Source organism: Anolis sagrei, chromosome 4 (assembly GCF_037176765.1).
Source record: "Anolis sagrei isolate rAnoSag1 chromosome 4, rAnoSag1.mat, whole genome shotgun sequence".
Classification (NCBI taxonomy): Eukaryota; Metazoa; Chordata; class Lepidosauria; order Squamata; family Dactyloidae; genus Anolis; species Anolis sagrei.
Window position 1 is genome coordinate 95,446,980 of NC_090024.1, and position 72,089 is coordinate 95,519,068.

The following is a 72,089-nucleotide window of genomic DNA, read 5'->3' on the forward strand; positions in this document are numbered from 1 at the left end:
TATTGAATGTTACCTATTTAACTTTACCTGAACTAAACTAAGTGTCAAGGAACTTGGTGGCAAGCTAAGGCATCGTCCCCAACTACTGAGAGTGTGATGTCAGTGTGCCCTGGATCCCCAACTGGGCAACCTGAAGGTAAAAGTCTGGAGAAGCCTGTGTCCGATTATTGATATCAGCTTCTCTCTTTACTGGGCCAATAGATGTCCCCTCACCCATTTGTTGACTTCAAGGTGAGTGTTTGTTGTACAGTGCCCCCCACCCTTAATGGGTGCCATGTGTATACCTCCATGTCAGTGTTTTCCTGAACTATTTATGCCACAGATTGGGGGCAAATGTCCATTTCGCCCCCATCCCCCACCAAGCCCCTTAAAACTTCCTGAATGCCTAACTGCAAATCAGCTAAAAAGTGTGCGTTACCCAAATCTGTTAAATGTACACCATCAGAACGATAAAACTGTGTCTTGTCATGTGTGATGTCCTTATGTGGAATGTAAGACCCCCTGCCCCGTGCTAAAGCCGTGCGCATGGCCCGGTTCACCCGCTTTCTGGCCTTCTCAAGCTTCCTGACATCACCACCTCCTGGCCACCGAAGGTGTGGAATGATGGCCGACCAAGCGATGTGAACCCGGGGCCATGCCTGCCAGATCTTCAAAATGTCAGCACGGGCTTGAAGATACAAGGCCCTGCCGTTAAGCAGGCCAAGATCGTTACCTCCAATATGGAGCACCAAAACATCAGGAGTGGGCCTGCTCCTGTCCTGGAACAACAAGGGAACCAAACCGTCCCAACGAAGGCCCCGAACACCCTTCCACTCAACCAATGCAGTGGAAGCGCAACCCAGATGCTGGCCAAAGGATGAGTTCCTGGCGTATCTCTCCGCCCAGTGGACATAGCTATGCCCACAAACAAGGATTCTCCATCTATGCGCCAGCCTGGCAGACTCTGAAAGAGAAACAACAAACTCACACGAGTACCGAGCGAACATAACGCCTATAAGCGCCCGATTTCCACCTGCCTATTGATTTAATGGCCTCCTCATTGAAACCCAATTGCGCTGCCGAAGATGCTGCTCCAATTCGAAAAGAGTGAGTGCCAAATTTGTGAGAACCCAACCCAAGCATCTTCAGCGCCCTATCTGTGATGGCCCAAAACTGGTATTTCGTAAGGGGGGCGGAATCCTGATGGCAAAACAAATATCCCCCCGCCTGAGCCCTAACTTGAATGAACTGTGCCATAGCCGAAACAGGGCAAAGCTCAGGGTCACTGCATCTGGCTAACGTAACCACAGCGCCCCTGGCTTGCTGGTCCGTCTTGGACGAACGTACTAAAATTTGGAGGGTGTCATGGGTAAGTTTTATATCTGTCAACAGCAATGCCCGATGAGAAACATCCCTCTTTGACATGGCCAGTAACTCACTTATCCTAAGAGCAGTGAAAAAGGCCGTCAAGGCCGCCGCGTGGAATAACCGCTGCTCATACTCGGACTGACACACTCTGGGCCATGTTCCCCTCAATCCCTTTAAAATTGTGGGAGACAAGGGTTCCCTTTTATCATGCGATGGACCCCGTTGACGTGCCCAACCCGCAATGATTTTATGAAGGCGGAAATCGTTAGTGGGATCCGAAAGACCCTGCGCTTTTGACCAGTAAGCCAACGCCGACAACTGGGATTTAATCGTGTGCGGCGCTAGGCCCCTTCTGCGTGAGTACACACAGAATTGCGCCAAATGTTCGTAAGGAATCGGTACTGTAAACGGCAACTGATAAAACTGTCTAAAGTCATGAAACTCCTCCACCACCCTCAGATAAGACTTCCGTGAACTTGGGGCTAAAGCCAAAGCCATACCCATTACCGCCTCGTCCCTCCAACCTGCCAAAGATGACCTGGCATACGCTGTGGATGAACGTCGGCGTTGGGCGCGAGTTGTCTGAAGCGCTCCATCTGCATACGAGATAGAGCGTCAGCCAAAGAATTGTCTATTCCCGCTATGTGAAAGGCTTTGAACAAGATGTTATGCCTCAAGCAGTGCAACGTAAATTGCCTGTTGGATTTGGAAGTCAAAGTGTTGATAACCTGAACGGTGGCAAGGTTATCACACCAAAAATGAACAGTCGAATTGGCAAAGGCCTCAACCCATACTGTAACAGCAACAAGTATGGGAAAAAATTCCAAAAACGTTAAATCCGCTGTGATCCCCTGCGTGTGCCAACTGTCCAGCCAGACTTCGGCACACCAGTGTCCCTGAAAAAACACCCCAAAACCAACTGCCCCCGAAGCATCGGATGCCACTTTAAGAGCATCCTGCAGCCTTAACTCCTGCCTCCAAAATGAAACCCCATTAAAACCCTCTAAGAATTCCAACCAAATGGACAGGTCCTCTCTAACTGAACGGGTAACCCTGATCCTGTGATGGGGCATTTTAACTCCTGAAATGGCGTTACAAAGCCTACGTAAAAAAGCTCTCCCCGGAGCAACCACCCTACAAGCAAAATTTAAATGGCCAATTAACTCCTGAAATTCTTTTAAAGTGGCCTTTCTATGTCCCAAAAACTGTTGAACCCGTCCCAACAAGTCAGCCACTTTACAAGGGGGCAACCTGGAATATTGGTGAACCGTATCCAATTCAATACCCAGAAAAGTTAAAACCTTTGCTGGGCCCTCTGTCTTTTCTTCCGCCAAGGGAACTCCCAACTCCTGTGCCAGCCCCTGAAATGACTCGAGTAACCCCTTGCAATTGCCCGACCCGGAACGCCCCACAAAAAGGAAATCATCCAAATAATGGGTGACTCCAGACATTCCAGACTTGGTCCTAACGGCCCAATCCAAAAAGGTGCTAAATTGCTCAAAGGCCGCACAGGAAATGGAGCACCCCATGGGAAGTGCTCTATCCATGTAGAACAAACCCCCAAATTGAAACCCCAGCAGCTCAAAATCCGCCGGATGAACGGGAAGCAAACGCAATGCCGACTTAATGTCGCACTTAGCCAGCTCTGCCCCAAGCCCAAACCGACGAACTAGCTGCACAGCCGAATCAAACGATGCGTAATGAACGGAGCATTGCTCATCTGGGATCGCATCATTCACCGACCTGCCCTTGGGATAGGACAAGTGATGAATGAGGCGATATTCCCCCTGGGTCTTCTTTGGTACTATTCCCAAAGGTGATACCCTCAACATCGGCGTTGGAGGCGCCGTAAATGGGCCCAGAACTCTCCCCTCTAAAATTTCCTTATCTATTTTACGCTGAACTAACTCCTCCATACCAATAACAGATTTCAAATTTGGGGATAAGGTATGAAACCGGGGACCCAACGCCGGAATACGAAAACCCTCCAAAAAACCTTCCCATAGGTATTTAGCTGACCCCCTATTTGGGTACTTATCTAACCAAACCTTCAACTGATCTAACTTAATTGGGCTGGGGCCCTTTAGGAACTGGGGCCTGTCCTGTGGGCTTTTTAACGAATTGAGTGTCCCTAGGATTCCCTCTCGCAGCTCTCCCTTTGGGGCAATTTCTGGATGGGTGCGTGCCATAACAAATTGCGCACGAGTGGGCATAACGACATCCCTTACGTGAACAGGCTCCCTGAGCAACAAATTCCCAACATAGAGGCTTTTGTCGCTGAGACTGCTGCTGGGGAGCCCCCTGCCGAAAGGGCTGCCCTGCCTTATTCTGAATAGTGTGCCCACTATCTGCTTTCAAGGCAGAGGAAGCCCTAGATGGGTTCATCACCTCAATCCAAATTTGATCATCAATCAAGTCCCAACGCTTGTCTGGATGGGAAGCCGCCTCGGTCCTAAACCGCCTATCATATTCCAGCCAAGCGTTAGGAGGGCCACTGACGTAAGCTTTATTAATGATATTCTGATACTGCCACAAAGCCGTAGCCCTTTCAGGGGCAGCATCAGAAAGCAGGTTGGCATACATTGTGAAACAAGGGAGCCAATTCTCCCAATTCTGCTCAACCTTGCGCTTCTTGATCTTCTCCTTACTGTCCTCATCTAGCTCGTCCTTCTCTTTCTTATCCATATCCCTAAAGTATAAGGAAAAGATATCCACGTATTCGTTTCTTAAAATCTTTTCCATTGTTTTTGATGCCAAATGAGACCCTAAACCAGAGAGACTAACAGTAGGGGTCACCTGTGGAGGCCATTTTGCAGTTCCCCAAAATTTATTCGCATCCCCAGTCCGGGCCGACTCTAAGGTGACCGCAACCGGCTTAACCACTTGAGCGGTGGCATCCTCCGTCTTTTCCCCCCTCTTGGGGTCCAAACCACCCTCCGACTGGATCCCAGCTGTGACATGTGACTGCACCCCCACCATCGACTGCGCCAATCCCTGACTCCATGGCCATGTAAGTGAAGCTGCAGTATTAATTGATGTGAGTGTGGGACTTGCAGATGTGAGTGTGGTGCAAGTACCTGCTGGGACGGCCGTCACCAATTGCTCGCGCCCTGCCACATCGGAGGAAGCAGCCATCGATCCCACCGCTTGAGTGGACCCGGCCGCGGCACTGGACACTGAGACCAATGCCGCGGGCTGACTGGGTCCGGCCACAGCAGCCGCCAAGGACCCGGACGAAGCCTGCCCGTCTGGGTGTGCTTCGGTGCTGGTGATGGTCTGCACAGCCGAAGACACCAAAGTAGAGCCCTCAGCAACCCCCGGAGCAGCCGATTGGTCAGGAAGCCGGACCGCCCTCTCAGCCCCCACGGTTGAAGATGACTCTAGAATAGAAACCCGGGACAACAAAGATTTAAACAGCTGTTTCTTACTTGCCCGGCGAGTAGAAGAGCTAGCCCCAACCAAACCAACCCCCCTACTCCTTTCAACTTGATTAACACGCTGCAACAGGGCCTCTAAGTCCTCCATGGAGACGCCATCTTCGTCCGACGATGACCCATCCTGACGCAAAGGCCGCTTGAGACCCGACTTCTCTGCGGGACCCTTTCCCTTAGGGCCCCCTCTGTTCTTCCTTGAAGGCATTCTAAAGAAGAAAGGGCAAAAGGCACCAATAAGAGCCAGCTCCACATTGAACCCTCGCCCCGTGGCATGCATTCCCGCAAACCTCATGCCGATTAAGGGCTCCAACGTCCTACATGATCATAGAATCAAAGAATTGAAAAAAACACACCCCCTGTGCTATTCCACGTCTCTCCCCATGATGCCGTAGCATCATAGAATCAAAGAGTTGGAAAAGAGCCCAAAAGATTGGCAGCATAAGTAGAAGGTAACCGTACCCTCACCCCCTACCGCATAATAGAATCAAAGAGTTGCAAAAGACATTGTAACCGGCCACCTACTAGCCACGCACATCCCATTAGCAGCATCCAACCTAACCTAACTATACAAACACCTTGTATGGATCAGGAACCCAGCTCTTGAAGAGCGAAGGTTATTTCTCTACTGGCTCCTTCCCCTATACTATTACATTACTGAATATTACTGCTTATCTTACTCCTTTATTTCATTTTATTTCATATCCCATTTTTTAAATATATTTATTCATTTATTTATTTATTTTAATCTATATAGCTTTCAGCATTTTAAACAATTCCCAACGTCAGGCCCCGCTGCCAGCTGCAGGCCTCAGCCGCCCTTAACCTGGCGGCCGTAAAACGGCCCCAAAATGGCGGCTGCTACCACCAAAATGCAAAAAACAAAATGGCGGCCGCACCCTTCAGCAGATTGCAACTAAATAAAAAACTACCGCCAATAATATAAAAAACGGCCCCGCTAACAGCTGCAGGCCGTATTATAACTTAGGTTCCACACAATCCCCTGCCAAATAGCGCCGCAGGCGCTCCAAAATGGCGCCTTCAAAATTGAAAAAACGGCTATAAAAATGGAGGCCATTGGCGCCAAATCCTCAGTGCCCCGTCCAAAATGGCGGCCGCGGCCACCACCAGGCCGTGGGCCCGCCATGACCGCCAGGAGCAAACATCGCGCTCCCCACAAACCGCGCTGCACGCCTGGCCGCTCGTGGCCAAAGGCGGGGCGCTAAAATAACTGCAGGCCAGCGAGCGCACGGTAGCTGCGGCTACATGCCTCCGCGCCCACCGCGCGCCTCCCGGTACACTGCTGGCAGGGCAGCAAACATGGCGCAAAACATGGCGCCCGGCAAAAACCTCGCCGCGCGCCTCTCAGCTCGCGGCTCCAGCCACGGCGCTAAACAAAGTGCAGGCGCCTAAGCGCCCCCGCGCGCCTCCCGGCGCACCGCGCCTTCCTCGCTGCCGCGAGAACGGCGAGGGAAACGGCAGCCGCCGCTCCCCCGCCAGCCAGCTCGCCAGCGACCGATGCTCCCGGCGACTCCACAAGGAGAAGGAGCAGAGCCCCCGGCTGCTCCAAGACCGACCTGGAGCAGCAGCTCGATGTAAGTCTTGTTCCTCAGACAGTCTGAACAAGACTGAAGGAGGGAGGCTGGCTCACGTGACAAGCCAGCCCCCGCCCTTCTTCTAGGAGGTTCTAACCGGAACCTCCTCCTCTCTCTCTTCAGGGGGTGGGGCAAATCGCTCTCCCCACCAACTGCGTTGGTGTGGAGAGTCCCATTCTGCAAAACATTTGATTATTTTGTTACAGAAATTATTGTTTAAATCACAAAACTGTACATATTTTGCACAGAATAGGTCTTCCACAAAATTTCACATCAGTTCCAGATTCTCCTCATCAGGAAACAAAATTAGGGGAGAATTGCATCCCTATGCCCTCAATATGGATGAGGCAAAAAAAAACCTTATGTTTTTAATGGATGATTAATTTTCTGCAAGTGATCTATCTTTTTTTGTAAAAAAATAGTTCTGTCATGAGTAGACTTCATTGAAGAATGAAATAAACCCTATTATGACAGATTATTCATTTCCCTCCTTCTCTTCCAGATATTTTCTTACTCCTAATATAGATAGATGAGAGAAAGAGAGAGAGAAAGCGTGAAGGGAGGAGGGAGGGAGTGCTATATTTATATGATATGATATGATATGATATTATTATTATATTATATTATATTATATTATATTATATTATATTATATTAGGTGTACTGACATAGAAGCTCTGAGTGAATGGGAATTGGGTGATTGTATGAGTGTCCCATAGATAAAGCAGAATGTGTACCACTTTCCACTGACTGAGGAACCTTTCCTCATTTGGTCTATGATTTGTCACTTGCATACTGACCATGTCACAAGGATTTATAACTGAATTATAGTGTGCTGTTGTTGCTGTTGTGTAATGATTTGCATAATGATTAAAGTTTGTTTGTTCCTTTCTGCACCTTGTCATCTCTAGAGTACTTTGATTTCTAGGTGCTATTGTATGAATCATATAATTTTCTTGCACTTTCAGAAATGGAGAGTCAAGGCAACTGTAGTTTTCCACTTTACAGATTTAGGCAATGTGCAATGTAGGTTTTTTAATCAATTATTTTTTGTTATCCTGAGTGAAGGGCAAGCTTACATTTATCCCCAGCAAATCTGAAAGGTATACTCCCAGACTATAACAACAGGGAAAAAAATGATTGCCGGTTTGCTGTTCTGTAGCAATACAACAAAATCTGTCTCACTGAGTTGAATGGTAGGTTCTGCCATCTCTGACTTCTCCTATTTCATTTTGCTTCTTTACATTCCTCCTGTATAATTTGTTTGGTTCCAAAGTGTCCCCATTTGTATGGATAAAATTCACACTTAGTTTAAAACAGAATAAATATTGCCCAAAGTCTTTAGATCACTAAAAGCAGAACAAAGTGTTGGTGTGTGAAAGGGATGCAGCTCAGCCAAGAGTTAACCTCCATTTAATTTAATGGGACAGAAGCAAACAAATATGTGTCTAGCAGGTCTGGCCCCCAGGAGCAGTGAGGCAACCTTCCTCAGTACTTACAATTTGAATACATGTGGCCAGTAAGCTGAATCAGAGGAGAGGAGTTAGACAGTAAGAATATGTTTTTTCTTTTTAGTGTCTTCTAGCTCTCTATGGATTCACCACTAAAAAAACAAACACACAACAAGACAGACACAACTCTAGTGTGCAGTATCCTGACCTGGTTTGACCCCCAGCATCACATGGACTCCTCATTATCTGACTCTATCATGTTCTGAGAGCCACACTGTTTCCTTTATCTTTAGTAACTTCCTTTATTTTTAGTAACATTCCTGTACACTGAACACTTGTTCAATGTACAGGAATGTTTTTGGACACTCAACCTACAATGGCTATATACCCAACCTACAATGTGTGTGTGTGTGTGCGTGTGCATAAAAAAATTCAAAAATTCCCCTAAAATTAGTTGATGAGTGTAATATTGTGAAATTTGGTGGGCTAACTGTGGGTAGTACAATTTTAGTTAGTTTCATCTTGATAGCACTAAACATGAGGGAGAAATGAGTCCCTGAAGTTTTTCCACTTGCTCAACTACTTTACGAAAAAAGTAACAAAATTTCATTACTCTTGTTGCAGTAACAAAAATTTTAATAACTATACTTTAGAAACACTTGAGAAATGAAATGCCAGTGCACCCAGTTTTTTAATGACTTTTGAAACAATTTTTATTGTTCGCACATGCCTAGTAACTATGTTTCAACTTGCTCTGTACTCCAATGACCCCACCTCAATACCATTCCATCCAGATCTTGATTTGGTACACAAGGAACACATAAAAAGAAGATGATGAATTGCAGGGCTGTTGTTGTGGGTATTTTTAAATTATTTAAAAGTTCTCAGGCATCTAAAGAAGCATGCTCACTTTGAAAAGGGAGAATGCTATGTGTTCCAACAGGACTGCTATGGGAAAAAAAAACAAACAAATTATTTCACAAGTGTGGATCCAACCTCTGACTTCTTCCTTTTTCTCCCCAAGTTCAAATCCTGCTCACTCTTTCATTGAGACAAAATAGCAAAGCAAGTATTTTAAATTTCCCTACCCTGCACTATCAGTCTCCAGAGTGTTTCCTTCTTTTCAATAGTCACAAGCTCAATGCTATGCTGGTGTATTCTGCCAATAATTTCCAACTAACAGGTGGCATATGGTGAGGAGGTAGTGAGGACAACTTCTCCAGCTATTCCTTCTGCCTTCTCACAACTGTTCTATTTTGGATAATTCTTGTACACCCTTTACTTCCTAAACCAATCTACAATTATAACAGTGCTGAAGCAAGGTTAAGCTGCCAGTCCTGTCTGCTTTTGTATGTGCAATCTAATCTTTCTTTTACATCATACAATGAAATATATTATCCGGCTTTGTGTCTTGTTATCCCCTAGAAGGAAATTGGGCTAAAGCTCGGTTAGCTTTTGACAGTATGAATGTAAAATGGAGCTGAATTAAAAGAATCCTAGGAGCAGATTAGGAGAGAGAACAGAATTCTGGGAGATGTAGTTTGGAAAGGCAATGAGCCCTGCCCCAAGCATCAGAAAGCTCCAATTAGGATAGGGGAGAGATTTTTCCCTCCTAGCAGCAGCCAGAGTTCCAATAAATTTTTGAATGTGCAAAGAGGAGGACTGACTGATACTTCAATACAAGTAAGTAAATCAGACTGCAGTCCAGACACCATTCCCACAGTTTCTGTACTAAATTAGTACAGAAAACTGTGAAAATCCCATCCCCTCCCTCAAAGCCCTAAAACCTCTTTTAAAAGTAAGGAAAACCTACTCAGCCTCTAGTAGAATGTTGTGCCAGGAGAGTGGGGAGTGAGCTCTGGCAACACTCTATTGGAGACCAGGTAAGTTTTCCTTACTTTTAAAAGGGGTTTAGGGCTTTGGGGGAGGGGGTTGAGTCTCCAGGTGTTTTCCTGGGCCAGTCCCAGAAGAACAACTGGACACCCACCTCAGAAAGCGCGTGTGTGGATACGGGCCCAGGAACATCTGTGTTTGCTCTCCAACCGGCGAAATCACCAGACAAGACCATGTTGTGGGTTAACTATGGGCAACGTTTATTATATGTTACCAATCAATCTCTGTGTGATCATCCAATCCAATTTATCAATCAACATAAACTTGGACATGAATTTGAACTTGACAGTGAACTTGAACATGAATTTGAACTTGAATTATGTTATTAATCAGATGAGGAAGTGGCCCCGCCTGACCACGTCATCCTCCGACAAGGGCGAGACACCATAATTCCCGGATGCAACCCACATGTTGCTCCTATGGGAACTCATCAGGTAACAGGTAGAGACTGTAGCGTACTCCCCCTTCCTGTGGTGCACACCAGTACCTGCATGTGCCTGCCATACATTTGATGCCTATTTAAGACCCCCCTCAACCCAATTTGGCCAAAATGTGCAGTGTAGGGTAGGCGAAAAAAAACCCCAGAACATGGGGGGGGGGATTCTTACCCGGCCCCTAACGGCGACCCTTGACATGTACACTGCAGCGGTGGCGGGTGGGTGGGTCAACTGACTAAGGCCAAGTGAGGTGGGCTGAGCTCAATTCACCTGGGCCCTGCCCACAACAAGCCCTTGCTGGGACTTTTAACTCTTTGTCTTCCCTTCGCCAGAAGGGAGCAAAGGACTTCCCTACCATCATGCTGAAGGCAGGAAAGGAATTTTTAAATGTGGATGCTTCTGAGATAAAGGGCTGTATGGAAGCATCCTTGGTGAGACTGTGACTCCTTCTACACTGCTATATAATCCAGTTCAAAGCAGATAATCTGGATTTTGCATGGCAGTGTAAAAGTGACTAAGCAACACACACCTTAGCAGTGTTTATATTCCCCCTACAAGTCTACACCACAGAAGACATGCCTAAGTGTAAGCTGCCTTGAGCCCCCTCTGGGGTGGAGAAAGGCAGGGTAGAAACATTGTTAATTAATTAATTAATTAATTAAGAGACCAGCTTCATCTAAATCCATATTAAGATGGGTTTTTTTTTAAAAAAAAAATCCAAGCTAGAAGTTATTGCCTGAGAATGAAAAGGAGATTGTTTTGGCAATCAAGAGATGTGTGTGTGTGTGTATATACACACACACACGAGTTATATCTGTGCTGAAGTGTTAATGTTTGTTCTAAACAATATGTGCATTCAAATAAATAAATAGAATCTCCAAAGTCAAACGGATGATTTGAGCTCCCTTTCTTAACAAGATGCTGAGAGCTTTAGCACACTTTATCTTAGTTGTTTTGCCCAGACTGTGCTGTATGTACAAGCATATGGCTCCTCTGTTTAATTATCCTTTTGTTTGTATGCTTTTCTGCATAATGGCCATATTTATATTACATTGTGTGCTGTCATCTCTCTGTACACTTTCAAGCATTTATTTTTAATGAAGCACTCCTAATCCTGCATTTTCCAAGCTATGTGTACTATAACTCAATTTTAAGGATATACTTCACATTATATTGTCAAGTGAAAATGGATTTGAGTTGGGGGTTTTTTTCTTTGCATTCCTCTCCTCACCACCTTTAAAGGTGAAAATTGCTAATTGAAGTGAAAAACTCCATCATTCATCATCATGACTTTACTGTTGTTCATCATCCGTTTGACTTTGGAGATTCTATTTATTTATCTGCTGCTGCCACTACTACTACTACTACTACTACTACTACTACTAATAATAATAATTTGTTACCCAGCTCTCCTCAAAACACATCAACATAAGATACAAACAGTCCTTGTGGGCTCATAGGCCGAGATGCAGTCAGATAGGTATCTTGGGCCGGAACCGTTTAGGGCTTTATAGGCAAACGCCAGCACCTTGAATTGAGTCCGGTAGCAAATCGGCAGCCAATGGAGCTGGTACAACAAGGGCGTTGTATGCTCCCTGCGTCCCACTCCTGTTAGTAACATGGCTGCCGCACGCTGGACTAGTTGAAGCTTCCAGGCCATCTTCAAGGGCAACCCCACGTAGAGAGCGTTGTAGTAGTCTAAGCGGGATGTAACCAGAGCGTGGACTACCGTGGCCAAGTCAGACTTCCCGAGCTACGGGCGCAGCTGGCGCACGAGCCTAAGCTGTGCAAATGCTCCCCTGGTCACCGCCGAGACCTGGGGCTCCAGGCTCAACGATGAATCCAGGATCACACCCAAGCTGCGAACCTGCGCCTTCAAGGGGAGTGCGACCCCATCCAGCACAGGCTGTAACTCTATACCCTGTACAGTCTTGCGACTGACCAGGAGTACCTCTGTCTTGTCTGGATTCAATTTCAATTTGTTCGCCCTCATCCAGACCGTTACAGCGGCCAGGCACGGTTCAGGACCTCGACAGCCTCCTTAGTAGCAGGTGGAAAGGAGTGACAGAGTTGGACATCATCTGCGTACAAATGACACCACACCCCGAAACTCCGGATGATCTCTCCCAGCGGCTTCATGTAGATATTAAACAGCATGGGGGACAGTATTGAGCCCTGTGGAACCCCACAAGTCAAAGGTTGTGGAGTTGAACAGGTGTCCCCCAATAACACCTTCTGGGTGCGGCCTTCCAGGAATGACTGGAGCCACTGTAAAACAGTGCCCCCGAGACCCATCTCCGCAAGGCGCCTCAGAAGGATACCATGGTCGATGGTGTCGAAGGCCGCTGAGAGGTCCAGCAGCACCAACAGGGACACACTCCCCCTGTCGAGCTCCCAGCGCAGATCATCCACTAAGGCGACCAAAACTGTCTCAGTTCCATGTCCCGGTCTGAAACCAGACTGTGCCGAATCCAGATAATCCATGTCTCCCAAGAATACCTGGAGTTGTGAGGCCACCACGCGTTCCAGGACTTTGCCTAAAAAGGGGAGATTGGAAACTGGCTGAAAGTTGTCAAATTTAGTGGGGTCCAGTGATGGTTTTTTCAACAGCAGTTTTATTATAGCTTGTTTTAAGCTCGCTGGAATCTCGCCTTCCCGAAGGGAGGCATTAACCACCACCTTAATCCACTCAGCCAATCCCCCTCTGGCCTCCTTTAGAAGCCAGGATGGGCAGGGGTCTAGGATTATCTGCTTTGAACTGGATTATATGAGTCTACACTGCTATATAATCAGTTCAAAACAGATAATCTGTAGTAGAAGTGTAGAAGGATCCTATGAAGCAAATAAAGCTCCTTCCACACTGTCAGATAATCCAGGGGTGCATCCAGACAGCCACTTTATTGCAGAAACTTCCACAATAAAAAGGGGGCTGTCCAGATGACGTCCTGGACAAACCTGAATTAATCCACCACAAACCAGGAAAACCCTGATTTGTGGTGAATTAATTTGATAGTGGGCTTATTCCGGTCTTTCTTGGAAAGCACAGGATAAACCCACTGCTTCTGGTGTCTGAACTGCTGTCCAGACAATATTCCCATGGTTTTCTGGGCTATGAGAAACTGTGGGAATACCAACCCCCTCCCCAAAAGCCCCCCAAAGCCCTTTAAAAATAAAAGTACTTACCCAGCCTCCATGAGGTGGCTGTTGGAGTTCTCCTGGCACATAGAAACCATGTGTCAGGAGAAAGGGGGGAGGGAGAAAAATGCTCCTCCCCCCCCCTTTCTCCTGGTGCTCCTGGGATAACGGCTTGTTATCAAAGCAGAAAATCCATATTAACTGGTTTGAAGTTAAGCCCCTTCCACACTGCCACAATATCCCATGATCTGATCCCAGATTATCTTCTTATCCCAAATTATCTGGCAGTGGTGACTCATGTAATCCAGTTTAAAGGAGATAAATTGGGATCTGATTCCGAGATATAGGGCAGTGTAGAAGGGGCCTTAGCTTACACTGCCATATAATCCAGTTCAAAAAAGATAATGTGGATTTTATATAGCAGTGCAGAAGCGGCCCAAGATGTGATGTTAAATGTTTGATAAAAGAATTATCTGGATTTTATACAGCTGTGTAGAAGGGGCCTCAGTTGCTGAGTATTCCAGAAGTTATAGTAAATAACTTACTATAATAGTTATAGTAAATAAAATTGTCCTTTAGCTCCATGGTTGGTGTCTTGTCTCTTTATTTCAGGGTGGGAATTACATTGTTACTTGATTTTCTCATATTGGTTGGGACAGGTCTTACAAGTTATTTGTTTCTCTCCCCCCCTCCTTTTTTTTTTTTTTTGGATCATGAACTACCAGTATGATTACTTCTACAATACTCTATATCCCAGGATCTGATCCCTGATTATCTGCCTTAAACTGGATTATATGAGTCTCCACTGACACTGTTGTTTAATTGTTGTTTAACCTTTTTATCTTCTATTTAGTTTTAGTTATACTCTCTTTTCAATGGTTATGCAGAAAGGTATAAATAAACAATCAAAATTTAACAGCAACATTTTGAACTGGATTAACATTTCAAAAACCCCTCCAGATTCACATTGCAGTCATCTGAACCAGAAATTTGGTTTTCATGCCTGAACATTTTTAAGGCTCCAAGATTATTGAATCATTCTGATTCTTAAACATCTGCAAGCTTCTTCAGTTTGCCATAAATTGCTAACATAATTAATTGTAGACTACTAAAAAAGGCAAGCAGTTTTTTTTGTTTGTTTTGACAGATTCATACAACTTCAGCCAGAAACTCTTTATTAAAACAGTCAATGAACAGCAGTACAGGGCATTTTATCCCCTTGGACAAATTATTGAGCACATTGAGTCTGCTAATAGTAATGCATGATGTTATGCTTTCTCCCAAGGCAATGTTCAAGACACAGAAGGAGCCTGAGGCTCAACACTGTATAAAGTACTCACTAAAGATTAGGCAAAGGCAATCCTGGGAAAGCAGTCTACAAGGGAGAATACCAACCAGCCATCTCTACTAGTTCTGCTCCAGGTGAGCAAGCATATGGTGCAATCAAAATGGAAAGTGTTCATTCACAGCTGTTTGGTTTTGTTTGCAGATTTCATTGTCAATATTTCTCAAACAAGCTTCCCAGAGGGTTTGCTGAAAGGCATCTCAATTTCCCCCTTCCTATTTCCAGATGTTTGTAGGGGGAGAGGGGGAAGAGACAACAGAATCCCTATAAGATTTATTTACAGTCTACCAAATGATATCTTATAATCAAACAATTTCATCCCTGAAAGTTAAAAAAGAGGAATGGAAACTTGAATAATATATGGAAACAACACTGTCTGAACTATCAACACAGAAGGCAGGAAATTGATTGTATCTTATTTTTCAGAGGGCACAGGGGAGACTCTTATATGGCACATATCACTGTTTTGAAAGAAAGAAAGAAAGAAAGAAAGAAAGAAAGAAAGAAAGAAAGAAAGAAGAAAGACGTCTTCATATACTTCATGAGTTTTTATTCACTTACATATTTTAAACAGTTTGAGGTAGAAACATGTTTACTGAGTCCCATTTCAATGATGTTTAGATGGTTAGGTTATATCAGTGGGATCAAATATGGCATTGCATATTGGATTGGATTTGTAGAGAACCAGGGACACAAATATGAAATGATTTTTATGCTTGCAACAAGGGACATCTTTTTTTCTGTTCAGGAGAATACATTTCTGTTTTATGAAATGCTATTCCAAACATCCCACCTTAAAATAAAGAAACCAAACACATAAAATGGATCTAAAGGGCCATTTCCTAACCCTTTATTACTTCTGGAACCATCTGTGAATGGAAACCTGTATAGACTTAACTCTTGCATTATTAGCAACCCATTACCTCATTGCATTATGAACTTTTAGCGTCCTAAGATGCTGCCGCCCCTGTTGAGTGACAGAGCTCCATTCCTCTCATCACATGACGTAGCCTCACGTCCATCAGGTCTCTATTGCTCAACTGCGGCAGCAACATGGTAGGATGTTGCATCAGCAACATAGGAGTCTCCCAGTGTACCATTTGGAACAATGGGGCTACTGTGGGGACAAGCCGTGTGGTGACGCTTCCCCACATGTGATGGGAAAGTATTGTTTCTGTACGGGTGGAGCACTGAGTGACAGAACTAACCCACTGCCCTTCCAATTCACCACAGAGATTCGTGAATTTGTATGGGGGACCTCAACTTGCCTTGGACCAGGTTTCACTCCCTCTGACCCCCCTCCCCCAGGACATACGAACATACAAACACCATAGATCCCAAGGCCAACCAATTTTCTTTGGCTGTACGTCTTGGAGAGCATCACTGGAAGACCATCCTGAAGGCAATCCCTCTCAAACTTCATAGTTTTTCAAGACTGAGAACTCTTAATCAAGCTCTATTGCAGACCTCTATCTCCCAAAACTTATAGGAACTATAATGGGAGTCAACTCTTCACCCCTTAAGTGGGGGGAGGGGGCGACATAATGCCTACTGGGACTATTGCCTCAATCCCTGAGTAATGAAAGCACTTTAACGAAATAATAAAAACCTACTCACTTGCTTCTATACTGAGAGGCTGCAGATGTTATTATTTATTTATTTATTTATTTATTTATTTATTTATTTATTTAGAGCTTTTATAACATGGTCTTTTTGACCTCTGAAGAGGGACTCAGATCACACTACCTTCAAAGCATTTGTAATAAATTATTATTTAAATTTGATTTAATTCTTTCTTTGGAGACTGCAGAGATTTTGCCCCCAATACACAATATTCTGAGGCATCTTTATTGTGGATACAGGCAACCACCCAAACTCAAAAGGGTTTTCAGTTTTTCTTTGACCAGAGGTTTAAAGTAAGTTGGAATGTGTTGAATTCGCACTCAGGGTGCTGAACACTGAGATGAATAACAGTGAGATTCTCCTAAATAGTCGCTGCCACCAATCTGGGAAATCTGTTTCCCTAATCTACTATGGAACTTCTTCACATAGAGGCACTCTGAGACAGTTGCTTATTAAGAAAGAACAAAGTTGTTTATTTGTGTGGTTTTCAAAAACACAGGCACTTAAGCATAATGGTTGCAAGAATGAGATGAAGCTTATGTTTACTTTAAAACAGTTCAGTACTTAGTTTTCAATACAACTCTTCACTCCCTCAGGAAACTAGCAGACTTCCTTCTGACTATAATTCATTTTACTATAAACAGTCCCTTCCCTTGGATTTGTTTATAAACTCTATACCAGCTATTCTTCACTAATAGCTATCTATCTTCTCTAACTAACCACTTTGGCTTCACTAACTTCTCCTCTCCTAACTCTCTCCCAAAATCTAGCTCGAAGAAAAGAGTTGAAAAACACTCAGACCCTGACTAAACTGTCAGATTATAAAATGTACTCCTAAAGGAATTTTTCTCTGCACTCCAACTAAGCTCTGCCCACTTTCTCCCATTTCCCTCCAGGCTGCTCCTAAGCTCCAGCTCCCCTAGGAAATGACTAACCTAAGATGGATGCCTCCATCCATCATCCTACAAAATGGCTGCCAAAATAACTGGACCCAATTCTTGAGCTTTTCGTGCCCTACAGGTAGGCAATTCATCACAGTAGCTCCATATAGATATTAAATAACATTGGGGACAGTACTGAACCCTGAGGGACTCCACAAGTTAACGGAGGTACTGCAGAGCAGTACCTCCAACTACCATTTCTGTGAGGCATCCCAGAAGGATACTGTGGTCAACGGTATTGAAGGCCACTGAGAGGTCCAGCAGAACCAACAGGGTCACACTTCCCCTGTCTAGCTCCCAGCGTAGATCATCTACTAAGGCGATCAAGGCTGTTTCAGTGCTGTGTCTCAGCCTAAAGCCAGACTGTGCCAGATTTAGATCATCAGTGTCTACAGGTTTCACTGATGAGTTTAAATAAGGCCTGTATAAAAGAATGGTGGTAAGCAGATTCGTCACAACTTGCTCCTGACAAATGAACAAATGCAGCATCACATGGAAAACTGGAGTTCTCAAGGCCTTTCTTACATACTGTATGTACTCGAGTATAAGCCTAGTTTTTCAGTCCTTTTTTTAGGCTGAAAAAGTCTCCCCCGGCTTATACTCGAGTCAATGTTATTTATTATTTTACTTTGCTGTTGTTGTTGTTTTTATTATTATTATTATAACTTGTGTTATTTTATTATTGTTGTTATTATTACATTTATTATTTTACTTTATTATTATTATTTTACTCTGTTTATTATTATTGGAGGACATGTAAGCAATATTTACATAGAAGAAGGTTAGAATTATGGTTTAATCAGAGTTGGACAGTCTTAACTTGAATTACAGTTTTATGTAAATATTCAAAAACATTTAACCTACTAATGCCTAAATTAATATAATTTTATTTGTATCTATTTTAGTTTGAAATTTACTAGTAGCTGCTGCATTCCCCACCCTCGACTTACTCGAGTCAATACATTTTCCCATTCTTTTGTGGCAAAATTCGGTGCCTCGGCTTATATTCGTGTTTGCCTATACTCCAGTATATATGGTAAATGCCCTGCCCAACTTACTAGGTAGGGACATTGCAGCAGCTGGTGCTTACCTACCCACCATATTTCCTTGGGGCTTCTACATCCCAGGAGCCCCTTGTACCCTGTGTGTTTTGGTGCCCCTCAGGCTCACAGGCAATCAGGGGTGGATTCTGCCCTGCACCCTGATTGGGGATGCTAGTGCTCACTTTGATCTGTCATGGCAGAGGCAGAAGAGGTGTACTGGCCCTTGGACAAGTGCCTTTTAGCTGTACCCTCCTTCCCACCCTGGAGTTATTTAGTGTGTGCTTGTGTTATTGTTATTTCACAGGCATGTTCTTTTGTCACAACTTAGGAACATTTGACATGGGCCCTAGATCTGGTTTGGGTACCCCCCCCCCCCCCACACACACACACACACTTATTGGAATCAGGGAGCATCCAGGCGGCTCATTGGGGGTGTGGCAGTACCAGTGTCTCACTACAGAACCGGTCAGAAAACTGCTTGCAACCCCTACCTTTGCTTGGCTGAACTGGTCAGCAGCAGGCTGTCTGATTCCTGATCCAGAACCCATGCATGGCTGCCAGCCCTGTTTGCAATGTAACCAATATCCTGACACTGTGTATTCATCTTTTTTTTTGTGGGGAGAATGGGGGGAGGGTGATCACCCCTGCCCATGCAATTTCAATGCAGAAGGTGAGCCTACTTTCAGCAAACAATCAGCAGAAGTGGGTGTGCCTACCATTTTCTCTGCCTGACATTTCTGCCAGCAAGAAGAAATATTACTTTTTAACTTATTTGTTCCAAGCGAAGCTTTGCATCCAAACATGAAAAATTGTATATTAAATGAACTAAGGGTTAACAATCCATCCCTTCTGATTGTAACGCTTCCCAAGAAAGTGCCTACAGATCCCTGTTATCTTGGCCATTGTGGCCCTTCACACTTTTGTCTAGATAACATCTAGTTTGGCCTCAACAGTCTAGTTTTCGTTGGTTTTTTTTATTCCTTTTGTAAAATCCTTTAAGGCAGGTTTTTGTTATAGATTTCTGTCTCGCTGTGCTCTCAGTGTAATGCAATATTTACCATAACATGTCAGTCTCATTGCAAGTATCTATGGAAACTAACTAAAATGGTAATATCAAAATTCTTTAGCATTATAAGTTGATACACAAAGAAAAAAAAATCATATGGATTACTGAGATGAAACTTCCAGAGCTTTAGGCTTTGGCACGGTAATTTAGAATTTAGAAAGAATTCTCTGCATGTTTTATTGAAATGCTAAGAACTGCCCTATTGTATGAAGACAAAAGCACCACAGCACCTTTGAGAGTACAACCGAATCTACAAAACTATTGTTGGTATTACAGCACAAATGATGTTTTTATTGTTTTGCTGAAACATTCATAATACTTTTTGTGTTTTGTCAGGGGCAATAGCTGAGCTCTCTTAACAAGGGACTCTGCTCCCAGTCAATTGACAGTTGTATGATCAGTGGAAGCTGACAGGGGAATATGCCCCCAGGAGTAACTTGGACAATGATGCAAAATGGAATTCACAGTTATTGTAATGCAAAATTGTATGTTTTGTTACTTGTTTAGAGGCTCTCAGACATGCTTGTAAAGTACTAAATGAAAACTAGGTAAATGCAGAAAACTTGAGATGACATTACATTTATATCAGCAATAATGAACCTTTGTGGTTGATCCAAAGCTGGACAAGTTCATTTTGCTGACTGACAGGAAAGACAATATTGGAAACAAATTATTAGTAGAATCTTTGTTCAATGCTAATGATGAATCAGTGCCTTACTATGCTAGAGGACGATCTTCTGGGGAGGTTGCTGAAGCATCCCACAATGGCCTCTTCACATCCTTGTCATAAACACTACAAAAAGAAGGAAGGAAGGAAGGAAGGGGAAGGGGAAGGGGAAGGGGAAGGGGAAGGGGAAGGGGAAGGGGAAGGGGAAGGGGAAGGGAAAGGGGAAGGGGAAGGGGAAGGGGAAGGGGAAGGGGAAGGGGAAGGGGAAGGGGAAGGGGAAGGGGAAGGGGAAGGGGAAGGGGAAGGGGAAGGGGAAGGGGAAGGGGAAGGAAGTTTTCCATCTCTATGTACAGAAACACAATTATCACAATAATTACATTGCAATGTCAAAATAGGGACTTTTGAATTAATTGTTTTCATAAAAAGAACATGCTGATAAATTACACAATGATACATCAATATATTTAAAAGGCACAGTAGACAGGGGAAGTGTGTCCCTGTTGGTTCTGCTGGATCTCTCAGTGGCCTTCGATACCGTTGACCATAGTATCCTTCTGGGACGCCTTGCAGAAATGGTAGTTGGAGGTACTGCTCTGCAGTACCTCCATTGTCTTGTGGAGTCCCTCAGGGTTCAGTACTGTCCCCAATGTTATTTAACATCTACATGAAGCTACTGGGGAAGATCATCCAGAGTTTCGGAGTATGGTGTTATCTGTACGCAGATGACGTCCAAATCAGTCACTCCTTCCCACCTGTCACTAAGGAGGCTGTCCAGATCTTGAACGGGTACTTGGCTGCTGTGTTGGACTGGATGAGGGCTAACAAATTGAAATTGAATCCAGACAAGACAGAGGTCCTCCTGGTCAGTCAAAAGGCTGAACAGAGCATAGGGTTTGTAATTTGATAACAGCAGCTAAATTGTTAATAGTAAAAAACTGGAAAGAAAAAAAATTCAATTAGAAGAATGGTATAGGGAAATGTGGAATATAGCAATTAATGATAAGCGAACTTGCAATATTAAAATTAAAAGGGGAATATGTAAACCAACAGACTTTTGGAAAATATGGTTACTAGGCTTGGGCGGTTTCGTTCGTTAATTTTGTAATTCGTTATTAATTTGTATTTAAATTAGCTTACGATCCAGTATTGAGCCATGCAGGACTACTGTGAGGAGTAATTAAAAATCAAAACAATTTTTCCAATTTATTTCGTATTGTTTCGTAATTGTTTCGTAATTGGTTCAAAATTGTTTCGTAATCGTTTCGTAATCGTTTCGTAATTATTTCCATATGTCTGGTGCAAGTTTTATAGTTGTTGTTTGTTTTAACAGTGATAAAAATAAATTATCACACCAATAGTCAACAACAGAGGGAGAGGGAAGCTTCAGAAGTTCCCCCGTCCCATTTGGAGGGTTTTTTAGCATATTGCACAATTGCGTCCGCCATTAACGAATCAATTCGTAATTTTACGAAATTTCGTATATTTCAAACTTTTTTAAAGGAAAATTTCGGAATTCTTTAAAAAAACGAAACGCAAGGGCCCCCCTAAAAACGAAACGAGTATAGAACCAAATTTTTCCGTAGTTACCCAAGCCTAATGGTTACATCCCAAATAGATTACTGCAACACACTCTATGTGGGGCTGCCTTTGAAGATGGTTTGGAAACTTCAGCTAGTCCACCGGTCGGCACCCAGATTACTAACTGGGGTGACATATAGGGAACATAACACTCCTCTGTTAAGTCAGCTCCACTGGCTGCCGGTCCATTTCCGAGCCTAATTTAAAGTACTGGTTTTGACCTATAAAGCTCTATACAGTTCTGGCCCAGCTTACTTGTCTGAACGCATCCACCCTTACGTCCCACCTTGTAATCTAAGATCATTCGGGGAGGCCCTGCTCTCACTCCTGTCAACAGCACAGATGAGTATGGCAGGGACAAGAGACAGGGCCTTCTCGACGGTGGCACCCTGCCTATGGAATACACTCCCGGTTGAGGTAAGATCGGCTCCCTCCCTCCTGGCCTTCCAAAAGAAATTAAAATCATGGTTTGGGACCAGGCTTTCAGACAATAGATGCAAGCAGCACTTTAGAAGGCCATTGACTGGAAAGGCGATATGGCTGATGAGGTTTTTTTATGGTTTTAATGATTGCTTATGTATTGTTTTCATGACTTATGTTCAATTGTGGTTTTATTATTGTAATTGGAGTGAAGTGGCATTGTAACGGTGCCCATTTTTAGCCATCCTGAGTCCCCCTTCGGTGGTTGAGAAGTGACAGGATTAGAAATAGGGTAAGTAAATAAATAAGCCTTTAACCTTTGCTGAAAGAACACCCATCTTCCGTACTGCAATTATACAAAAAAGGCTTAGAGAACTCGTTTTCCATGTGATGTTGCATATGTTCATTTGTTAGGTGCAAGTTGTGACGAATTTTCTCACCCCGATTATTTTATACAGGCCTTAATTAAACCCAGCAGTGAAACTTTAAACCAAAGTGATGGAATAATATGTATGCCAATAAAATTAGGTAGCATGAAATAGCTGGGGAGCATAACAGACCAGAAAGTGTATTGAAAGACAGAATTATGTAGGCTAGGATGCCTGCCTTGAATCTCAGAAACTAGTTTTCAGACCTCAAGTATAGCAAACACTTTCCCCTTGTTGCTGCTGAATTTAGGGATCGTACTAGTGGGCCTCTGTATGTGAAATTGGAGAGGGATCATTTTGTCCTTTGACTCAAATAGAAAAAAAAGTGTTGCGTCTCTCTGCAGAAAAGAATTTATGTATCATTTTTTTGCTGTTGTTGTTTCTGAGTTATGACAGCCATAAGGTGATGCCACATGGGGTTTTCTTGATATGATTGATTCAGATGGAGTTTACCATTGCCTTCTTTTGAGGCTGATCCAGTGAGTTTCTATGGTCAAGGAGGGACTTTAATAATGGCCTCCGGAGTCCCGGTCATTTGGCATTTTAAGAGCAGTTTTAATGTAAAAAGGCCAAGAGTGTTTTTTCTCCTTCACTGCAGCCTGTGATACTCTTTCTGGTCACATCAAACCATCCTTCAACTATTAACACTAAAAATGAGGTCTAAAAATGAACCCCATGCATCACAACTGAGGCTAAAATGCAGAAATCTATTAGTGTCACTTTTTCCTGAATTGAAAAACTGAAAATATGTTTAAAATAAATAAATACATTTGGATATTTTTCAGTACAAAAAAACTTGAACAAAAATGGAGTGTGGAGTTGTTACATTTAAAAATTTCTGGGTTAGGGGGGTTGTGAATGTCTGGCAACTGATGATTAAGGCCTATCTTCCCCAAAACCTTCTCTCCCTAAAAATCCCAATCCTGATGAGTGGCTGTGAAAACCAATTTGGGAGGGGGGAGGTAGTTGGGGAGTAAACCAAAGCGCATTTTCATAACTTCTAGTGATTTCTGTGAAAGATTGGAGTCTGTGGGGTGGGAAATTCTGGGGAAAACAGATCTAGGGAGCTTATCACATGGAAGTTCATAAACAAGGGGACAGTGGGGGACAGTATGGGAAACCATGGGGTAGTATCCAGCTTTGTCCCTTTACTGTGGTTGGCTGTAGGCTGCCATCGCATGACGTTTCCCAGCTGTCCCAGGCTTCATCAATAGGTAGTCACCCATATCCTCAGGGCTCCCTCTTAGTGTGCTGCTGGCATTCTGCCAGGATGGAGCCCAACGGAGCCTTGTCAAAAGTAACCCTGCATCATATGATGGGCTCCGGTGGATTCCATCCGCACAGTGTGCTGGCAGTGTGCAAGGATGGGGGAAAAAACATCTGATGATGTGGTAGATCATCAGTTGCTAAATGTCAATCCCACTCCCCCCCCCCCCCAACTCACACACACACCTCAATCTTTCACAGAAAGCCTGACTGGATACCATGAAAAATACATTTCACATTCCTCCCACACCTTCCCCACTCAAAGTAGGTTTGACAGACGCCAAAATGTTTTTTTCACAGTTACTCATCAGAATTGCAACTTGGAACGAAGCAAGTTGTGCTGAAAACAGTAGCTTGATCAAAATTATCAACTTCCCTGTGCAACTCATTCAACCTCCCCTCAAAAACTTTCACAGAAACCATAGCCAGAGGCTGCAACTTTGAAATGAGAGGTTTGGGGATGGCATGGGGAGTAGGGAAGAAAAGTTGCAGAAAAGCAGTACCTAGAACATAACAATTGGAAAAAAAGATGCATGTAATCAACTATCCCACTTTTCTGTTTGGAAAACAGATGTAGTTAGGCACATCACCATCCCACTTTCCCTGAGCTTGGGCAGTCTAGAAACAGGGGGGTGACACCATTTTGTTCCTTAGATATACCCTTTGCAACTGGGCATGACAATGGAGTGGGACACTCCTTGACTAAGAGAATCAGGAAAAGTGAAGTAGGAGAGGAGAGAGCAATTCATCTCCCTGCCTCTCCCCCTTAGCTTGTGTTATCTTGCCCCTCTGGATTTTGAAACTCCCAAATCTGAGTAGTGCCTGGCTCCAATTTTCAGGAGGGTGGGTGTGGGGTGCAAGGTAAGGTTAATAGTTGAGTTCCGGCATGACTCAGACATGCAGCTGTCATCCACACACCAGTCAGTCTGGTGATGTGGAAAGCAGTCTCCATCCTGTTCCCAAACAGTCTCAGGGGTGTGGAGTATGATCTCCAGCAAGACTAATGCAGAGTCCTCCACTCTGGATCATCATTGCCTTTTCTGCCCTGTCATGATGCATCCTGAGATGAATAAAAGCACAAAGTTTTTATCCACAGGATGGCTTAGGATCACATATGAGTCAGCTTTGTGGACTCTTCTAGTGAAGTATAAAATATAAATTTTTCTTTTGGCTACCTTTTTTCCCCATCCAAGATGGATTTCCTGTAATCATAAATGTAATTTTGGCTTTTTAGTTTTACTAGAGCATTTTGCATTTTTGTTTCATACCTCAAGTTTACATATTAAACTGATTATGCTGAATTCTGCTTGATATTGATTCCAAATATTTCTTACATCTTTAATTTGGATACCAAAAATCTGATGAAAGGATTATATGACAATCAGTTTTAAAATAACTGAAGAGCTAGCATGTGGAAGAGGGAACAAATTTGTTTTGTGCTTCTCCAAAGGATAGGACTCAAACCAATGAATTCAAACTGGAGTAATTAATTATCACTAAACAAGAGAAAGGAAGGTCACTTTGAGGTATGATCCCTTTGATAAGAGAATAGACTACCTCAGAAGATGGACTCTCTTCCCTCATCTGTGTTGTTTTTTGTTTTAAGGAAAGGATGGATGGCCATCTGTTAGGGATGCTTTAGATGGCAGGAAGCTTTAGATGTGTACTGGCAGGAGGTCAGACTTCATAACAGTTGGGGTTTTTTTCAGCTCGATTGTATCATTCTATGATCCTATGAAGAATGATTAAGGACAGGAAATCACTAGTTTATTAGTATAGTTTATTAAATTTGCCGCTATGGAGTATTTGGCTTCAATTATCTGCTTTAAGTACCAAATAAGCACAAGCTTATTCAACATCAATAAAATGATGCACTTAAAAAAACAGTGGACAAAATATTAAAGATCAAATTTTATATTATGCTTAATGTATGCTTTACCCACGTCCCAGATATAATTTCTTATGATCTCATCAGGCTCACTTTAAAAAGTGCCCTAGGATGCTCTCGCCCTGTCTTCTAGACAGAGCCCCACACAGGTCATCGCATGATGTTGTGTGACTTCTGGCTGAGGCCTCACCCCCAACTGGGGTCAAAGCGTTACCAGAGGCTTCCCCTAAAACACGGGCTTCCTGTGCTTTACTGGCTCCAATGGAGCCAGCATGAGTCCACTGCAGAAGGATGATGCTTCGCCCATGTGATGGAGAAAGCATCACTGAAAGGAAGCTGTACACAGAGTGACAGAATTGCCCCGCTGCCCCTATCTTTTCTCCCCAAAGCCAAGGAAAGTGGAACACTTTGCCTGGTCTTTATGATGAGGCCCTTAGTATTTTGACTTCATTGATATACCTCTGGAGATTGTCCCATACCCAGAGAGAGACTTTAAATAAAATCAGCAAGTGACTAACCACGGTATCCCCATTAATATGGAACTTTCTTATGAAATTTAATTATTGGTTTGAATTATTGATTTCTTGCTTGGATAAACTAATTCTGCTATAATCACTTGTAAAACTAATACATTATAATTAGAGGGTGAGATAAGCGATAGAGATTGGTTTCATAAAATAATTATGCCTCTCAGTTTGAAATATATTAAAGCCACATGTTTCCCACCTAATGGGTGACAAAAGAGATCATTTATAATAACAGAGATCTCATTTGTGGCTGTTTTATTATTTAGGGGCAAAAAAAAGAGAATCTCCCTGTGTGTGTGGGAAATGAACAACAATTTCCTTGCCATTTAATCAGGCTACATATAGATAATATTTAAGTGAAGTTTCCATGGGAAGTTTAACTATTTCATGTTGAAGGTTTTCTTTAGATTTTTCTTTTTAAAACATCTCATTATTTATGGAATCCATCATGGTTTCTTTTTTTCATGTTCTAGCAGACATTTTGTATAGACCAATTTTTTCCACAGCTTGAAATATTTTTTTATAAAAACATGTCATTACAGTTATAGTTTGAAAGATCTCACATCTCCACATTTAGACATTAATTCTGATTTTCAAATGAGCAATTTTTCTATTTCTTTTCTTGAAAGCAAATAAGTGCAAGGTGTCCAATGATCAACTGAATGGACACTAAAAATAAACAGGCTGAAGCTTTGCAAGATTAAAAAAAACTCCTATAGCCTAGGAATGCTGATGACACTCAACTCATTCTGAGGATGGAAGGCTGACCAGACTCCATACCTGATAATTTCCATCAATGCCTTGAGGTTGTTACTGGATGGTTGCATGCCAGAAGGTTGAGGGTGAATCCAACGAAGACGGAGATCCTTTAGTTGGGTCGCCCAGACAGAGGAGTGATCCGGTTGCCTACCCTGGATGGAGTGACATTATGCCCGTCATCTTTGGTAAAGAGTCTGGGAGTCCTTTTAGACCCTCTGCTGATGATGGAGGCCCAGGCCTCCGCTGCGAGCAGAGTCGCATTTTTCCATCTGCATCAGGCTAGGTGTCTGGCTCCCTATCTGTCCAGGGATGACCTGGTCATGGTGATCCAGGCTACGGCCATCTCAAGGTTGGACTACTGTAACACCCTCTACATAGGCCTGCCTTTATTGGTGATCCAGAAACTTAAACTAGTGCAAAATGCTGCTGCCCGGCTTCTTGCAGGGGTTCCAGCGAGGTGTCATATCACTCCAATCTTGCAGCAACTGCACTGGTTGCCGATTGAGCACCAGATTACTTTCAAAGTGCTGATTCTTACCTTTAAAGCCTTATATGGCCTGGGGCCGGAGTACCAAAGAACTTCATTGGATCATAAAACAATTAAGTGTATTTGAGTTTGTACAATTTAGCTTTTTTTTTAAAGAGCAGGAAATGATATAAAAAGAAAGATAGGGAATACCTCACACCCTACCAACCCCCGAGATCACTCCATTCAGACGATCAGAATCTCATTGACGTTCCCAATGTTCGTAGAGCTTGTAAAACCTATTTATTTAGGCTGGCATTTTATTCTTGCTGATTGAAATTTTTCTTTGATTTTAAATGTAATGTATCACATATGTATATTGTAAACTAGGCCTGTCGGTTTTAGTTCGTTAATTCGCTATTTCGTAATTAAATCGTTATTTTTACCATTTTCGAAGCGATTTCAAAAATTTTTCAAACCCGGAAGGGTTTAAAAATATCGAAACAGCAGCCCCATATATTTTACGAGCTTCAGCTCGTGTCGTTAATGGGATGGAGGCTGCTGTGCTGCTGACTGAGTGCTGCTGCTGGTGCCTGGGAGCCAATCCGGCGCTCCCAAGCACCCCAGCAGTGCACCGTGGCAGAAGCCGGAGCCGATTGGATGGCGCGCGCGCCATCCAATCGGCTCCGGCTCCTGCGCCCCCCTCCTCCTCCTCCTCCTCCCAGCTGTGTTGCAGGAAGTGCTAGGAGGAGGAGGAGGAGGAGGAGGAGGAGGGGGGCACAGAAGCCGGATGGCGCGCGGAGGCCGCTTGTGAGCGCGCGCGCGCCATCCAATCGGCTCCGGCTTCTGCGCCCCCCCTCCTCCTCCTCCTCCTCCTCCTAGCACTTCCTGCAACACAGCTGGGAGGAGGAGGAGGAGGAGGGGGGCGCAGAAGCCGGAGCCGATTGGATGGCGCGCGCGCGCTCACCCGAGGAGGAGGAGGAGGAGGGCGCAGGAGCCGGAGCTGGATGGCGCGCGGAGGCCGCTTGTGTGAGTTTTCAGGGCTGTATGTATGACCATGTTCCAGAAGCATTCTCTCCTGACATTTTGCCCACATCTATGGCAGGCATCCTCAGAGGTCTGTTGGAAACTAGGCAAATGGAGAGTTATATCATCTAATATTATCTATGGAATGTCCAGGGTGGGAGAAAGCCATTCAATGCTAATCAAGGTGACCATTACTGCAACATTCACACTTACTAGGCCTGTTTGATCAAGAAAAAATTTGTTTCTAAAATGTTTTGTAAATATTTACGAAATTTCGTAAATAACAAAACATTTTTTTTGGAAAGTTTTGTAAATATTTTAAATATCGAAACAAAAAAACACCCCAATTACGAATCAAATTTAGAAACAATTTTTTTCTTGATCAAACAGGCCTATTGTAAACCACTCCGAGCCTTTGGGGAGTGGCAGTATATAAAATTGATTAATAAAATTTAAAAAAATCTCAAATTTACTCTCACCCTAAAGGCATCAGTTCCTAGCTGAGCTTGAGATTAACCCTGGTCAGAACCTGGATGGGAGTCTGAGAATAACCTCTTTGTGCTGAAGACTATATTCCAAAAGAGGGGACTGGCAAAATAACTTTTGATATTATTTACCTAAGAAAACCCTATGAAATGTTTAGAACCACTATCAATTGAAAGGTAAAACTCTAAAATTATAATAGCAAAACAACGCTCAAACACAGGGAAACTCCAGAGAGGAAACAATCAGGGACAGCTAATCACCTCTAAACAAAAGATTCCCCCAAGCACTAACAATCCACATCAACAACATAGGATGGCAGCCCATGACCACCTTTGTTTCCTTGCCATAATTGGTCATGGGCTGCCATCCCATGTTGTTTCTCAACCTTCCCAGGCTTCCTCATGTGCTGCACCCAGTTTCCTCAATGAGGATACGGATAGTGACCCATATGCTCAAGGCTCCTTTTTTAAACGCTTCAAGATTACACTTAAAACTGCTTTGGAAAAGGTTAAAGAAACCCACTCCTAAGTGGATTTAAATACCCACATCCTGGGGAAAAGGGGGCCTTGCCCATTGGGTGCCTGCATACCCTCCCGGTAACTTCCAGGAGGGCATGAAGACACAAAAGACATCCCCCAAGCCTTAAAAAAACAACAGAAAACTTACCAGGATGCCATGATGCCTCTCTGCAAGCCTCCTAGAATGTACTAATAATGCACCAGGAGATGGGGGGGGGGGCAGGAGCAATTGCCCCCCTGCCTCCTGGCACATCATTGGTACATGATGCAGAGAGGCATCATGGCAGACCAGTAAGTTTATTTTTATTTTCAGGGCTTTGGGGGGGGGGGATTTGGGGAGGGGGTAGCTGCTCTCTTCACTTCTTCAGGCTCTTTGAACCAAGAAGAGCAAATTGGGTTGTGGGATCAGACTCCTGGGACTGCAAATGCAGTCCCAGGAATCTGTCCCTGCAGGGCTCATAGCCCATTAAAACCGGGTCTTTCAGGAAGGCCAGGGTCTAATGCACTATTTAAATCATTTGCAAGAAAGCAGGATTTTTCTACTTTGTCACAAATTATTCCTCTTCTACCCAAGGCATTGTTTGGATGCCTCAGATAAAAGTCCCACAGGGCCTGGAATATGAGCCCTGTCTGGAAGGGCTCTTTGTGTGCTGCTATTGTACTGCAAGTACACTGGTGAGATGGAGGCCAATGGAGCCCTGCTGGAAGTAACCTTACGTCATATGATGGCTCTGGCAGACAGCGTGCCAGCAGCACACAAGAATGGGTGAAAAACTCCTGTTTGATGTTATAAAACACATACTAGCACATTCACCCTATACTTTTTTTTTGTTCCACTGTGAATGTGTCCACACTTTGAAAACATTTAGAACTAGTATGATTTGGGTTGTTGACTTTTTAGTCCCATTTTCCTCCCCTTCTTTGGCTCTTCTAGCAGCTTATCTTAAATAGCAAACCAATTCTGCCAGCAGATTGTTCTGTCTGAAATCAGATGGCAGAAGGTCATTTATGCTGGCTGAAGAATCTTGTGCCTAATTCAAGCACTCTGCAGCTGCCACATTGCTGCATTGGTACTGCACTATAAAACAGTTACTTTCTAGTTATTGTCCCCTCTTCACTATTTAGTCAGGCCACACTCCCATAACAATAAAGAGCAACTATAAAGTCACAATTACATGCAAAAGAAGTAAAACCAACCCCTGTGAAATTATAATCATAATACAATATAGCTATAATTTTGTTATTGGGGAAAGGGATTGATTACAAGCAACTTGATATTTGCCTCTTTTCAGGTCTATTGTCTAACAAACATCTCTCACCATTGCAAATCTAGTACATCATTTGTGGGGAGGGGGAGGGGGTTTCAATATTATAAACATATAATTTTAATTTAATTTTCAGGCTTGGGGATGACTCATTCATAGGAAAACATCAACAATCACATTTATAGAATTGTCTTTTATGCTAGGTTCTTTGTCTCAATGAGGATATTATATGCAAAAAGAGGTTTACAATTTTGGTAGATACAGTGTGTGATGCCTTACTGTCTAGATTTCAAATTTAGCTACTACTGGCATGCATGAGAATAGGTTTGAAAGGTCAATATTACTCTCATCATCACCTAGATAAAGTGAAATTAAATAAAGGGTGAACACACAATGAGAAGAAGTTTCATCCAAGAGAATCCAGCTGCAAATATAAACTATTCCCAATATTAACACAAAAATGATCAACATAATTTCACATCCTGATTTATGAGTAGTTTTTCATTGTGTTATAGAAATGAAAGCATATTACTTAACCACTATTGTGTTGAACAATCTTGAATGAAGCAATATATCCACAAAGAAGTTCAGAAAGTGAGGACAAGATTTATCTAGAAAAATAGACACCCTATTACAAGTTGAGTGTGAGAGAGCGGGAAGTATTATAACTGAAGCAATGCCTGTTTCAGCTTTCTGTTATCCAACTGTGCAAAATATCCCATATGTCTTTTGTGTTCAGGTTCCTACTGTTCTCATTCATGGAATCTATTTTATTTCATTTTGACTGACTTTCAGAAACACCGCTTTATTTACAAAACTCCCCACTACCCTATACATCAGCAGTTGGTGTGTGTGCGCGTGCGTGTGTGCCATCTTCTTATCTCCTGCATGTGCATAAACAGTTGGAGGTACCTGGCGATAGTGCCTTCCCCAGCCATAGACTGGTCATGGGAAGAAGACAGAGCATTCACTTTTTGGACAGGGGTACCTCGTGGTGCAGGGACAATAATCTGGTTCTTAACATCAATAAGACCAAGGAGCTCATAGGGGACTACAGAAAGAACAGACCAGAAATCCAGCCCTTGGTCATAAATGGAGATCAAGTGGAGCAGGTGGCCAGTTTTAAATTCATGCGTGTTACTGTTAAGGAGGTTCTGATGAGGGGCACCCATATGGCAATTCAGCTGGACAGCGATCCCAAATTCTGTTGGGTACCCAGATCTGTTTTCAGGAGCCTCCTGGAAATCAGCTAATGGGAAAAAATCTTTTTTTTTTTTTGGCTAGGCAGACGAACGATTTGGAAAGATCCAGCCCATTGATAGGAATGGGAAACTTACGAGGCTCCCCTTTTCATTCCCAGGATCCTTTCCTTTATTCCTTTCAGGGGAGCCTGGGTTTGAGGGATGGGATTAAGGAAGCATCCTTCCTGGGACACTTCCTGGGAAGTGGTCTGCAAACACTTAGAAACAAATGCAATAATCATTAATAGTCAACACTGATTTATCAAAAACAAGTCATGCCAAACTAATCGGATCTCTTTTTTCAATAGAGTTACAAGCTGGGTAGATGCGGGGAATGCCATGGATGTAGCATATCTGGACTTCAGTAAAGCTTTCGACAAGGTCCCCCATGAACCTCTGGCAAGGAAACTAGTCCAATGTGAGCTAGGCAAAACTATGGTTAGGTGGATCTGTAATTGGTTAAGCGAATAAACCCAGAGGGTGCTCACCAATGCTTCCTCTTCATCCTGGAAAGAAGTGATAAGCAGAGTGCTGCAGGGTTCTTTCCTGGGACCGGTCCTGTTTAACATCTTTATTAATGACTTAGATGAAGGGTTAGAATGCATGATCATCAAGTCTGCAGACAGCACCAAATTGAGAGGGATAGCCAATACTCCAGAAGACAGAAGCAGAATTCAAAACGATCTTAAGAGATGGGCCAAAACTAACAAAATGACGTTCAACATTGACAAATGCAAGATACTCCACTCAGGCAGAAAAAAAAAATGCAAAGATACAGAATGGAGGATGCGTGGCTTGAGAGCAGTATGTGTGAAAAAGATCTTGGAGTCTTCATGGACAAGTTAAACATGAGCCAACAATGTGATATGACGGCAAAAAAAGCCAATGGGATTTTGGCCTTCATCAATAGGAAGAGAGTGTCTAGATCCAGGGAAGTCATGCTACCCCTCTATTCTGCCTTTGTCAGACCACACCTGGAATATTGTGTCTGGTTCTGCGCACCACAATTAAAGAGATATATTGACAAGCTGGAATGTGTCCAGAGGAGGGCGACTAAAATGATAAAGGGTCTGGAGAACAAGCCCTATGAGGAGCGGCTTCAAGAGCTGGGCATATTTAGCCTTCAGAAGAGAAGGATGAGAGAAGACATGGTAGCCATGTATAAATATGTGAGAGGAAGTCATAGGAAGGAGGGGGCAAGCTTGTTTTCTGCTGCCCTGGAGACTAGGATGTGGAACAATGGCTTTAAACTACAAGAAAGGAGATTCCATCTGAACAATAGGAAGAACTTCCTGACTGTGAGAGCTGTTCAGCAGTGGAACTCTCTGCCCCAGAGTGTGGTGGAGGTTCCATTTTTGGAAGCTTTTAAACAGAGGCTGGATGGCCATCTGTTGGCAGTGCTTTGAATGCAATTTTCCTGCTTCTTGGCAGGGGGTTGGACTGGATGGCCCATGAAGTCTCTTCCAACTCTATGATTTTATGATTCTAGGGCCAAGCTTTAAGAGTAGGGTTCAAGGGCTTCACAAAAATACTGAGAAATGCCTTGGCCAACATTAATGTAGAAGTGGGACACACAGGATAGAAAGTTTGAAAACTACCGTACTCACTAGTATATCATTAAAATATCAATTTTATCATTGCAGAGGAGTAAAGACTGATTGACAAGAGTCAGGCACTTAATCAGAAAACGTGAACTGTTTGCAGCTGACCCTTCTTTCCCCTCTTTGCTGTGCATCAGCAAAAAAACCCCAAAAAACTTTATTTGCTCTCTTCATGAAATTTTATTAGTTTGGGTGGGTGGCATAATACACAAGAACACCAAATGTGCATCACCAGCATTGCATTCCAGTTTCAATTGCCAGTACTGCTGAAATTTTCAATTGACACCAAACTGTTGGTACAAACTCATTAAAAGTTAGTATATTCCAGAACTCCAGAATGAATTGACAGTAATATTTTACACTTTACAAATTGTTGGGAAGCTAATGATTAGATATATAAGGAATTCTTTTAGAGTTTACATAAGGAAATAAATAACTATTTGCTGTAGGATGCATATTTCATGTTTTACAGGTTAAATGGGCGAATATGAAGGTATTGTTTACAATATTTTCAGCTACAATTTCTCCCCAGCAATTTTAAATAAAGAGGGGGAAAACACAGCTGGGCTTGGGCTGCAAACCTGCACAATTCAGTAGATAGGAAGTCTTAATGCATGTCACAACACAGAGCTTAGATGTGGCTGGGCAATTTATTTATTCTTTATTTTAGTCTGTAAGTCTGAGTAAAGCCTGAAACGCTGATGTGAGGCTTGACATTTAAAATGTTTTTATCCGAGGTACTTTAGAAAGGAGTAACTCATTACCCCAACCAGAATCCTTTTTTTCTAATATCTTCAGCTGCCTTCTTCTGAGGTTATTTTTTTTTCTCCTCAATAACTGGTCATGAGTCTTTATTATAAAGAACTGAACAAGGAAATATTTATTCATGGATTCACAGGTGTATAAAGCTTGATGGCTACTCGGTATTCCTTTAAATGTTCTTACAGTTGACTTTAGTTAACACAAATACTTGTAAAAGTTTCCAATATAACTCTCAGTATGGCTGTTACTTCCACCAGACTGGTTTTAAACCTATTTCACTTCAAAGTATCTTTCTTTTCCTGACTGACTTTTAAGGCACTGGCTTGCCTTTTTCTCCCTTCAGCTATCCCATTGAAGTTACTACTGGGGTTTCTTTCCCCTTAGCTAAACAGCTAATTACTAATTTAAACAGGTCCAATTGACCCTCTAAACCAGGGGTCCTCAAACTTTTTAAACAGAGTGCCAGGTCACATTCCCTCAAACTGTTGGAGGGCCGGATTATAATTTGAAAAAAGCATGAATGAATGCACACTACACATATCTTATTTGTAGTGCAAAAAAAAAAACCCACACTTTAAAACAATACAATAATTAAAATGAATAACAATTTTAACAAATATAAACTTATTAATATTTCAATGGGAAGTGTGGGCCTTCTTTTGGCTGATGAGATAGGATTGTTGTTGTTCTTGTTGTGTCCTTTCATGTCGTTTCAGACTTAGATTGACCCTGAGTGAGGGCCGGGCAAATGATCTCAGAGGGCTGTATTTGGCCCTCGGGTCTTAGTTTGGGGACCCCTGCTCTAAACCAACAGGCTGAAGACTTAAATCCCTTGGTTCAGTTTCTCAACATAACAGAACCAACGTTCCACTTTGGTTTGCTAGCCAAAGACTGAATTTTTAAAATTCCTGCTCTTTCCAATTGATAGTAAGCTCCACTCTGGCCAGATATGGAAACAAATCTAACACAAGCTACGATGCTATAGCAACTCAGTCAACAAGCAGCTACAGTTTAACCTGGTCTACTTGCAATATATATATACAGTTAATAAACATTGGAAAAAATCATATTATAATTAAGTTATAGCCAGCACTTTGAATTGTACTTAGTAGCAGACTGGCAGCCAGTGGAGCCGGTGTAACAGGGGGGTTATATGCTCCCTGTACCCCACTCCAGTGAGTAAGCTGGCTGCCACCTGTTGAACTTCCAGTCTTCACAGGCAACCCCACGTAGTCTTCACAACTTATTGTTAGCTTAACAAAACCCCAGCAATCAGCCATGTATTGGCCATCTGCAAGGACGTTGCCCAGGGGATGCCTGGATGATTTTTGATGTTTTATCATCCTTGTGGGAGGCTTCTCTCATGTCCCCGCATGAGGAGCTGGAGCTAATAGAGGGAGCTCTTCAGTCCTGCTGGCACAGTGCTTTAACCCACTGCGCCACCGGGGGCGCAGTGGGTTAAACCCCTGTGCCGACAAGACTGAAGACCAACAGGTTGCAGGTTCAAATCCGGGGAGAGGCGGATGAGCTCCCTCTATCAGCTCCATCTTCTCATGTGGGGACATGAGAGAAGCCTCCCACAAGGATGATAAAACATCAAATCATCTGGGCGTCCTCTGGGCAACGTCCTTGCAGATGGCCAATTCTCTCACAACAGGAGCGGTCGTTCCTGACACGACAAAAAAAAAGCCATGTATTGCCTCCTCTTTTTTTTCTCCTTCTCCCCCTCGTCTTCCTTTTCTCATTCTGTTCTTCCTTTTTTCGCAGCTTGGTTCTCAGGAGACAGAACTGAGAAGGAGCTGAGCTGAGCTGTTTTGAATGGTGTGTCTTGAAAGACAGCCATTCTTTTCTCCCAACTCAAAGGCAATTAACAACAACAACAACAACAACAACTGCAAGATAAAGGTAGCACAACATGATGTTGATTTTCCTATGTTTAAGATACCATACAAGCTACATTTGGAGGATTACAGTTGGTTTGAAGGGTTTCAAGCTGGAAATAGGTTGGAAACCATCCAGGAAGGCAATGTGGGACAACAATAACAAAGATAAATCATTAAAACAAACAAACAATGAGATTTGCTTTCCAATATTCAAACAAGGAAAAGCAAGGAATGGAACTAAATCTGTAGGCATCAAATACAATTTAGAGCAGCTGTAATGTAACAAGCATAGCAACTTGATTTTATACACACCCCAACTAGCTGGTGAGAATAGCTGTCTGGAGTTATGCTGTCACTGTTAATAGAGATGTCCTCCAACATAGTTTGATAGCTAATAGAGCCAGATTATTTAGAAGAAAAGTGTATTTGACCTAGTAAATGGAGCAAAAGCATGATGATCCAATTGTAATATTGATATGCAGATATGCTGATAGAAATGCAACATAATTAGATACTGTGATATGGTAAATCAAATTACAGCCCTACACACCTCTTTTGCTTTCACTCTTCCAAAAAGCTGGTTTTATTTTTTAATTAAAAAAAATCAGGAGCAGGCTAATTAGAAAAAGTAAATTATCTTTCAAGAATTTGTCAGTAGATCAAGTATCGTGCATTTGCTAGCAATGTATTGCTTTGTATTTTTAATTAGCATCACTGCTGTTAGATCAGACACATCAGGTTTGACATATTACAGCATCCCTTGATGTTGGTGACCTGATACAAACCAGAATGCCCTCCCTTTTCTTGCCTGAAATTATCATCTTTTGATATTATTCTACATGCTTTTATTCATGCACATACTTTTATTCCTAATGTTTCGTGTCTAGGAGACAGCGCTACAAATGAGAAAGTCCCTGGTCTGAATCTTGGGCCTGCCATGAAATTACAAGTTGCTGAAAAAGTTATTGCTTCTCAGCCATTTCCATGGAAGAAGATACAAATAATACCGACAGGTATAATTCTATTAAATATTTGCTCATTAAGCACTAAACACTTTAAAGTACTTTCTGTACAAAAAAATGCAGAGTTTTACATGGAGAGTTTAACATGGATTGTCATATGTCAATGCATCACATTCCTGTGGAAAACCTTCAATTTATTATTTTAATGGCTATATGAATTTATTTCAATAAGCTACTTTTCTAGAATATTATCAAGCTCAAGTTATTTGGAAGACTGCAATTCTGTACCTATATACGTAATTGGTTATAATTCTGTGCATATGCATTTCGGAGCTAACCCCACCAGACACAATGTGGCTCAATTCTGTGAGATTGAGTTATGTGAAGATGTAACTAGCACTAGTTGCATCACATGTTGTTATGTTGTTGCTTCTAAACTAAGGCCCCTTCCACACAGCTGTATTATTTTATTTATTATTTATTTTGAGGTTTTATATACCGACCCTCTCACCTTCAAAGAGGGATTCGGACCGGTTCACAACATGTGTTAACATACAAAGAATATACAATAATAACACAATGCCACTTCATAACACGATTAAAATATCAGCACTATACGCATTAAAATGTTATCATCACAGTTAAAAGAGCCAAATCGTCCGACACCATCACAATCCCATTCATCATCCTCCTTTCATGTGGGCAAAGAATTAAATCAGTTGTCAAATACCGTGTTCCACAACCAGGTCTTTGTTAGTTTCCTGAATGTCATGAGCAAGGGGGCAGTTCTGATCTCTAATGGCAGGGAGTGCCAAAGTCGAGGGGCCACCATCGAGAAGGCCCTGTCCCTCATCCCCACCAGCCGTGCTTGTGCAGGCGGTGGGACCGAGAGCAGGGTCCCTCCAGACGATCTTAGTTGTCTTGATGGTTCGTAGGGGAGAATACGTTTGGAGAGGTAAACAGGGCCGGAGTCGTTAAGGGCTTTATAGGTTAACACCAACACTTTGAATTGTGCTCAGAAGCTAATTGGCAGCCAGTGGAGTTCGAGTAACAGTGGAGTGGTGTGCTCCCTGTACCCAGCTAGTAATCTGGCTGCCGCGGGTTGTACTTGCTGCAGCTTCTGGGCAGTCTTCAGAGGCAACCCCACGTAGAGAGCATTGCAGTAATCTAAGCGGGATGTAACCAAAGCGTGTACTACCGTGGCCAAGTCAGCCTTCCCAAGGTACGGACGCAGCTGGCACACAAGTTTTAATTGTGCGAATGCTCCCCTGACCACCGCTGAAACCTGGGGTTCCAGGCTCAGCGATGAATCCAGGAGAACTCCCAGACTGCGTACCTGTGTTTTTAGGGGGAGTGTGACAGCACAGCAAAGGCTGTAACCCCGTACCCTGTTCGGTCTTACGACTGACCAGGAGTACCTCTGTCTTGTCTGGATTTAGTTTCAGTCTGTTGTCCCTCATCCAGTCTGTGACAGCGGCCAAGCACCGGTTCATGACCTGAACAGCCTCCTTAGTGGCAGGTGGAAAAGAGTGATAGAGTTGGACATCATCTGCGTACAGATGACATCGCACCCCAAAACTCCGGATGATCTCTCTCAACTGCTTCATGTACATGTTAAACAGCATAGAGGACAAAACTGAACCCTGTGGGACTCCACAGTACAATGGCCGCGGAGTTGAGCAGGTGCCCCCTAAAGACACCTTCTGAGATCGATGCTCGAGGAACGACTGGAGCCACTGCAATGCAGTACCCCCAAGGCCCATTCCCGTGAGGCTTCTCAGAAGGATACCGTGGTCGACGGTATCGAAGGCCTAAGAGAGGTCCAGCAGAACCAGCAGGGACACACTCCCCCTGTCCAATTCCCGGCGAAGATCATCCACTAAGGCGACCAAGGCTGTCTCAGTACCATGTCCCGGCCTAAAGCCAGACTGTGACGGATCTAGATAGTCTGTGTCCACCAGGAATTCCTGGAGCTGCGAGGTCACCACACATTCCAGGACTTTGCCCAAGTAGGGGAGATTGGAAACTGTCTGAAAGTTGACGAATTGTGTGGGGTCAATTCGTCAACTATCCCACATTCTCTGATTTGAACTAGGTTATATAGCTTTATGAACTCAGATAAAGCAGTGGATTATCTCCCTTGGTATTCAGGGTTATATGGTTGTGTGGAAGAGCTCTATGATATGTTTCGACATCTTTTTGCAATTTGTTTCAAACTCAGAATGAGTGGTGGGAAAACGTCATTTGGAAGCAATCATCTTTCACTATATGGGTGACATGCTATGGTTTGGGACTTATTGCTAGGAAACATAGCCATGTAGATTAAAAAGATATTTGAGACCCTTTCTACACCTACATATAATCCAGATTGTTAAAGCAGATAATCCAAATTATCTGATTTGAACTGCATTATATGAGTCGCCACTGCTATATAATCCAGTACAAAGCAGATAATCTGGATTTTAAATGGCAATGTAGAAGGAGCCTGAGTGTGCGAATAGGGCCCCATCTATACTGTTTCAAAATGAATAGTATGACAGTGTAGAAGGAGACTTGATTTACTAACCTGGGAATTACTTAGGCTACACTAATAGGTGATAAAGTCAACTTCCTTTGGAGTATTCCATTAAAATTGTCTCCCCCTTCTACCTTTCATTTACTTAAATTATAATATAGAGGTCATAGTAAGTTACCTTTTTTTTTTTGAAATTTTCAAGTAATATAGTGCATTGTGAATTGATTTTTTTTTTAAAAAAAACCTATTTAAAATAATGAATATTATAGCTTACAAAAAACCTCATGATCTTCAGGAGCTGGCACAAGGACTCATTCTTTCTATGCCATTTAGGGGAAATAAAATAGTAAATTTGCTATCACGTGTTATGATGACTTATTTGGGGGGGGGGGGTATAGAAAGAGAGCCCTTAAATCTATTAGGCCAGTAACAAGCAAATTCAAAATCATGTAGTATCAAAATCCTGCTTCGGAACATTGTAGACAAGAGGAGGAAATTCGCCCTTGAAACCTTCTGACATCATTTTGATGCACCAGGAGCTTCTAAGATGCCTCATGCCTCAGTTCTGAGGCGTTTACTGTATATTTTGGAGAGAATCGGGGACAAGGAGGGAAAGGGGCCAGTGGCCATACCCACCCTCCGGTGCCAATCATGAATTGGTACAGATGGGTATCAACTCCCCCCCCCACACACACACACACTATTAAGGCAGGGTTTCAGCCCCATGCGTGGCTGCAAAAAGTGGCTGGAATTAGCTTGTTAAATGCCAATTCCACACACAATTTAGCCTGTGTAGAAGGGCCTTCCATTCTCATTGTTTTAAAGGTATGTTTTCCCCAACATACCTTTAACATGCCTTTAAAAATAGTACTGTATCTGAGCAAAGTGGGGTGTCCTCTCAAACGTGCTTTTATCTATGTTTTGGCTCCATCCCATCCCTTCTGAATTTACAGCAGACAATGAATCTACAACTTCTATTTTGGCAGCTCTTTCAGTCTCAAAATTGGAGGGTGTCTGCTCAAGATTTATAAAACTTTTTTTTAAAAAAAAACAGATTTCCTCTCCCCAAGAAATGGGGAGAGAAAAAACATTTGTCTGCCTCACACGAGGCAGGGAGGAGTTCTGGAGGAACCCTCCAGAACATCCGGGGGCGTGGCCTGATAGCACAGGCCAGGCCCTCCCAGGCTCATTCCGCGCCTGGAAGTTGGGGAGAGAGGTTGCAGAGAAGAGCAAAGACAAGAAGTCTGAAGAGGTTCAGCAAAGAAGAGAAGAAAAGAGGTTAAGGGGATAAGAAGAGCATCTACAGGTCTGTACAGGGGTCCTGGGGGAGGGAGGCTTCACCCACCCACCCCCCTCCCGGACGAAGGCTGGGCCCTTCAGGGCCCTTCACAGAGGCCTTGGTTATGGCAAACAAGGGCACATGTGGCCAGGGGCCTGGAGCTGGGTGGCTTGGCAGGCGGCTAGCCGGCCATCGACATTCCCTGGCGCATGGTCACCGTGGCCTAGGATTGGGCCCGGCCTCGAGCTACCTGAGGGTTCTGGCAATAGGGTTCGTGTTGAATTGGCATCCGTCACTGCTGGGGCCCGCAGCGTCAATTTTGGTCGCCGTCCGGGCCGTTGATGGAGGCCATTGTGGGAGATGGGGCGGCTGCCATTTTAGGATAGGCCCAATTTCGTTTGCTACATGGGGCAAAATGAAAGTGAAAGGTATTTCAATTACTTTATTTTGGGCCGGATGCGTGTTATATGTAGTAGGTATGATGTTAAATATACAACGTTACACAGGTAATAGGGGAGTTATACCCTTGGCTACAGAGGTTGCTGACCTAAGGTCGATAGTTCTTATTCGGGAGCGGAGCGAGCTCCCGATGTTAGCCACAGCTCCCAAAAAAAATGGATCGGGGAGAGAGCTCCTGCTGTTAGATCCAGCTTCTGATACCAACATATATATATATATATATATATATATATATATATATATATATATATAATTTTAAATAGGATCAGAGGGGGAGCTCCTGCTGTTTGATCCAGCTTCTGATAGCAAAAAAAAACCAAAACAAAAAAAAAGAATGGAGCAGGGAGAGAGCTCCTGCTGCTAGATCCAGCTTCTGATACACCCCAAATAATATTATTAATTTAAATAGGATCGGAGGGGGAGCTCCTGCTGTTTGATCCAGCTTCTGATACCAAAAAAAAAATTTAAATAGGATCAGAGGGGGAGCTCCTGCTGTTTGATCCAGCTTCTGATAGCAAAAAAAGAAAAAAAAATTCAAATGAGAGTAGATCAATAGGCCCCAACGGTAGGCTCTGGCTACTTGGGTGCGGGAGAGCTCCTGATGTCAGCTCCAACTTGTGATAGCCTCACAGCGAGACTCAAGGCATAGGTATATAAAATAAAAATCAACACTTAAGTAGTAATAAATGCAAATGTGGTTAGATCAATAGGCCCCAACGGTAGACTCTGTTTACTTGGGTGCGGGCGAGCTCTGAGGTCAGCCTCAACATGTGATAGCTCACAGTGAGACTCAATGCAAATAAGAATTGATCAGTAGGCCCAACTGTAGGCTCTGACTAATTGGGTACAGGGTGAGCTTCTGGGGTCAGCCCCAACTTGTGATAACCTCACAGCGAGACTCAATGCAAATGTGAGTTGATCAATATGCCCCGGCCTAGCCTGGGCTTCCCTTACGAAGACACTAGAGAGCTCCGCCTTTAGGCAAAGCGGACGCTGGTAAATAGCATATTAGTGCGTGAACAGTAGTTTATTCCATGGGGAACTTAAGGTGAGCCTTAGGTCACTTAAGTTATAACTATACAACAGTCGGTGAGGCATAGATTTAAGCATTTCTGCATTGCCCTATATATATATATATATACATAAGTGATAAAGTCATTGTCAACTTGTTTTACTGGCGCTTTATACTTATTGACACAGTCACTGGTAATTTTTCTTTCAGGAAGACGCCGAGGAAGAATGTGGGTGGCCCTAAAGGAAAGGGACCTGCCAAGAAGACTCCGGCGAAGCGTCCCCTCCCTCCTAGGGAATCATCATCGGAGGAGGAGGACGTTTCAGCCGAAGAATTGAATGCTCTTATGGCTAGGATGGACAAATTTGAGAGGGAGAGGGGGCTTTCAACGAGGGAGGCTGGGCCGCGCCCTGCGCGGCAGGCTAGCAGGAAGATAATTTTTAAAAATCTGCTCTCCCGCATGTCTGTTCTAGAGGCCGCCCGAGCAGCTGCGACACAAGAAGTTGATCACAACAGCCAACCGGAGCCCAATCAGAGGGAACAAGATCCTCCGGCCCCGACACCGCAAACGGTCGTGGGTCAAGTGTTGGCTGACAACCCAGCAACAACAACGCTGACCAGCGCGGCCCCGGCTGTATCCTGGTCTCAACCAGTTAGCGCGGAGGTACAGCCTGCGAAGAAAGCATCACCATCGGCCACCACACCGGCTGATCCGGTCATGACATCTCCTTCGGCGACACCGGCTGTGCCAGAGCGGGCGGCACCTGGTCAGCCTGCTACACAAGCCATCGTCGTGGACGGGCCTTCGACATCCGCAGGTAATAACACCACACTGGTCTGGCCTTGGGGCCTGTGCCATGCGCAAAACACAACACCTACTCTCCCAAGTCCGGCCCTGGTGGCAACAGGAGCTTCGGTCGCAAAGGCTGGCCCTCAAGTCCCTACGGTTGCCCCCATAACCTTAGAAATGGCTAGGACGGGGGATGACAACCAGTATTGGGGAACCGATAAATGGGTTTTGCCGATAGTACCTACGGCAGCCTCAGCCTCTTTAGGGGCTCATTTGTCACAGAAAACCATAGACAAGATACTCAGGAATGAGTATATAGATATGTTTTCATTATACTTTAGGGAGTTAGATAAAAAGGAAAAAGAGGATTTGGACGAAGAACGTAAAGAGAAGCTAAAGAAAAGGCGGGTTGAGCGGAATTGGAAAAATTGGATAGCTTGTTATACCATATATGCATCCCTGCTAGTGGAAGCTCATCCTTACAGGGCCAAGGCCTTGTTTAAATATCAAAATATAATATATGGGTCATATGTCAACTACACTGGTCAGGCGTGGCTTGTTTACGATAGCCGCTTTCGTTCTGAGGCTGCCACGATGCCTAACAAGCGATGGGACCTCATCGACAGTCAATTGTGGATGGAGGTAATGAATACAACCAGAGCAGTTTCTGGTGAGAAGGCCGATAGCGGCCATACTATACAGAACACTAAAGAGAGTCAGCCCTTTCGGCAGGGAGGCCCAGCACAACAGTCGCAAAGGCAAAAGGCTATGTGCTGGGAATACGCGGCCCAGGGAGCTTGCGCCCGCGAGGACTGTAAATATCAGCACGCCTGTGCAATATGCCAGGGTAACCACGCAACCAATAGTTGTTACAAGGGAAAACCCACAAGAAGTGGGCCAAGAGGTGCCCAGTTCAATAGAAGGAATCCTGGACAGGTTACTGTTCCAAAAGGGCCCCAGCCCAATCAAGGCGGGTCCGCTTAGTTGCTGGCTGGAAAGTTAGCCTTACAGAGCTGCAGCAAATTACTGGCTGGCGGCTTTAGCACACATCAGTTTATGAGCAGGTGTTATATCATGCAGCGGCGTTGACTGCATTGCATTGGGATGGTTTGTGTTCCCTTTGTTGTTTGTTACCAGGAGTGGGTGTTTCTCCTGATGTGTTGGTTATCCACCGTTGGTCATGGCCCAGGGTGCACGTCGTTTGGTCTGCTATCATACCTCATCGCAAGTGCAGAGGCGACGTGGGAAGGCTTCAGAAAGCCAGAAAACGAGTGACTCGGGCCATGTGATTGTTCTGAGCCACGGGCGGACATTATAAGGATTTGTTGGTCATGGCCCAGGGTGCACGTCGTTTGGTCTGCTATCATACCTCGTCGCAAGTACAGAGGCGACGTGGGAAGGCTTCAGAAAGCCACAAAACGAGTGACTCGGGCCATGTGATTGTTCTGATCCATCAGAGGGGTCGTTACATTGAGCACCCAAACATCACTCGTGACGACGAGAGGTTGTATCGGGGTTTTGGAGTACGTCTTTCGGAATTGGGCAACCAACGATTTCGGTTAGATTTACAGGAAGGTATTTTAGGGGTGTTAGAGGAATTGGTGGGGGATGGGGGCGAAATGGACATTTGCCCCCAATCCGTGGCGTAAATAGATAGGGAAATTCCTTTAGTCGGTGTGCACCTAGGGCACCCCTTTAAGGGGTGAAAGGCCCTTAAGTTAAACACTCACCTACAGTTTAAAGGGGTGAGGTGTTGTTAATGGCCTTTAATGGGAAGGAGTCTCGATACAAGAGCTCTGGAAGAGACTCCTCATTCCTTTCCCTTGATGGTGATACGGTTTGATTACCGAAACCCAGGTGCTTCGCCCGGAAATTGTTATTATCGGGTAGTGAGACTACCTGGGTTAGGTGACACCAGTTCCTTACACCCTTGAGTTAAGTTAAGAACTTAAATAGGTAACGTTAAATAAAAGTTGCCCAATTTGAATCCAACGCATTGGTGTTGTGTCTTTTATTCTCGTGTGTTTCTTCGTGGGTTGGCAGACAAACAGTTGTTAAACTGTTTCAGAGCTATTTTCAAGAGAGGCATGGTGTGGTCTAATTGATTTTAGTTGTCATTTAATGTTTTTAAAAGTGTTTTTGCCTATTTCACATTTGGGAGGAGGGGGCTGGTGAGTTGAGAGGAGATTAATACTTAAATACATTTGTTTGTTAGTGGCCCAATTTTGGCCCTATTTCTCTCAGACTATTTGGATTTGCTATTTTAAAAAGTGAGTCAAAGTCCAATTTGTCCCAACTAGAGCAGTATGGCAGAGGGACATCACTTTGCTGGCTTCCAATAGAAAGAGGCCATGGCTAAACTGCATTCTGGCAGTACATGCCAAGATGTAGAGAGGCAAACATCAGAATTGAGGTCACTTATTCCTGTGCCACCCCATGCCCTTTGTATTTTGGCTGGAATATTTTCACCCCACCTCCTACTTCTGACACAGTGTAAGTTTGCTTTTCCCTTTTAGCTGTATAAGAATTTTTATATTTTCCACAGGGTTTTGTTTTCCCTATTCTGGGAAATGTGATAGGGGAATGTGATAATTGGCTAGTTGAGATCTTAAATAGGTTGTCATTTGGCAGATATTTGGTGTAGAAATTAAATGCCCAGTAAGCAACTGTGGCAGCCATTGCGTGAGGGATAGGACTCTGGAACTACCTCTGCATATTATGTGACCCGAGCATTGTATAATGAGTCTATCCTTAGACCTGACATCAAAGTTTTGCAAGAAGTTATGAGGCTTGAGGATAAGGACCCGGAAGATGGCCAGCTTGTGAGCAACCTACAGTTTGGAAAAGGATTTCTCAGGAGAAGCTGGGGAGGGGGTCTGGCAGAGAGCAGCACCTCCAACTCAAAGAAAAATTAAATTGGGGACAGTTAAAAAATCATCCATATTTCGATCTGTCTCCCTCCTATGATCCTCATTATTCTCTGGGTTGGTTAGCAATGGGTAGCTGAGGCTGTAAGAGGTTTGTTTGCCTTTGACCAACTTTTGGAAATGGTGGGTTGTAAATCTCAACAAATATCAATATAGAACTCTAATGATGTACATATTTTATACAGGATTTTGTCATGAAACCCGAGGCAGGTAACAAATGTGTAAAACAGTTTTCCTTATTTCCAGCTTTACTTCATACTCCCTAATTTCTTACGTTCTTTTTGAAATTCTAGCTGGCCATATCAACTGATATGAATGGTAAAAATTCCAGCTGAATCAAACCTTCTGTTAACATTTCTATCTGATATGTGCGCTGTAATTGCACGTAATATAAAGTGGCTGGAAGCAAGCATAAACCAGAAACAATTCAATGGCTGTCTCATCACCGAGTCAGAATGCCAGATACAATTATACCCCATACAGTTTCTATGTGGCATTGAGAAAGACTGTCAATTCCTTTCACCATCCACCCACTCCACTCTTTTTGAGTCAATATCATCTGTATCAATGCCAATTAATTCCTGGTTTAATAACATACCAACCCACACCTTGGGTATTGTTGTATCAGATCATGTCAAACTGAAGATCCAACAGTTTCTAGCCCTGCCAAGGCTTTGATTCAAATTAATTTAATATCAGATAGCAAGTAACTTGTCTAGCTTGTAGCATTTTCTAAGCTGATCATTTGATTATACCCATTCTTTACTTGTAAAATAGCAGTTCTTTAAAAATGACTGTTGCACACATCCTGTACCAAAAACCTGCTTTTCCTTTTGGAGCTGACATTGATATGGCAATCAGAGTGATAGCACAATTCTTTCATGAGGAAAAGCACTACCTATAATTTAACTTTCCTATAATAAATGCTGAAAATTGCTAATAAAACTTTCCTGAATTCCATATGCTTTCCCCCAGTCTCCTCAGCATGTTGTAGTGGTTTGAACATTGGGCTATTATTCGGGAGACCAGGATTTTAATCCCTGTTCAACCATGGAAAACCAGTGTGTGATCTTGGGCAAGTCACATTCTCTCAGTCTCAAAAGGAAGAAAATGCAAATCCACCCTTAAAAAATTCTGCCAACAAACCCATGTTATAGGTTGACCTTGGTGTTACCATACTCAGAAACTTCAAGGCACATAGAAAAAACAACAGTAACAACTGAGAGAAGATCATAAAACAAAGCCTACTGATGAGGGTGCTAAGAAATAACAACACAACTTTGGTGACGCACAATGAAATAACAAGCCAGTCACAAAAATTGGGTTAAACTAGAGCCACTTTATTTGATCTTTAACCTATTTAACTGAAACCACATCTACACTGACCATTTAATGCAGTTCTAAGCTAGTGTCGAACAGTGGCAATCAGGCAACTTCCACAAAAGTGCATGAAAGAAAGCCCCTAATGTCCATCAGTGCTCTGTGGTTTGTGTAATCACTATCTGGGCCTCAAATTGATTCTAGGATTTCCTTTAAAATGATCTGCAGTGAAACCACTTTCTTCAGTATCGATTTGAGCTTGTCCTGAGAACATAGGTGATTACCCGTGTTCTCATTCAAGAAGCTGGGGACAATGTGGGACAAAGCTGGGGATGGACAGGAAATGCCATGTGAAGGTAAATGGGTGATGTGGGGAACTGCCTGACAGTTTCCCCCATTGCCTCACCAATTCACCCCCTGCCCCTTGCATTCCCCTGCTCTTCCCTGGCTTATGGGCCTCCATCTGATGAGATTATTAAATGGTAAGTTTAGATGGGACCTTAGTTATGTCTGAGGATGAGTAATAGAATAGAGTAATAGAAGGGAGGGCAATGTGATGTGGCCATTTTTCAGACTCCCTTTGGCAAAACACCAGATCCTGGGGGCAATCCGATGCCATGGGTTGCTCATCCCATATGGCCATTATTGAGAGGCAAGCTTAAGACACTCCTTCATAAGTCACAGGTCTTTATAAGAGAGAGAAATCCCCCCTCCATACACACACAAACACCCCCAAGGTAGCTCAAATGAAAGAATTCTTGATTCACCTTCCTATGGGCCAGGTCATATAGTGCCCACTTTTGGTGTAAGGTATAGGAAAAGCACTAGATAGCTCTTCTTCAACCCCATTCTGCAGTACAGGAAAAAGAAACCACTCTGACACTTACGATCTTATCATATTTAGAAATTTCCCAGTCATAGGACACTTCAGCCTCTATTCAAACATAGAGTGGCACTGAGCTCATCACAAGAGTTAAACTACTTCTGGCAGTCATGTATGGTTGAAAAGAGGTAGAAGTGTTATGAAAGGAGGGAACTCTGGCAATCACATTGAGAAATCCCCCCCTTGTAGGACACTTAGGCCTCTTTTCATGCATGGAGAGGCACAGAACTCATTACAAGATCCAGGGTTGAAAAGAGGCTGAAATGTCCTGAAAGGAGGGAACTCTGAACATGGGCCAACGATCATGTTCAAAGCTCCTACCTCTTATCACACTTTACTAACACCTTTATAACTGAAAAACAGGTCTGATGAAACCATAAAAGTTTCCTGTCCTGTTTCATTGCCCAACCATCAGCACTTTCTTGTATCCTATGGGGTTTGATGCAGAACCATAGGATCTCATGGAAAGCGATAGTTTTAACCTGGATTACTGCCTCTTATATCTTCTGGGGTTCAGTGCAGATCAATAGGATCCCATAGAAAGTAATGGTATTAACCTGATCACTGTCTCTTGTAACCCCAGGGGTTTGATGCAGATCAAAAGCGTCCCTTGAAAAGCAATGGTTTCAACCTGGATTGTTGGCCCTTGTATCCAATGGGGTTTGGGGCAGAACAATTATTCCCATTGGATGATGAAGTTTTAAACTGGTTTCAGTCTCCTTTAATATAAGGGGCTTTGAGCAGGCCAAGGAATCTTTTGATTTTTGGTTATTGTTGTTTCTCCTGATTAAAAATTTAAAAAGTAATACTGACCTTGTGATGAATGTAAGATGAATGCCAGCTCTAAAGTTTCCACATGTAAGTGTGAGTGTGATGGGGAGGTAGAATTCAAAATGGGACTGCTGACAACATCAGAGGAGTGATTCTCTATGCTAAAAGGATGGTCACCCTTGCTTTCCTCTCAATGTGATGAGGTCATTACAGTTTTGTTAAGAATTCAACAATTTCAGTCCTTAGATACTATAAAAGTAAACACACACACATATATATATAGCACTTACACATCCCATCACAATATCTTCCTAGTTCAAGCCAGCTCATATGTCTCTCTTGCTTTCACATTTTACTGCAAAGGTAACAAAGCAACAAGCAGCAGGGCTTTCCATTTTTCTTCATTTTTCAATATAGTTACTCAGTGCTTTAGCTGTTCTGCATGGAGAACAGCAAGTTGATCCTGGTAGGAACCTAGCAACTGCTTGCACAAAACTGATTTTTCCCCCTGCCATCTCTTCAGAGAAAATGCCAGCTGATGCCAAAACCATGCTGATCGCTTTTAAGTTTAGAAACATGATTTGAGACTGTGTAAAAGAGCTTACAGCTCATAAATATATCCCAAGAGGGCTTTACAACTGAAATGGAGTCAATTAAGGCAGTTTCACCTTCATTAATCAAACAAAGTACATTATTGTGCAGAAAGTGAGGAAACTGCATGGGGAAAGAAAATCAAACATGAAGTAAATGTATATGGATTCTCCAAGCTAAAAGGGGAACTAAAAAAAGAGAAAATTGTATAGGGAATTGAACAAATGCTGGAAATTGCTGCTGATTTTGCCTCCTGTGTTGAAAAAAGAAAGAAAAGAATCCCCAGATCCATGTCTCTTTGTATCCACATGGATTTTTGATAAGCAATATCCAAACTCCTGAGGAAAGGAGTAATTTCTGAAATATAATTTGATATTCTCCTTCAAACCACTTCAATTGGTTTGGTCATTTGGGGGACAAAGCAGAAATTGCTACTGTCATATACTGCTGTTATGATATTGCCCGAAAGGCCCATGAGATTACAGATGCCTTTAAAGAATGGCAGAAGTTTATTGGGTGTGCAACGTCTGGGCAGTGGTGGATGTGACAAGGTTGTGGAGTAAACATAAAATACTAGTGCCCTCTCAATCCCCATTGTTTCCTCTCAACATGGCACTAATCATATGATCCCCTTGTGTTTATTGAACCTGTAAAAGTTAGAACTATCCTTGGTGGTCCTATAATATTAACTGTCTGGTACTTGGCTGTGCATCCTTCCTGTGAAAGGAGTTGTAAGTCTCAGTATCATTCATCCATGTCTCTGTGAACAATTTTTTATAAAATGTTATGATGCAGCCTAAGAAATGTTTCCCATTGCTTTACTTCCCTTCCCCACCAGAGACCCCATTCAAAATCTTTTTCATGCATGTTTCATGCTATTTAATACATTTGTTGTATGTTTAGCTTACATCTTTATCTTGCCTTCATTAAGCTCTGGAAACCATGCATGGCTTTCCTGTTTATTTCTCTTTCTTCACAAGGCTGAAAAACAGAGGAGGTTGACAAAGCAAAAGGCCCAGTGTCACTCAGGGAGCATCTATATGGGCAGGAAACCTTGGGGCTGATATCTGAAGCATTTTTCCTTGGATTCTGACATACTATTCATGATGCTGCTCCCAAACCCCATCAGCAGTGGGAGAAGAGTCTGCATTGTCAAATATGGCTGATCCCCTGCTTATCCTACTTCTCCTCACAGAGTTACATGCACCCTTTTCAATATAGACAAAGTTGTCAACTGATGGCTAGGAGGTCTTTGCAGCTTTGTGGCCACTGCAATGGGAATGAATGTAAAAAAAAAGTACCATCATCATGGAAAGTGGAATGGCTGTGTGAACAGTGGGGCCAGTTTCAAATCAGATCCAGCACAACTTATTATGAATTCATTGGTCTTATGGCTGATAGTTTTGCCTTTCATGTGCTAGCCTTGTGATAACTGCTATCCGGCTAGTGAGCAGCAATTTAAAAGAATGAAATAAACTGGTATTGTCTGAGTGAAGTACATTTTTCTTACACTTTCTATTAATTTGTCATACCTTTCACTCACTGTTCCTCAGAACCATTCATATAACTGTGAGGAGCAGCAGACTGGTTGCAGTCATTAATTTTCAAATACATGACTTATATTATATATACATCCATTTAAACTAATTCCCCCTGCCCTTCATAATCATAAAAAAACAAAATTAAAATGGATTTTCCACCACCCATCTTAAAAACCTATAATGAAAATTGTATTATCATCCCACTGATTTTTATCTTAGACAACATTTTTATTCTATTTTACTATCACAATATGTTACTTAATCTTAAAAACCTGCATCCATTTTTATATTTTATTTCTTTTTCTTTGTTTCTAAACAATACATATAGTTCTCATTTATAAATCATGATAACTTGTCAAATATCTGTTAGAACTTCAAGAACTTTTATAATCCAGTTTTCATTTGAGGATAATTATTTTTCCCAATTTTTGTGGATAGCGTAATCTTACTGTTGGTATTCACATTTTTGGTTTGTTCATTTGGGAGTCCCATTTTTTTTAAAAAAAATGGATATACCGGTAGTTGTATTTTGATTTTGGATGTCTTTTGTATAAAATTTTGCACCAGTCTCCTATATTTTTTTTTACTTTAACACATATTCACCATACATGGTAGTAAGTGTCTTGATGTGTTCAAAATTCCTACATAGAGTTTTAGTGTCCTATACTTGATTTGTGAGACTGCATTGCTATCTTTCAGAGATGGAAATATTTCTTATATAGGACTTTTTGTAGGAATATGATAATGGAGCACTTGTGTTTCAACCTACAAGGTGATAACACATAATATCCTTGGCAGCTGAAATCTCAGAGCAACAGATGTAGTACAACCATCTGTTCTGGCTGCACATGGGAGCAGATACTAGCTAGCAATGGATTTAATTATAATATGGTAGGTATGAGTTAGGGATTTTTACTTGTTGTTGTTGCTACTTTCATTGTCCATAAAACAAGAGTTTCTGCACAGGAACAATCTTTTTTCCTGTACAAAAAGTGCAAATTTCATTTAAGTCCTTAACTGTGAAGATTCTCCTCACCATGATTTCTCTACACAGTTAATTGACATTTCAACTTTTTTTTTGAAAAATAATAATATTCTTTCCATCTATACTGTTTGTCATGTTGTTCTATGTAGATAGGGCAAGGGTAAACTGAGGCCAATGCTCCTTCTCATCCCATCTCAGGAATTGAGACTGTTGTAAGCCTAAGGATTTATTATAATGAAGTCATGCTACATGTAAAAATAAAAGGTTCGTCTGTCTATATGATAGTGTTGCGTGTTTTGTGTTTTCCTTTTGTCTTTTTTTACTACTGTATTAATAAGAACTAATAAAAATTATAAATTAAAAAAATGTTATAAAAAGACAGATTAAAAGACAGGTTGAGCTTACAGTTAATTTCTCCAGTTACAGATAGGAGCAGCAACAGGGCCCAATTCCTGCCCAATGCCAGCTGTCATAAAGATCCACAGTTCCACACATCCCATAATTTATAGGAGCTGCAAGTGGCACTGAGAAAAATCACCAGCCAACTGGAGCATGTTCTGTCTCTCTCAAAAGCCTGATTGCAACAGAAAAATGGAGGTGCTCATCCTGGTATTTATAGATCCAGCTTGGCTAAAAGACATGTCACAGCTTTCTTCTGTTCTGATTGTCTCAACAAGCAGGGCTTATAGGGTAACTCCATTCATGTGTGCAGTTGCATGTCTGTGCCCCACGTGTACCCAAAAGAAACCGAAAGTAGCCATGGTCAGCAGTTGTGTGGTCTGTAGCAGCTGAAAAATTTGTGCCTTTACAGGTGAGCGGGCAGCCTGTTTGAAAAAAATGGATCTGTGCATAGCCCTACCACAGATTTTTTTGAACCCTATTCCCATTTTTAATTTATACTGTACAAAATTTGTCTTTGCTTGTTTTGGGGAGAAAATATTTTTTTCCTGTGCAGCATATGGTGTTTTCTTTTCATATGAAACAGGGACCACACACTTAGCCCACCAGAAGCCTCAAATATAATATGAGACAGCCTGAGACATGTCCCAGTTTACTATACTTCAGATAACAAAGCAGGACAGGCAACAGGAAAGCTGCCCTGTGGAGTGATGGATAAATAGAGACACATAGTCACACTTAAAATATGTATGTGGCCTTCATCTTCTGAATAAAGAAACCTCACACAACTTCTTTGTGCTGTTCTAACATTTTTTTTCACCTTCTCTGGTAGAATGTGGAAACTGTGCTAGGTTATTAAACATTGTACTTCCAAATGATATTTCTGCCAAATGGTCGAGCACAGAAAACAGCAGTCAATGCTACAATTGTTGAGTGATGAAAATGCATGTGCAAGGCAGCTTTTGACCTAACAAAATTGCCCAAACCTTTTTTTTTCCCAATAGGGTGGGGAATTGTTTTACAAATGTTACTTAAGGAAATTGCTGCTTTTACTGCTATTATGCTACTTCAAGAATTCCATTTCATTACAAGTCTATTTTATTTGGATAATTTCTTATTGACTTCTCTGGACAGCAAGATAGGAGGCTATTATACTTGGTTGGTAATGCTGAAGTTCTAATTGAGCTCATCAAGCTTAACCCATTTAGCAACTGTGTAACTAGTGTTCATTATACTCTTGAAAAGAGAGGGGAAATCAAACACATCAATACAAAATAGCAATTTTGACTAAATCAAAATCAGATCTGATTGACTAAGGTTTTAATTAAATGGAACATATCACTGCACAATGGTTGTCAAATTAAAGAATGCCTGCATATAGGCAGTTATGTAAGGGAAATTTGCTTTGTATATTGGATTTGTATTGAAATGGACCTGTTACTCACTTCTGAAGATTAATCAGTACTGACAGCAAGAATGCATAAGCTTTGGTAAAACAAAGAGATCCAAAGAAGAAATAACTGTTATTGCCAATGGAACCAGGGTTTTCTATTTCCTTCTCCTGCAAATTATTTTTTCTGTTCTGCATGAAATTGTTTGTGACTTTGTTTCTTCCCTTTAAGAAAGGCCTGCAAACAAAACATATTTTAAAACAAAGAGGAAACACAAATACTGTACATTTTATAACTGGGTGAAAGAGATAGGTCACACTAAGGACAGATTTAATGCTTATTGAGCTCCATTGAAAAGCATTTCATGCTCCACATTGTATGAACACTAACTTCTGAAGTGAGTTGTAACTATCTACTAAGCAAAACCCAACTCTAATTTATGGATTCTGAATCATATATATTAAAACCAGCACCTAGGATCCACAAAACTAGTTTGTGGCAGTGAAACAGTCTTTGGAGATATGTACCTCAAAGAAAAGCTCACTATTCAGTAGAGCTAATCAGTAAATAAGTAGTTAACATATCTGAGGAAAAGCACACATTCTTATCTATAGCTCTGGATGACTATTTTAAATAAAACAATAGGTTTATGTACAGTTGTTCAATATGTTTTCTACAATAATTCTCCCTCAGAAAAAGCAAGAGAGAATTGTGATTTTGCAAAAGGAAAAAGCAAAATGAGGCAATTTCACTGACTTAGAAAGAAAGAGGCACAGATATGTCAGATTTGCTTTCACTCATTTATAATCTTGTTATATAAAGTTCTCTCCATTTCTACTATTCATATTTTAAAGTTCTTATGAAAAATAAAAAGTAAATAATAATTCTCCTTATCAACTAAAGATACATTTACCTGAATCAGAAACTTGCGTTGCTGGGGTATTCTAGATCAGCACTGCTATGATCCCCAAAGTCATCAACCAAGTGAGCTCAGATATTGTATGGTGGCAGTACTATATGCCCTTGAACCATCCTGGTGACTGCATGGCCAGCACTAGAACTGGTTCAAAGCCACTGGACCACCACCCTTGTCTTATCCTCATAATTCTGAGTTTTGTGGGCCCCACCAGGCACAAAATTGTGCTGATTATTGCTTGGCACCTGTAATGATGACAGCCAGTGTGACAAAGTAACACAAGAGAAAGAAAGATGAAAAGAGGAACTGTGTTGTCCTTTTTCCACTCCTTTATCTGATGATGCCATTCTAGCTTGCATCACTTCAGGTGCCAAGAAAAAATCACCACCATATTTATGCCTGGTGGGCACTGTAAAGTCCAGAATACCAGGGCAAGGTAGGTGTCATCCCCTGTTGCTGAGCTACTGGAGCCCATGTAAACAGCTACAGTTGCTTCCCAAAAAGGAAGCAGCACAACTATTTACTCTCTCCAGAACATCCTGCATATTTTGTTGATGTAATTCATGTTGAAGTAGACCAACATCAGCTTCATGTTTTAGGGAGGAGAGAACAAGCTTCTTCTTCTTTTTTGTTTAGGTTTTTTTTTTTTTTGCTGCCCTGGAGATTAGGACATGGAACAATGGCTTCAAACTACAGGAAAGGAGATTCCACCTGAACATTAGGAAGAACTTCCTAACTGTGAGAGCTTTTCAGCAGTGAAACTCTCTCCCCTTGAGTATGGTAGAGGCTCCTTCTTTAGAGGCTTTTAAACAGAGACTGGATGGCCATCTGTTGGGGGTGCTTGGAATGCAATTTTCCTGCTTCTTGGCAGGGGGTTGGATGGGATGGCCCATGAGGTCTCTTCCAACTCTATGATTCTATTATTCTAACCACCATGAAGCCGAATCAGCTTACCTTGGGAGAAAGTACTAATTTAGATGGGCCTTGAAACATTGCAGGGAGTAGACTAGTATATTAATTGCAGAATGTACTAGTTGACAACAAATAAACTGGAATGGAATCCATAAAGTAGATTCTCTGTGAAGTTGTGATTTCATGTCTCAGATTGTTGTGATTATTAGGTATTATCAAAGTTTACAAGGCAAATGCCAGAAACTCATGCAGACAAAGCCAAAGTCATTGTTCCATAGTTAAAATTCAAAGTCCAAACAATAACTGATAATAAAAGTCCAAAGCAGTTATTTAAGTTCAATTGCCAGAGTTTAAGCTGGAGCATTACAGGGTCTAAAAAGGCAAGATCCCTGTTTAAAGTGTAGTTTCTCATGAGAACTTCCCTGAAGGGTGTGGGGATGATGGTGTGCTCCCTGAATTGCTACCAGAGAATTCCCATGGTTTAGAGACTGAGAATAGCTTGGCACCTGGGCCAGCTGCAGAAATTAATGGGCAAATAGATAGATGGGATGCTATTAGTCAGAATAGAAAAGCAGACCAGTCTCTTAGGCGTTCTACCAGGCTCAAAGAAAGAATGATAAGGGATTCAAGGCTAAAACAAAACCCATTTCTAGCTGCTTGGGACATAGTGTAATGAGGAGATAAAAGTCCCAAGTACAGGATCTGTAGTGAGATGAAGCATTGTTTGGAATCAAGTCAAGATCTCATTCCTGTTCCTTGGAAGCCTTGTTTTGAAAAGATTCAAGTGTTAAGTGCCTTTGATTCATGTTTTCAGTTCTTGGATTTTATGATTCATGTGTTGAGTGCCTTGGATTCATGTTTCCAGTTTTTGGATTTTATTATAGAAGTTTTTACCTTTGTTTTCATGAACTTTGATTGACTAATTTCCTGGACTATTTGTTACGGCTTATCTTCCTACTTAATTCTTTAAAAGTGCTTTTTAAAGAATTATTCTTTAAAAGTGCTTTTTATTACTACTGCTTTTTAATAATCTTCAATAAACGGATTGCATTTCTACTCAGCTGTGTGGTGTTTAAAGTCAGAGGGCTTTTCCTGCTCTGCAGTGCAACAGGTACAATCACTTTTCTTGTAATTAGTATCTGAAGGAACGAAAAACAAACTAGCTTCATTTCATATATGCCATTTATTTAGATAGAGATAGTTAAGATATCACCCTTAAGTCTTCTCCAAGCTAAATATTCTCACCTCCAAAAGTTGTTTCTTAGATTGATGATCTTAGTTGCTTATTGATTCACTAGAGGACTGGATGGACTCAATGGCTCAGGAACCATCTACATGGGACACAAAATCTGAAGTTAGGCTGAAGCATTGCTGCTTTGAATCAGTCCTGGATTCTGTCATGATATTTATAATGAACTTCTTTAAGTCATACAGCAGTGTCAGTAGAGTCCTGATCATGAAGTCACCTATTGGACAGACGCACCTACTTTTGTCAGTTTTTGTCATTGCAATGGTGGCCACAGAGCTCTGGAGATGCCAGCAAAGGCAACTATGGGACTTGGAGATGGCAAGGGGAGAGTAGAATGTGCCATATATCTGCCTAATACATGCACACACACATGCGCAAACACATGCACACACACTGATTTCCTGGTTCCCTGCATCACTATCATGCCCAAAACTATTTTAACAACATGATCCTCATTAGACAGTTTAGAAGTACAGGAACTCCTGGGATTTAGGGCTCTGCAAGATAGACCATCCCCCATCCAGTTGAATATGAGGCAAGCATAAGTGTGCTTCTTCCAGAAAAGGTTAAGTACTAATAAAGAGGGAAGCAGACTTTTCTTTAATGAAAGGAGAAAGAGTTAGGATACAAATGCTTGAATACTGCTGTTTTTCTTATCATGCTGAACATAAAAGAAGAACCCTACAGCTCCTACATGTAATTTTTTAGAGACAGGATGAAATAGGGACTCTCTGAACAGTTGGCTGCAAGTAAGCAGAAACATGCCATAGCAGGGGACTGAATACTATGAAGGATTCAAAGGGAATGTCAGAATGAGTTTCAGAAATGGCTTCATAAGAAGAGTAACAAGTGGAAAGAAATAAATTTACTTGCATTGAGCAATTGATTTCTCCCTGTTTCCTACATTTCATAACAACAACAACAACAACAACAACCTCCATGGCAACAACAAACAATAACATACAACTCAATAAATATTTTGGTCCTTTTTCAAATGATCTGCTGAAAACTATATATAAAAAAGAAATATTTAATTCTCACTACTACAAAATTTGTTAATTGCATACTTCTTTTTTATATATTAAAGCATTTCCATGATTTGTCCTATCATACCTTGCAGTGCAATAATAGATATTAGGCTTGGGCGATCAAGGGAAAAATTGATTCTAAACTCATTTCGTTTCTAGGGAGCACTGGCGTTTCGGTTTTTTGGTTTTTTTGGACTTCCAAAATTTCCAATTTCAAAATTTTGAAATTTATGAAATTTCGTTAATTACGAATTGATTCGTTAATGAGGTGGGCGTGGCTCCTCCTGAAGGCCACACTCACCTCATCCCCCAGCCATTCATCGCCCTTTGTAGGCAGCCAGGGCAGGGGAACTGTAAGATTTCAAAAGTAATCTTACAGTTCCCCTGCCCTGGCTGCCTGCAAAGAGTGATGGATGACAGGGGGATGAGGTGGGCGTGGCTTTCAGGAGGAGCCGGGCGAGGCCACGCCCACCTCATCCCCCAGCCATTCATCGCCCTTTGCAGGCAGTCAGAGCAGGGGAACTGTAAGATTTCAAAAGTAATCTTACAGTTCCCCTGCCCTGGCTGCCTGCAAAGGGCGATGAATGGCTGAGGGATGAGGTGGGCATGGCCTTGCAAAGCCGTGGATGCAAAGAGGGAGGAGGTGGGGGTGGGTAACAGCTGTTCCTGAAGGCCACGCCCCCAGCATTTACAATTCACTGGTGGATCATAAGAAAGATGGTGGACGCAGCTTCGATATGGGCAAAGCACTTCCCGGTTGCTGAAACACGTCAATATTGCTTCTAATTATTAAAAAAATAATGAATAAATAATGAGTAACGAAAATAACGATCTGGATTGCCCAAGCCTAATAGATATGTCTGTACTTATAGGTAAACTAGAACTCAAAATGGACATACTCCCTCCTGGGTTTGTAAATGATCACAGTAAAAGAAAACATGACTACTTGTGTGTCTCGTGAAATAAAAGCTGTTACTGACACCTTTATTTTTATTGCAAAAAGAAACAAATACCAGAAATATTTGAGGTGGTCTCTTTACTGGTATAGAACAGGAAACTTTGATAGGACTCTCTAAAGTCCATGCCTATTTTGGTGGCAAATTAAAACTTAATTGTTTTTGATCTTGTGTTGTTTAAATCATATCATGTTTTATTTACTTGAATACATTGTTATGTATTCAATTGTTAACCCTTGTTGATGAGGCTGTATGTTGAACAATGGGCTGTATGTTGAACCCTCCTTTTCTCTTCCAAATTAGTATGATTATACTGGCAGTACAGTCTTTTTTTTTGGGGGGGGGGGAGGGGTGTCATTTTTCTTTTATAATTTTGTTGAATAGTGATGATAAAAAGATAGCACCACAGTCTTTGAGCATATTCCAAATTTCACATGGTATGTCATCTGGATTGGTGGCCTTTCTGTTCTTCATTTTTTGTATGACTTAGGGTAAGTTTAGGGTGAGATACTATATAAGTGAAACTCAGAACTCATCTCCAGTCTTGTAAGTTAAGTTATGTACTAAAAGAGTCAAGTTTATACTAATTCTACAAGATAGGATATTTTAAGGTTGCAGTGTCACATATTGTTGCAGAACTAACATAGAGCTAGACATGGAGGTCTTCAACACACAGTGAAGGCTCTTTCTTCAGCCTATCACTCTTAATCCATGTAAGGAATGTTGGAGTGGCCACTCATCTTCTTGAAAATATTGGATGGATGAATGGATGGATATTTATATGGATAGGCATGCATTTAGGCAAGCAGGTGGGCAGACATATTAGGGATACATGGAATGTCTGTCATGTCCTCCCCCTAGGATTTTCCTCTGGTGAACCAAAAATTCTGGCAGTTCATAGAGCCTACACTACCTTGCTAAATAGTGATAATGTCATTCAAATGAGTTCAAAACTCATTAAAACAATTTCAGCCCTCTTGTGCATAGCCCTCTTTCAGCATCGATAATGACTTTAAGGTATTTCTAGTGCCTTCATCAGCAAATGCAGTCAAAAGTTTTATAATCAGTTTTCCCATGAGTCTTCCCTTCCCACTTAACAGAAAGTCTTGGCTGCTTTCAAAGTCTTAGCTTTACATTTCTAAACTATTGGTTACAAAATGGAAGTGGAATGAAGAATAAAAATCTAGCTCTTTAAGTATAAGCAGTACCTTCTCAAAAGCTATTCTGTGGTAGTTAAACAGACGGAGTCTTAAAGTTCTTCTCAGAAATTTTTGGTAGTAAGGGCTATGCACATGATTACAAAATAGTGGTACATATTGTTAATGATAACGATAACAAGTCACTGATAATTTTTTACATATGCATATTGCAACATAGTGTACAAACTGTGAAATTTATTTAATTTAAAATATTCCTATTCCATCCTTCTCGACCTCCATGGAGGGACTCAGAACAGCTTCCAACAGCCAAGATTCAATATCATACAATGTAATCACATACCAAAATGACATACATAATAAATAATTATAAAATAGTAAAATACATATTCTCCCTTGTTAGTTATTGCTCCTTTTTGTGTTCATATTTCTTGCTTATTAAGTTTTTTTTAAAATTTTACACATGTGGTTAAGATACCTTATGCATCCATTACAGCTCATCTACACTGACTCCTTAAGGTTGGATGGCAACCAGTTTGACAGAAACAAGTTTTGTTATGCAGATGATTAATCTGTCATATCTGCAAGTTTTGATTCCAGGAAGGTAATTACACAACCATAAAAGCTGGCCTCGAACTGGTGCCAGAATCCTCAGTATTCACAACTTGTCAGTTTCTGGGGAATCCATCTTTCCCTCATTAACCTGTTGAGATACACATCAGTGCTATGGATGCATATATGAGATGGGTGAAATGGGCGAAGTGTCGTTAGCAGTGGGGGTAGTATTCAATTGCCTGTCCCAGGTGGTCAAGGGGACCTCTGCTGCATAGCTATGTCCTTGGGGCATTTTTGGCAGCTCTTACCCCATCATTCCAAATTTTACAAAGAGCTCCAGTGTCGGCAGGTGTCTATCATGCATTTCACATTCTGTGGAGCTGATTTTGCTGTGCAGTGTAGTTTACATTTGGAGCTTGCTGAAGTGCATTAAGTGACTTCTTTTGGACTTTTGCTTGTGCATCTTAAACGCCTTAGTTCATGGCACAGAACACTTTGGTGGTGTGAGTTTTGTAGTTGTCACAGTTTGAAGCTAGCTAGCTTCAAACTCAATTATATAGTCAATGCAGATGTGCTCATAGAAGGACATTATTCTTGCCTTGCAATTTCAGACCACTTGTAGCAGAATGCATGCATGTCTATTTTTTTTAGCTCCAGGTAGTTATTTTGAAATGGATGAAATTTGTTAATAACTATTTCTTTAAATCATTAATTTTTAATGGATTTACTCCTGTTAGAGCTAATTAACAATCTGAAGGATTTTATCAGTTTATATGGAAGAAAGATTTAATATCACATATTTCCACCAGTTTAAGATAACTCTCCTTTAGCTTCCTGGATCTCCAGTGGATCCCTGTTTGAAAAATTGCTTGCATATTAGCTCATCTCGTCTTTCACTGCAGAAGCTGATCTTGTATACATGTTACATAATTTATTAGATAATTAGCAGCTTCACTTTTGAGTTACTTAAAGAAATCTCAGGTGGATATCATCTCATTTGTTTGCTCAAAAATTGTCACTGAAGATTCCAGCTTTTTCTCTTTTTGCTATCATTTGCCTCAATTCAACACTCCCTCTTCCCGGAAGCTTTAGTTTACACATGGGTGTTTACATCTTTGGCGGTGAAGACAGATGTAAAACATCCATTCAGCTTCCTCACAATCTCTTTAAACTCTATTAGACTTCCTTTAATTTTTATAATGATCCAACCGCCTTGCTGACATGTAGGTCCTGGTGGAGTTTTTCATTGTTGGTCTTGATGTTTTAGTGATACTGTCCTGTAGGGATGTAAACTTTGGCAAAAACCCATTCCATTTTCAGTGTCCAGTTTTTGGCTCTCCCCATTCCATTTTTTAGGGAGCTTCCCAAATTCAGAAGGGGTTTTTGTTTTGATGCCAAAAAGATTTGGTCCATTGCCACCAATGGGGAAACTTAAGAGACTAATTTCTCCATCATTTTTAGTCCTATCAGCATGCCAACCAGATGCCATCTCACTAAGGAGGTGGGAGAAGTCCTCATCTCCCCTTCCCATTCCACACAGTGAGTGGGCAGTCTGGCTGATTGCAGCCAACATCCATATAGAAGTTAGATAGATCTCATGACTGGCAAAAGCCACAATATGGAGTTAGGGGACAACAGGTGACTGGCATTCCATGTCCCTAGGCCACTTCAGCATTGGGAACGTGAGAAGGCAATTGAGCCAGCTACCACCAGTTCCATTTAGGAACTAGCCCAGGCAGTCTTGAGCACTTGCTAACATGGGGAGCTAACTTAACACAGAGCAAGGCTATATTATGCCAATCTTACCCCAAATTTAGTCAGATCAGCCTCATGCAGCATTTAGCCACAAACTTCAAGACAGGTTGGGATGTGTTCATTACATTTTTACTCTTAATGATGGGGATACTTATCAACTTTAGGTATTAATAATTAGTAGAATGTTGTCTTCAGTAGATATATGATTATATGATTATACATTTGTAGTATCAGTACTACCATCTGATAGACAGTGGGAAGATTGTGTGTGTGTGTGTGTGTGTGTGTGTGTGTGTGTGTGTGTGTGTATGTATGTATATATATATATATATATATATATATATATATATATATATATATATATAAAGGGGGGGGGAAGAGATTTTTAAGGAACTGAAATGGGAATTTTGTGATCCTGGCATTATTTTTTTCCCTTTACCATCAGTACTCCTATTAAAATGAAGTGATAGTATAGAATCACATTCATAATGCTTGTCATACATTCTGGAATAGTGTGGTTTCAGAAAGATAAACCTATTTCAAAATGTTCTGTGTCCATCAGCTCTGTCATATTCCTTAGGTTTCAGTAAAGCATTCACCACCATCACTGGCACTTATTTTATTCCTATTGTTTACAACTTGGCCATGTTTACAACAATTTACTGCCACAGTAAGAGGACTGCAGTTTGATTATGTCTGAGTTAATGTTTTTATATGTGCATGTTTTATTTTATTGTATTTTATATTATGGTCACTCTTATGTTTTGTTTTAAGGTACTTTGTGCCCTCTGTGAGCTATGCTGAGTCCCTGGTGGTGGGATGTAACAGTAAATTCATCATCATCATCATCATCATCATCACAACCACTGACATGTTCCATTTTGCTTGCATGCTCCAGACAGTTGCCAACATGTGGAACTAAATCCAAATAGTTCTGCCAATAAATACTTTGTGATCCTTTGTCCCCATTAACTGTTTTCTCACTGAATGAAGTCCCAATAAGCTTCTAAAGGATATCCAAAGCCTCTTTACCTGTATCAGTAAACACACATAATTTAAACTGCAATAAACACAAGGAGGAACAAAATGTGAAACTGTCTTCCAATGAGGAGATGAGACTGCAGTGGGGCTTTATCCATGTCAACATTTGTGGCAGGGAATTGATAGCTTGTTAAGTCTCATATTGGCTATCTCAGACCACAGCTGTAGATCTGTGCTCTCTATAGAGGGAAAGAAACAAATCAGTCAGACAGTGCCTCATGCATCTTTGTCCCTCTTGTTCAATATTAAGTAATTCATTTCTACAATGTCACAATCCAGAACAAAACAAACAAACAGGTTTTATATTGTACCTTTTCATTGACATTCAGCAACAGGGAATCTTCTCTGAGTTATCAAGTGGCCCTAAGGTTCAGCCTAGTTTTACTTTATTCAGCTTCATGAGAATGGAATGACAGTTCTCTCTTTTTTCACAGGCAAATTTGTACTGTTAGTTATGAGCAAGAAGTAATTGGCAACTCCACCTACATCAAAACATCAATCCTGTTAGGTAGACATGCCCACAATGCAACACATCACAGTGCAAAAAGTCTATTGGCTGTCTGAATGTGTACCACTCTCTTTCACTAGATAAATGAATATTGCAAATACAAGTTTGCAAGTGTGCAAACAATTTTCAGATTTATGAAATCATTTTTATTTATATATTTTAAAGATAAATCATTCTTGATTTTTTAAAATACTGAAACCCCATAAAGTACCATGAATCCTTTAAAGCAACCATGGATATCAAGACCACTGTATGTCAATCATTTGTCCTTCATCTCATAATTTGATACTCCGACAAACAATTAGAAAAAATGTATCTGATTAGATTAAAATACATATGACCTCTGATTAGTGTTCCTGGATAGTAACATAATCAGCCGAACAGGTGGTGTATTGAATTTCTCCCTGCAGGAGCTAATAAAAGGATTTTCTAAACAAACGAATGAACACATGAATGAACTACCACATAATTTAGAAAAGAAAGAGAATCTGGCAGTGCTTAGGTATGATAGTTCCCCTTCTGCGCCCCATTCTGTATAGGATTGTTCTTATAACTGGCAATATGAATCCAACCCAATATTAAAACAATTATGGGGTCTTTTGAGCAATTAATTTTAATGGCTGAACTTTACTTTAAAGTTTAAGCAAGATTATACCTTTACAAAATTGCATCAATCATGTGGATGTTGTCTTATCTAGTCATTTTTTTATGACTAGCTCTATAAAACACTATTTTGATGCTTGTGCCAGGAAGGGTAATGATGAGCAAAAAGCACCGGAAAACCTTTATCACAGCAACTTCAATGTTGTACAGTTCCCCCTGGCCCCGTCTGCTAGGATGTTGGAATTAGGCTATGATGGTGTCTTAAGAGTTAGCAAAGGTTGACTGCTTATGTTCAATTCTTTATTATCTACATAACATGGTTATTTAAATCCTTTCTGTTTTCTTAAAAATAAAAGTTGATTGCTGAACAATATTTTCTGCAGTGTTTGTACTTAAACTAGAGACTATTGCAATTGTGAGCATAACACTACTGCTTAGGTTTCTGAAACATCAGGAGAGTTGGAACAGCATCTGCTGCTATTCAGTGAATCGAAAAATGTGCTACCGTGTCCATAGGTAATAATGACTTTCTCAGTGTGTGATATTTAATTAGTAAAGTTTAAATATGCTCTATCCCATCTTGAATGTTGAAGGCAAAGAACAAGAGAAATTTTCTCTCATTCTCTCCTCTGCCATCCTTTTTTGTTGTTCTGTTTATAAATGCTGAACAGAATGCAGTTATCCAACTTGTCCTCTTATCTTCCAGCTGAACACCCAGTCAGTATTCTTAAACTCTTATCTGAACCTAATGCTTAGATCTAAAAGTTGTTAAGTTATTAATCTTTGATATATCATTTGTGTGGTAGAAACGTAGACTAAAATGTACGAAAGTCTTTACTAAAATGTAATACACTGATAAGGTGGGATGGCTGACTAGAAAATACAAATGTAGCCTTAAAGGAAGATAAATGAGGAAAGTATTTTCTGTGTGTTTTGGGACCAAATGGGCCATCAATGGGAATCAGGGTAGCCTGAAGGCTATGACTGATTGCATTAATTGTTGGTGGAGCTTAAACATATTTTGATGTAGTTAATTATTTAATTATAATTAATTATTTTATTAAATAACTAAATTTCATTGCAATTGTGAGGATTACCAACACTCCTTTGAATTATAATTTGAAATATTGTTGTCAATTTTGTAATCATAGAGGCATGCCTTTATTAAATTGTTGAAGTGGAATGCAATCACCTTCACTGTCTTTCTTATGGTCTGCTGTGGGTGCTGAGGCAGTGATGGGAAGAGGTGTTTCATACTGCAAACAGCTGTAGGAGTCAGATTGCTTTAAGAGTAACTCAATAACAACATTAGTTACTTGAACAACTTGAACATGTTCAACTTAAACATCTGTAATCATAATAGCCAGGCCCGTAGCCAGGATTTTTTTTGGGGGGAGGGGCTGAGTTTGGTTAGGGGGGGCTGAGTCTGAGTGAAAGAGGGTCTGCCCTAGCAAACCTTTTGTATCGTTACTCCAATACCCCCATACGTATGGGATATATTGAACATGGTGATCAGATCATGATATGAATAAACATAACAGTTTAAATAATGTACCAGTAAGGCCTTCTCGTGGACCACCATGAGAATTTCAGGGGTGGGGGGCTGAAGCCCTCCGAGCCCCCCCCCCCCCCAGCTACATGCTTGATAATAGCAGAAAATTATGTTGTGAGGGATTCAAAAGTAATCCTTTTAATTATTTTAATGCCCTATTTTAAAAATCCATATCAAAATCAATATGGTTTGAAAAGATGTGCATGAAAATTTGTACAAGTTTCTATGGTTACTTGAAACAAAAATAGCAGTAGCAGCAATTCAGAAATTGATGCTGAACTGAGATGGGGTGAATGTAGTTGGGGGACAATGAGAAAATGAGCTTGATAGATTCACTCACAGTCCTTTGTAACTATTACGCTCCTTTTTTATCTTGCTGTCACTAGAAGGGATCAAGGATCAGGCAGAACAAGTGAGATACTGGACCACATGGAGACCGAATTCCTTAAATCAGTCTATATTGAGGGCATTTTACTTATATATATATATATTTTCTTTTATAGAACATTCACTTTAATTTACATGGGGGGGGGTTGTCAAATTTTTCATTATAATACAATACAATAAAAACAGAAAGAAAGGCAGTGAAATACAGGCTCTTGTCAACATCAAAGATAACTATAAGGCAAAATACAGATACATGCAAACACATTCAGGCCTATTAATAGTTTCTACCTCAAATTCTGTCTGGTTAGTAAAATAGGATTTGGAGAAAGAAAGGGTTTAGATTAGACAGATCAACATAGCTATGAAATGGTGCATGATAAGATACTTAGATCTGATAAATCATACTACCATGGCATGTAGTAAGTTGGCATCTCATGTCAGAATGAAATCTATCCTAAAGTCAACAGTTTTACCAGCTCTAGTAAGTAGAATTATCTGTATTTGAGGGATGAAGTAACTCCCAAGTATCCATGAAGGTGACTTCCATGAACACATATGATAAATTTCTAGGAGAGATAGAGGAACAATATTTAATGTTTTTAGTGAATCTACATGCATCTACAGTTTATCCCCTTCAAAATAGGCTCTTTGTGCTCGAATACAACAATTCCAGCATTGCTGTCACTTTTCATAGCTGTGGAGGGAGTCTTCACTTAAGATGTTGTTCAAAGCCCTTATCGCAGCTGTCTGGACATTTTCCAAAATGATGTCCTATGAAGTGGGTAATGATTTTGGGGAAAGGAGTTCTACAGAGCCAAGTTAGGGCTGCACAATGAGTGAGGAAGCATTCTGAACATCCTTAACACAAGCCACATTGTTCTCAGTTCTTGATGTTGAAGGACATCGACCAGACTCCTCTGATTTTCACCTGTGACAAAACTACTATGCACTTTGCTAACATATCAACTTTTTTTGTCGTGTCAGGAGCATCCTGTTGTGAGAGAATTGGCAGTCTGCAAGGACGTTGCCCAGGGGACGCCCGGATGATTTGATGATTTTATCATCCTTGTGGGAGGCTTCTCTCATGTCCCCACATGAAGAGTTGGAGTTGATATAGGGAGCTCATCCGCCTCTCCCCAGATTCGAACCTGCGACCTGTCGGTCTTCAGTCCTGCCGGCACAGGGCTTTAACCCACTGCGCCACATATCAACTGCAACAAAGACACGGATTATACTGAGGAATGTAAAACCCCACCTGTCTCAATCCCTCCTTCCTTTTCTGACCCTTCTGCATTGTGCAAAAAAAAATAATAATAAGTCATTAGCATTACTTTTGGGACAGAGCATGGCTGGATCTGAACCACAAGTTACAATTTAGATTTCCCTGTGAGTATTTCCCTCTCATGTTCCTTATAGAAATGATAGGCCAAACTACAAAATACTAGTAGATGAGATTATTGCCTTTGCATAAAGAATGAAAACTTAATGTCCAACTGTAGCTTGCTTAGATATTTTTTAAAAAGCATTGCATCTCAAGTTGTGTGAGTACTTAAATGCATGACAGAAAGAAGTGGAGCATCCAAAATGTAGAAAAAGGTCAGTTTTATGTGAAACACAAATAGCCTGTCTTAAATCTTTCAAATGAAAGGTATAGGATAATAAAGCAAAAGAAAGGAAGACTCAGATACAGGAATTACATAACCTTTTCTGTTTAAACTATATATTAAAATGATTACTAATGAGCACAGGATGTCAGTGAAACAGGGTATAAAGAATTGTGATGATCAAAGGCCAAAGGAGAAGGGGCATAGCTATATAGCTATTAATTATAGAATGCTACCTCCTTGGCTGTAATAGTTTAAAATTTTGAAATGGAAAAAAAATCAGCTTTTTCATAGTTGGTGTTCAGTAGTGTAAATCCTGTGTTTGATCAGGGTTGTATTTCACACATTACAGCCCACCCAGCAATAAATTATAAAAAAATAAGCACTCAACTTTTTGTCATCACATAAGTTGGCTTGACTATCCCCAACTCACTGCTGTAACTCAGACAACCTTTATGCATACTGCGTAATTCCACCCTGCATCATGAAGACAGGGAAGCATTGCATTCACAGATAATACGGGGTTTGTGGCATAAGACCATAGGAAAGAAATAAATCCCTAAGATCATCCATACCCAGATCTCAGATGACTGTGTGTGTGTTTGTGTTTGTGTGTGCATGTGTGCATATGTGTGGGTTCAGGAGGAGGGTAGGCTCTTCTGGCTCCACATCAAGTTATTGCTTTGAGTCCCCTTCGCCTTCTCCTTTAAGCTCTATTTAAAAGAAAAAAGAACACAGATTAAATAAATTGGTTTTTATTCAAACCAATTTTTGTGTCAGACTTCACTAGGATGCTTGCCATAGATGCAGGCGAAACGTCAGGAGAGAATGCCTCTAGACCATGGCCACATAGCCCGAAAAAACCTACAATAACCCAGTGATTCCGGCCATGAAAGCCTTTGGTAATATTATTTAATAGTTAGTCATGAAACATAGTAAGGAAGAGTTCAAAGATTTCAAAGGAAAAAAAAAGGGGGGGAGGAGGCAGAACTCAAGACAATAACAAAGAACAACACATTCACAAAGTTTGGAAATAAAAAGAAGAAAAAATTTGACACTCCATTCACTCACTATTATTTTTACCACTACTCTCTAAAAGAGAGTGGTCCAATTTTATAATTTTAGTGATAACAAACATATCATGTTGCTAAACTTCACTGTAAAAATTAACAGGATTTAAGAATTCGTAACTTTGGTTGGACTGTGCCCAATGCCCATCAACATAGGAAAGCAACCTTCTTTCAATGAATATATTTCTTGGAAAACTTTGATGGTTCTGTCAACATAAATACAGCTTGAATAAAAGAGAAGGTTAACAAAAAATGGATTGGTTTTACATAATAATAAATTATATAGTCATTTGTTGTTTAGCCACTTTGGGCATGGTAATAGAGAGCTCTAATGTTAATTAGCAAATCACTCTATTACTAGCAAATGGCACTGATTTTTCTGGGCTGGCAGAAAATTGGCACGTCATAAATGGTGAACAGCACCATCATTTACATGACCATCAATTTTCTAATCACGTAAAAGAAATTGCAATCATCAGCAGCAACCTATTCATTAAATGGAAACAGGGTATCATATTTATGTCAGTCATCAGTGAAAAAATATGGAAAATGACTTATTAAATTTCTAAACTGTGGAATAGAATCATGAACAATAGCAAAAGAGAAAGGAGGCCCACCCCTTCTGTGAGTCTACCACATCTTCCAACATCTGAGTTCTAATTAAAGTGTCAGTACTGGAGTGTGAGATACCCTAACTGCTTTTAAATCTGGCTGCTTCTATTGTTGGTGCTCTGATGTAAAATAATGTTGAAAGCAACTTACCTTGTCCTCTTGTATCCTCGTCATTCGCCCCACAATTTGGAGATCAGCACATTAATGTTTTTGACATTGCTGCAGGGCCACTGAAAAAATGTAACTGCACAACAGTTCTATGTACAGTTGCCAGTTCACAGTTTGGCAACAACAAAGACACAAAGGGGCTTTAAAAATCCATAAATAGTTGGTGTTGCCTACAATCTCTTTGTGATGAAATTCTTCTGAACCTAGAGGGTAGAAAGGAGTGCAGTTCAGTCTGTGTAATAGTACTATCTACAGTGAAGGCTCTAATATGGTGCTTGATGAGATGAAATTGAACTTTCTCTGTGGCGGGTCAGTTAATGAGGCCTCCTAGGGTCAGCATGATTGAGGATAAAATGAAAGGTTCAGGAATGTAGTGTGTGTAAAACATTTTGAGGGGAGGACATAATAAGCAGACCTTAATAACCATTCAGAAAAAGCCTTGTGTTGGAGGTGAAACAGACTGAGCTCCTATAATGGTAGATGACTAACTACTGCAATGGAGATGTGTTTTTGAGACAACCAGCAGTTGTCCTTCAATTCACACATTTTTTTTTCATTTTGAGAGCAACAAAACTACATGTGAGAAATGAAACCTACACAGTAATGGAAGCAACAAAAAAGCAACAACATTTAGCTAAAATGTCCTTTGGTGCTGATGATATGTAAATAAAGCATTTTGTGCATGCTGTATATAGTGTGTCTGTGTGTGGTGGGTGAGGATCTAAATCATGCTAAGGAAATGAGACCTAAGTATGTCTTTCCCCTTGCACTTATTGCCAGTAAGAAATTATCAGCCAAAATTATTCCCCTCATAGAAAACTTAGATACATATGTTTGACCACAAAACCATTATTTCTAGGGCTGTGCATGATTCTGTTTTGTGATATGGGATTTGGGAAATTTCTGAGACCTGGCAGCCGGATCACTGAAAACAGATTAGGCAGGACCCAGCTGAAGGCTCAACCAGAATGGACCACATGGCAGCTGATCTTTCAGCTGCATTCAGCTGCAATCAGCTGCTCCATGACTAACGAGCAGCTGTGTGCAGGTTTTCCCCCATTAGCCTTGTCACAGCCAATCAGAAGAAAAAAGTGGATCACGTGTCTTTTTGCAAAGCTGGTCTATGTATACCAGGGTGAGCTCCCCCACTTTTCTGTGGCAACCTGGTATGTGAGAGCAAGATCGTGCTAGTGGCTACTAGCTCTGTGTTCTATCTCAGTGCTGTCATTGCTTAGGATCGCTTTTTGAGTATTCCAGTCTTTTCCTTTATATCATTTCTTAGTTTAAAATTTACCCTAAAAAGACATTTCTTCTTGTTAGTTCACTTCTTTGACTCTCTGCTGCATTCTCTCCCCAGTTCTACTTTCTGGCTTATGTACCCTTTCACCAGGACCAGCTTCCCCCCTAAAAAATATTTAAAATTTGCCACAAAAAGACATTTCTTCTTGTTAGTTCATGTCTTTGACTCTCTGCTGCATTCCCAACCTAGACCTGCCTTCTGGCTTGTGTGTACTCCTGCATCAGCAGCAACCTTCACCCCCCCCCCCCAAAAAAAAGCCCTGTAAAACTTATTTTTAAAACTTTAAAAAATTCCTAAAAATTGGTGGGCGATAAAGCAATAAAAAGTAATCCCCAGTAAAAGATAAATCCAATCCATTAGGAAGTAAAAAAAAGAGCAATTAGTCCTAAGAGAAATTAGTCCAAAGAAGTCCATGAAACTAGAGACTTGATTTCAAAGGCAAAATAACAGCAAAGGCCTTTAAAAAAGAGGAATCAAACAAAGACAAAGATCCTGGAACTTGGCATGAAGAACTTATTGTGAATCCAACATTGCTTCATCTGAAACTAGATTCAGAACCTTGCACTTATATCCCTACTTTGTTTCCCAAACAGCTAAGAACAGATTTTTCCTTAATTTTGGTTTCAATTCTAGCTTCTGCTCTAATCTGGCTGAGTGCCTTAATTTCAGATTTGTATGTCTTTTCTGGCTAAAAGCACGTTTCCTGTTCAAGGCTTCATTAAAATCTACACCTGGAGATAACTGACCAGGGGATTGTGGTGCAGAGCCTTTCCCAGGATCAAGACCTTGAGAATCCCTTTGCAG